The sequence below is a fragment of the Gouania willdenowi genome, chromosome 13, assembly GCF_900634775.1.
Source record: "Gouania willdenowi chromosome 13, fGouWil2.1, whole genome shotgun sequence".
Taxonomy (NCBI): Eukaryota; Metazoa; Chordata; class Actinopteri; order Blenniiformes; family Gobiesocidae; genus Gouania; species Gouania willdenowi.
The window spans coordinates 30,981,595-31,049,243 of NC_041056.1; the positions used below are offsets into that span (position 1 = coordinate 30,981,595).

A 67,649-nucleotide genomic window follows, 5' to 3' on the forward strand; every position below is an offset into this window, starting at 1 on the left:
TCAGGGGCAAGCCGCCGCCCCGGGCGGCCCCCTGAGCAGCCGGGACTTCTGAAGAGAGAAAGAGGAAAGGGCCAGAGAGGAGACCCCCAGAGAACAGGACCCCGGGTCTGCCCCGGACCCTGAACCCCTCAGCCTCACCAGGGCCCGACCCAGGCCCAATGTGTTCCCAATCAGGAGAAAGACCAACAATTCCTTTATTAAAGTAAGAAGACCGCACACGCACACACGCATGCACGCACGCACGCACGCACGCACGCACGCACGCACGCACGCACACACACACACACACACACACACACACACACACACACACACACACACACACACACAGTGAGTTTTAGCCCCAATGTTTGGGGGAATCTAAAATCACCATCAAATGAGCAGTGCTAAATCCTGCCTCTCCTTTTCCTCCTCTATCTTCTCTTCCCTCACCACTCCATTCTTCTCTGTCTCTATCCGGGAAAACAAACGGAGGGATTAGGATTTGTGAGGCGGTAATGGGAGCCAGGTGGAGGAGTGTGACTGAAGGGGTCTCCTGCCAAATTAGGGGCAGAGCAGAGTAGGAAGGTGCACAGCAAAACCCAATCTCTCACAGCCCTTCCTAAAGGCAGCTAATGTTTCTTTTGAAGAAATAATCTCATTTGCTAATCAAATAGCGATTGGCATTTATGAGCCTTTGTGTGACTTGTATAGCATTACGGGTTTCAGCTACTAACGATGGAAAAAAAGATATGTGATGGCAAATCAGGAGGTGATGTTTACAGAACAATTTTGCACAACTGTAAGGTTGATTATCAGAGCTACGCAGATGACACACGACTATATCCATCACCCAGATGACTATGGTCCCATTGACGTTTTGTGTGACTGCTTAGAAAAAGTAGGTTGCTGCTGAATGAGTGAAAACTTCCTTCAACTAAACCATGACAAGATGGAGGTGATTGTCTTTGGTAACAAGGAAAAGAGGACTGCTGTCAGCAATCATCTTGAGTCTCGATCTTTAAAAGTCAAAAACCTTGGTGTTCTGATTGACTCAGATCTGACATTCAGCAGTCAGATCAAATCTATCACAAAAACAGCTTCTACCACCTAAAGAACATCTCCAGAGTGAAAGGTTTAATGACTCAGAAAGATCAGGAAAAACTGGTCCATGCTTTTATCTCCAGCAAACTGGACTATTGTAATGGTCAGCTGGTTCAGAACGCTGCAGCTCGGGTCTTAACCAGAACAAAGAGGTCAGAGCACATTACTCCAGTTTTAAAGTCTTTACACTGGCTCACAGTCAGCCTCAGAATAGACTTTAAAGTTCTGCTGCTGGTGTATAAATCTGTGAATGGGTTTGGTCCAGAATACATCAGTGAGATGTTAGTCAGGTATGAACTCAGCAGGTCTCTCAGATCAATGGACACAGGTCAGATAGTGGAGACCAGAGCTCACAGTAAACATGGTGATGCTGCTTTTAGTTGTTATGCTGCAAAGAAGTGGAACAAACTGCAGCAGAGCTGAAGTCAGCATCTAATGTGAACATTTTTAAATCTAAGTTAAAGGCACTTTTTTTCTCTGCTGTGTATGATTGAGAGCAGTGACGTGCCGTAACCACTAGGGTTGGGTAGGCACGTTGCAAATCGGGACCACCAATGGCAATTTAATATGTTTCTGCTGTCAAGTGTTAATTCAATTCAAATCAATTTTATTTGTATAAAGCAATTTCCAACAAAGTCATCTCAATGCGCTTATCACAATATAAAATTCATAATAAGAAAGAAAAAACCCAACAAGATCCACATGAACAAGGATTTAGTCATCTAACAAAATCAACGTCATAAACACCATTAAAGAAACATAAACAATTATTTAATATAGCCTCCATACTCTCCCAACAAGATATATCTCATGACACGGCAGCGCATCCAAAAACAGAAAATGACAACAAAAACTCAGAACAGCCTCAGTGAGGCGCATCCACAAAGCCAATCCTTCCTTTTGTTCCATTCACTGTGGAAAGTATGAAACATTTTCTGACCTTACCTTTGCTGAAGCTCTGGTAACTCAGGTGTTGGTCTCCATCTTTTAAAAGCTGTCGTTTTTCCTCAAAAAAAAAGTTTCTCTATCATCTCTAGCGCTGTCATCCTATCTGTAGTGTTATCCTGCCCATTAGCTAGAGAACGTACCAGCAGCGGTCACGTGGCATCTATTCACTAATGTACTGTGAACTTAGGTATCGTATTTAGCATAGCGTGGTTACATGCAAAGGCAGCTTTCTATGCTGTTCAAAGAAATAGCGCTGTTTAGTAATTTGGGCTATGAAACGCACAAAATGCGGACACTTTCGAACTTATAGGTACTGTAGGCTATTGGAAATGGAAAAATAAATAATTTATAATTAAAACAAATAGGTATCGTATTTAGCATAGAGTGGTTACATGCAAAGGCAGCTTTCTATGCTGACTTTGCACGTAAATGGTTGTCATCTTGGGGACCTGACTGCTCATGCGCAAACACGTAAAACACGTAATGGGAATGGAGGCAGAGGAGCAATGTGCCTTTGGGAGGGGGCGTGGCCTCCCTCTGCCTTACAACAGAGTGAAAAAAAAAAAAAAAAAGACTGTGCAGCTGCTCAAGGAAATAGCGCTGTTAAGTAATTTGGGCTATGAAACGCACAAAATGCGGACACTTTCAAACTTATAGGTACTGTAGGCTATTGGAAATGGAAAAATAAATAATTTATAATTAAAACAAATAATCAAATTTCAATTCACCCTTGGGTAGGCACTGCCTATCTTGCCTACCCTGACGGCACGTCACTGATTGAGAGAGATTTTTGGTCGTTTGGTTGTTAGTTGATATAATGGGTTTGTTGATGATTTTAAATGATTTTTCTGATCATTTTAAATGTTATTACTTCTGATTTTAAATGTTTGTTGAATAATTTCTGTGGCACTTTTTGATCATGTAAAGCACATTGAGTTGCCTTGTGTATGAAATGTGCGATACAAATAAATTAGCCTTGCTTTGCCTTTAGAAATAAAATATTTATTATGCAATTTTGAAATTGTTATTATGACAGAATCCCATAATTAATGATTGATTTTTTGAAATGTATTTTGACTGTCTATGGCTCATTCTTTATTTTTTTATAGTTCTTTTTTTAAAGCATCCTATGTAGATTTGTTCCAACTTAAATGTCTTCCAGAGTTTATTGTCAAACTTGTAATCAGATAAATTACATGTATAACTTTTTAAAACTACTTTAGCTGTTCAGAAAGTACCGCAGGCTACTGGTAGGCATACTTTACATATAAAATAATTTCATACATATACATTTTTAAAAAAAAATGAAGCTTCACTCAAACAATTGCTTTTCGATGTAAGCTACAGTTATAAACTCACTTGTGTTTTAGACATCTGTGCTGTAGGGATTTTTTATATCCCTCAACTTAACAAAAAGTAAAAAGGCTATATCTAACAAATGTAAAAGATCAATATCAACCAGATTTTATTTTGAAAATCATATTTATGTTTGGGTATAAAGCCTTGTCCATAAATAACAAAATTAGTCCCCCAGCTGCATGATGAAACTGAATCAGACCACACATGTTGTTCTTAGAACCCTTTAAAAATTCTCTAATCCAGTGATACTTGTTACAATTGTTTTGGAATAATGTATCTTAATTCTTGCAGTATATCATCACTTGGTGAATGTGGTGTTGTCACGGTCTGGAAAGCTGATGTCTTTTCAGTTATTCTCATGATTGTGTCTCTTTGGCTCTGTGGTGCACCTTATCAAGTTGCTGTATTCCTCATTTAATGGTTGCAAGTTCTAACCCTGGCTGAGTGTTTGGTTGGTTTTGTATTGGCTTTAGTTGGTCTTTGATTTGATTTTTTATTGGGTAAAAAAAGTTATTTCTTGTTTATTACACATTTGCGTCAATAACAGCAGTTCTTTAAAATATATAAAAACACAAAGAAAAATAACATAAAACGCTGTAAAATGCTCGGATTAAACAATATAAAAAAGTAAATAAAACAATAATTAAAAAAACCCCACATGAATATAAGAAAATATGTTATAGTACAGCATTATATATTTTTTTTCTCAGTTTAGGAAATTAACTTTTCCACATTGAATAAAGTACACCATTAACATTTTGTAGACCTGATCTGATTATTTCTTTGTGTAATGTCAGAAATGAACTTTTACTACAATATCTTCTTTTTGTTGTTGTTTATTGTGGTGTTGGATTTATTGTAATATGACCCCCCTGGGTTTGAAATAAAATTAAAATGATAATAATAATACAATATTACAATGTTATGGGTTCAAACTTTTGCCCTTATCAGATTAATCTAACCTTTAGGGGGAAATGCTTTTGCTGTTGTCCTTTTCCCCACTTTGTGAAGTACAGCGAACACACTACAGCAGTAGCATTGCACCAGTGATGGAGTTGTGATGGTCCTGGGCCTTGTTAATGAGGCCGGTGGCAGACAGAAAGAAACTGTTAATTATGCGTGAGGTTCTTGTCCTGATGGACCGGAACCTCCTGCCAGAGGGGAGTGTTTGTAAAACTTTGTGTCCAGGGTGGGGAGAAGGTCATCAACAATCTTACCTGCACACCTCAGAGTCCTGGAGGTGTGCAGGTCCTGAAGGGAAAGGCAGATTGCAGCCAATGACCTTCCCTGCAAAGCAGATTATATGGTGCATTCTGCTCTTCTGCAGCGTGGTGATGGAGGAGGTGAGGATGGACTTAATGATAGAGGTGTAGAAGTGCACCACCATCTTCATTGACAGGCTGAACTTCTTCGGCTGCAGCAGGAAGAACATCCTCAGTTGTGTTCTTTATATAAGGGAGAGGATGTTCAGTTTGTTCAGTCTGCATCAGGACGCTATGTTGTCTGTTTCCCATCTGGAGGTGGACTCACCTTCATCAGAGTTGGACTAAATGAGGGTCGCGTCATCTCTGAACTTCAGTAGCTTGACCGACTGGTGAGTGGAGGTGTAGCTGTTGGTGTACAAGGAGAAGAGCAGAAGGGAGAGAACACGGCCCTGATGGGATGCAGTACTGATAGTCTGGGAACATGCAAGTTCCCTTTAAAGGACTGTTTGGATACAGTGTGTATGTGTATACAACCCAACTCAGTCCGTCAGTATTATTCCTCATTTGCTCAGTTTTTCAGCTAGTTGGTTTTATTTGTTTGTGCTTTATCAGATTTATTTGGAGTTTTTGTTGGTTTTTGCTTTTCAGGTAAATTAACTTTATATTCTCTGTGTCTGGGCTGGTAGTCATAATGTTATGGCTCATTTTCATTCCTCTGTGTGACAGGATTGTCTGTCTCACTCTTAATAAACTTCAGTTCAGTTGTGTTTTGTAGATACAAACCTTTCTTTGCAACCAATCAACTAAAAAAACTTTTGGAAGAACGGATAGCATTACAAAACAGTGTTATGTCATTAAAAAAAAGATTACAAAAAAGAATAGCTGTATGGTCATAACTTAGGAGACAGTGAGACAGTTGAACATGAGACAGGTTTTGCCTTCAAATAAGCCATTAAGGGATCTGTTACCACATAATCCCTTCATTTTCTTAAATCTCCAACAAGCCGGATGGAAGGGAGAATTAGCCCCTATGCAGAGGAAGGTTATTCAGAAGTCAGTTTTCACACCTTCTGTGTTAAACACACACTCACATACATACAAAACCGCCAACATTCTTGACAAGAACTCATGCGTAATATTCAGCAGACGATGAAGGAGTGTGTGTGTGTGTGTGTGTGTGTGTGTGTGTGTTCGTTTGGGGCACTCGTTAGGTAACGCCACCTTATCAGCATCTGTCTACTCATCAGCTGTCTTGAACAGTGGAGAGGAGACTCCCTCTTATCGAACAATCAAGTCTGAGTTGGTCTGCTCATTTATGATTAAGCTTGACTAGTGTGCACTCAACATGAAACGGCCCATTCAACTCTTAAGTTGAAAAGTTCATTATTATGCTAGTTGATTACTCAAATGTAAGTCTAAGTGAAGTCTTTGGTTTTGATGGCAAAGGAAGGAAAAACTTCTCTCCTTGGCTGTTCCCACTTCCTCTTTTCTTCGTTAAGTTTCTTGGGTCAACGTTGTATCACACACACATCAAAGGCGACTGCACTCACACACATGCACAATGCTAAAATGAAAGGCCTGTTAAAAAAACACAAACACCGCCTTTTGTTCAGGGTCCCCTAAAAAAGGATTTTAACTTTGATTAGAGTAAAAGAGCAACGGAAGAAGACGCTATTGGCGTGTGGATGACGTAGCAACTGAACCTGCCCCAAAAGGGTCTTTGAGACAACCCGTGACAGTGAAAGAACCGGAGGGTGTCAGTCATCGTGATCCTGCAGGAAACGCTACTGTGGTGGGGTCATGCTGGTGGCACGACATAGCTAATCACTGATTGCTGATTAGCCTATCCGTGAACACAGATAGTGTCATGAGATGGAGAGAGGAATGGAGTGAAAAGTTTGCTGAGAGTCAAGTGGAATAAAGAGTTTGAGTCAAAATGGGTCAAAACAAACAAAAAAAAGAAACTTGTGTGTTTTCTCAGCTAGCCTAGAAGAGAACATTAGCTAACATCAGATTGAACATGTTTTTTTTTTGTTTTTTTTAATTAGATAAATTAATGTCTTATTAGTGATGCATGATAATTATATTATGAAAAAACCTATTGATAGAACAAACCCTACAAGACAATTTTACCCAATAGACCAGGGGTTCCCAGACTCGTGAGCTACTTTTACCATACCGTTGATGTAACCAGTTAATCACTTTGAAGAAACTGTTGAAGACTTCGCTTTTCAGAAAAGCTTTTAGTTAACTGGATTTAAATTGTTATTATCCTTTTATGATGCTGCTCCTATGATGTATACTGTATGCACCCATGTTTTATTATTCTATTATGATGTTGCACTTGTATTCATTTCTCCACAGCTCTGTAGGACACTTTGTGAAAAGCGCTTTATAAATAAATTACTTACTCACAGTACTTGCTAAATTACTTACTTAATTGGGGTGACAATGATTGAAAATAGGTTGTTTACAAATATTAATTGTTTAAAAATATTTGTACAATGCAAAATACAAGATTAACAATAATCTTGAAACAGAAACACTTAGAAAGTGAATTAGATTAAAAAAAAGTAAATACCATCAAGAATATCCATACATCCCATCCGTTTTCTGACCCACTTGCTCCTTCTTGCAGGGTCACGGGGCCATCAAGAGTGAAATAGAAAATAAAATACATAAAATATAGAGTAAAAATGTAGCCTTTTCATTTCAGTACGGCAGAACCAAAATTGTGTGAGTGAGTGATGTCAGCAGTTTGTTTCCAGAAGCATCTGAAAGATCATCTCACAGTTCATATTTACAACAGCACCAAACACAGCTGCTCAATTAATGAAAGACCCAGGTTAAAGAGTCGACACGTTGCATTGAATCAGGACTAGCATATGCCTTGTCTCTATTAATCCAAATAATATGAGTTATCTGTAAGACTGCTGTTAATGCACCAGCGGAGTAAAGTTAGGAAAACTCGCCAAATGCAGAATTAAACAAAGGAAAACACTCAGAAATCAAATGAGCCAGTGACAAGGAAACAGATGAGTTGGTAGAGGACTACTGTGGCCTCTTATGGGGCTATAGAGCGGGTGGGGGGATAAAACCACAAATAAAACCACATTTAGCGATGCCACACAGAGCGTTCTAGTGTTTGTAGCTCACTTTGTTCTTTAGAAGAACTCCACTGACCTCTCCATACACAAAGAAAAAGATGTTTGGTCTGAAGATGCTGCTTATGTTCGGTTCTGGCTGAGCATCTTCTACTTTTTAATGGAGGTTGTAAACCCCCCCCCCCCCCCCCCCACACACACACACACACACACAACAGAGTTGTCTGAAGCTGAACTGTTTGGTTTAATTTCTGGTAAACGTGAGTGTGCTATTCTCATTCATTGTGGCACGCAAGCGCGATCGACGCAAAATGGCGCGATCAACCGGTAGATCACAATCATAGACAAACCCCTTCAATTGAACCTTGAGGCAGCTTTCCAATGTACTGGGATACCTAAAACATGTTGGTGGCATGGAGTTGATTTTCTAGGCTTGGGTCAGGTTGTCAACCATTTTCAAACTTGGCTTTTGTCTTAAAAGACGTTGTTAGTCTGACATCACCCCAAGCCCTGACCTTCATTTTCCATTCTTCAAACTAAACACGTTAACCAGTACATGTTGTTGCTGCTTTGGAGTTCTTTCAGTCTCATTGAAGATAAAGCATTTACTGCCTACAATAAACACAATGCCGATATTCCTAGAGTGGTTGAAACTCTCTAGGATTTCGTTTGCTCGGATAGTTTGCCTCATTTGGGAACACGCAAACGAAGTCAAGTGCTCGCTTTGATCCGCTTCTTCGGGTTCATGTTTTTCTGCTTAGAGAAGTCTCTACTCCTGTAACGGCCCCCTCAAGTGGTTAGGTCATGCAACTGCTCCAGAGGCTGCTCGAAGCGGATCAGACTTTGTGCTCTGAATGCAAACCGAACCAAACCAAGGTGATAAAATAATCACCTGTCGTCCGCACATTTTGACCGAGTCTGGGGCTAAACCGGTGTGAAAGCTCCGTTAAAGTAATTGAAGTCTTTCTGTACAAAGAAAGCAAAGAAAGGAGGATGGATTTTGTCAAAAAATCATCAGTATCTGTGGTGGGTGTGATGTATTTTTTAATGTAGGCTACATTTGTAATGCTGAGGTTTGGAGTCGTCGTAATTAGTTTTTTTGTTTTAGTCTACACCCTCATTTGCAAAATTGAATGCTTGTGATTGTTTACGTCATGATGGTGTTACTAAGTTGGGTAACTCCCCACTGAAGGCCCAAATGTATGACCAGCCACTGTCAGCGTTACAGCCCGCTGAGCATGAACCCAATGCCTCTTGAATAAAAAGAACACTGTATACTTGGGTATGTGCTTTTAAAACTATTAAGAATCATTGATTGTCTTTTGTTATCCTGGATAAACCAGGACTCAAATGATTCAGTTTGGTTTTTGCTCACCTCCCTGAAGACACACTTTACATAACTTAGGGTCAAACACTGCGTCAGCTTGCATGTGTTGTAACCCAAGGATCCATAACTGAGAAGCTAAATCATACTTTTATAATTTCCCAACATTGGTGAGCTAGAGGGGTTTTGGCTGTGGAGATGACAGTTAATTCTTCCTCATCTCCATTATCAAACATTATGTTTTATCTCTTCCAAACAAAGCAAATATTCAACTTTTTAGTGTCGACCTCTTTGATCCCTCAACCGCACAGCCATACGTTTCCCATACTGCAGAGCTATTACCTCTTTTGTTTCCTATCATCAAATATCAAGAACAGGCCTCATTCTTTGTTCCTGTTTGAGCATATTGATCTAAAAAAAGAGTTGTATCTCTCTCTGGTCAGAGAGATTATATCCGACTGCTGTAAATCAGACACAGGTGGATGAACTTCCTCCTTCCTATGTCTGCCTTCCAGCTAACCTCTCCTTTACCCTTCTTTTCCTTACCCCTTGTCAGTCTCTTTTCCCCTTTGCATTGAAAAACAGTCTTTGCTCTCTTTAAGTGTCGGGAACGATGAAAAGAGTTTTAAAAACGTCAAAAACAGAATTGCAGACTTTGTAGAAATATCCTTTCATCTACAAAACAGACTACAAATGATTGCAAATGACATGTGGAAGAAAAAGAAAAGTGGGTGTTGCACGCCATTGCAAAGAACTGTTTTTCACTCAGGTGATCGCTTCAAGTTTTTCGTTCAACATTTTTGTTTTTGACAGCTGTCTGATGCTTTTTAGGTTGCTTAAACACGTAGAACGTGGCGAATATTGATAACTAGCATTAGCATGATGGAATACCATTCACCATTTAACTTTATTAAACACTCAGCTCAGTTCATTTAGGGGTTTTTAGTTTTCTCTATTGGTTCAACTTTGTGTGTTTTGTATCTCAGAAATGTTCATCTTTTTGTGAGTCATTTGTGAAGGTGTATGTCAAACTCTTTACACAGTTTCAATTTTTATATGAATCATGGAATAGATTTTAATTGCATTCCTTAATGTGAGTGTGTGTTTTTGTGTCTTTTGAATTCACTTTTTAAAGTCTTCAGAACTATTTCTTGCTTTGTTTGAAAAATGTAGATTATTGTATTGTAGTTTTGTGTGTCTTCAACATTTGCGTTTAACTCTTTTTCTCGACTACAAGGTTTTTTGAACAATTTGGTTGCTGTGCTTTTGTTTTCTTTTTGTATGTATTTGCATGTTTCTCATTCATGTAGCTTTTATATTTCTTGTAGTTATTTTGTGTCAATTTGGTGTGTCAGGTTTAGTACCACTGTAACCTTTTTGTATGGTTAGCGCTGTTTTTAAACACAATATTTAAAACCCATTTGCGGTTAGCCATTTGATGGTTGTGGTTGTTTCTTTACTATTGTTTGGTATATTAATAGTGCTTATCAAGGGTGCATATTTTGTTTATTTTGTATTTTTATACAGTTGTACAGATCTATTTTTGATAGCTTGTATCACTTTGAGTCTTGTCATAGCAGTTTCAGTTTTCCTTTTTTAGTGATTGTTGTGTAGTTTTTTGTTTGTTTTACTAGTCCTTGTCAGTATTTTGCTCGTGTTGTCACTTATTGACCTGTTGTTGTGGGAACGTGATGCACAACACTACATTGACTTTGATACTGGGAATATCCATCCATTTTTATTTAACTCTTTTGGGGGTATTTTGGCCATTTCAGCAATTAAAGCAAAAATCCGCAATTAAAAAAAACAAAAAACAAACCCCCCTCCAAAAAAAACTGTCACCACACTCACCCCCAACCCCAAATGATAATGTGCAATCATTATTTGCACATTTCTTAATTTTTTTTAATTTTGATTTAATTTTTTTTTAATGTATGTTTGTCCTACAGTTTCAATATTTTTGCACTATTACCTATGTTGATATTTACTTTTGTTTATTTTCTATTCTATTCTAATGTTTTATTAGGATTCTTCATACACACTCCATATCAGAATCACACTTTACGTTTTTGTCCTTGGTCGACTTCATTGTTATGTATAGAGTACCGGTAACTGCTATTTTTAAACGTAGAAAAATTTTCCCATGGAGAAGAAGAGTTGCTTCTTAGATAAATCTTCGTCATTGAAGGCCATCATCGGCTCCGGCGGCATGTCCTGTATCAGGGCACTGGGGCGGCAGTGTGATAGTCACAGACATTGGGTCAAAGAGGAACCAAGTGTTCTCTAAGTTTTTCTCAAGGATAAAGCCTTGGTGAGCTGCAGCAACCATTTACAATGCTTGATTTTATACATTTAAAAACAATGACAGTTGTAAATGACTTTTAAAGTTAATAGATTGGTAACCATGCATCTGACTATCAATCCATCCATCACCAACCCAGGGCAACACGCAGACAGATGCCCAGTCCCACTCCCATTCACTCCTATGACCAATCTAGAGATTTTAATCAACCTAACAGTCATGTTTTTGGATTGTGGGAGGAAGCAGGAGACACCTAAAATTAAATTACAAGCATAAAAAGATCAGTCATATTATTGTCATAAAAACTTTGAACAAAACAGTCAATTAATTTGCTACGTATGGTCTTTATATCCAGCTAGAATTAAAATGTGAGACTAGAAAACATAGTAAACACAGTGACTTATGTATAACCCTTTACGTTGCTACTCTCAATTGTTTTCTATGTCGATCCAAGTTAAATAAACACTCTGTCCGACATGTGAGCGTGACTGAGCCTGCAACACGAATATTGTTATTTTAGGAGGAAAAAATGTTGGCCAGGTTAAAGCCTGTTCTTCCTTTTTAATCCACCAAGGGCCTTAGACTCCGCTGCATAGTTTGACAAATGTAACACTAATATTATGACGGCATTAAAAAGTATTTTAAATGAATTCAGAAGGGCTAATGGGATATGGAAGATAAATATTTACTTTCAATAAATTCATTTCAAAGGCATCCAATAAGTATCAGTCTTCATTATGTGTATAATTACATATTGCTGAGTTATCCCATTTGAATATGCAATAAGGCACTGTATGCAAAAGGGAAGGGAATATATTGCAGCTATATAGGCAGGATTCTTCATATTGGGTATCGATCTTTCTGTGCAGCAGGGAGTGTAATTGTGTAACGACAGTTGGAGTGCAGAGGAATTTAGGCAAGACCAAAAAACAACAACCAAATAACGGTGAAGGACAAATGAGATAATGGGGCTGAAAAGCAATCAACAAAAAGCAGTATGTAGCAAAACACTGTTCGGAATGGGAAAAAACTCAGCGGGTGTATAGAGGTAACATGGCCAGACAGGAGATAAAAACAAGGAAAGCTGCAAAAAGCAATTATAGCGCTGACACCCTCATGTTGGTTAATTCCTCTAAATAACAGCATTCTGTTGTTCTAAGAGCATTTTACCTCCTGTATACTCACTATTTTAGAAGTGAGTAACTTAAAGGCTCCCACAAGAATGTTTTCTCACCAGGGCTGGATTAAGCCATTAGTGAGCCCAAAGGGTTCAAATTAGATGTGGGCTCCATTTTAGATCTAAAGTACAGAATTCCTAAAACCCTCTCTTTTTACTGGGAAATCTCCCAATGTCCTCAAACTGTCTGAGGTTGGATGAGCCAAATATGACTGAACAGTTGGTATAATTACCCAAACAAGTGTGTATCCTTGTGAAGTCAGAACAATTAAGCACAGTCATTTTTTCCCCCGTCCAAATATGTTATACAAAATAAATGGGAACCCACACCAGGTCTTTTAATGTGGATATTGCATGTTCTCAAAGTGTCCAAAGGGGGAATTTTTTTGGGAAAGGCATCGTTTAGTCAGTGTTTAGCCATCAGTTGTCACCAGGGGTTTAAATGAACTCATTAGATCACCAGCCAGCATGAATTATAGATTCTTAAAGTTACCAGCCAATCAGATTTTCCACCAGCCAAATTTTTTTTCCAGCGAAAGTAAACTACATTATGAGTGCCACAGAATAGATTTAAGCGTTCATGTTTTTTAAAATAGTTTTCATTTTAGTTAATTAATTAATTTAGTTACATTAAAATGGTAAAAAATATAAACATTTAATTTAAAAACAATGCTGTAACAGTGCCTAAAAGGTGCAATAAGGAACTTTGGGTGTGTCGGAGAACTGAACCTTTTATAAAGTATATTCTCATAACATACTAAACAAACTTAACTCAGATGAAAATTGGATCCCTGGAACACTGAAGTTAGAAAGAATAGAAGTAATCAGTATTACATGTACTGTATAGAAATAATGTTTTACTAACACGCATGCCCTTCAAATGTAAACAAATCCCCACAAACTGTATAATACACATTTAAAGGTGAACAAATGGTCAAAAGCCACTCACGACCCGACATTCATTTAGTAATAAATGAATGTCACCCAACATATAAATATCACCCAATATGAAAAATACTATTGAAATATAAAATAAGAAGTTCCTTAAAATATAAAAAGTTATAAGTCCCATTTAGACCTAAGATTTAAAATAAGTATTGTTCTCAGTTAGCTTATACGATTAGTTTCATTCTGTACATTTTTCTTCTCAGTATAGACCTGGCCTCTGTTTTTCCCAAAGTCCCAAACCCATATGGAAATATGTCAATATCTCTAAAACTCAACATATTGACCAGTCATACATTTACACATACCCAATTTCAGTGACACAAAGATCAACTTCATGCAGCGTTTGGATCACTGATTTGTCAGAGCAGCGTTTTGCTCACTGCCCTGCAGTAGGTGTGCTCCATAGAAGAAGGTTTGCAATCTGCACTAGACCCTGGCTGAGATGTAAAACACAATGCTAGTGTTCTCCTGAACAGGTTTATGCCGGGCCACATGCACAGACCCCACGCACCCACTAACACCCCATGCTGCACTTAGTGCAACACCCAGAGCTTTGCAGCACACCCCACAGCACAGCACAGAGTGCGCAAAGCTACATACCAAATGTGCCCAACTCAGGTGCACAGTGCGTACTGTACCACCATGTTTGTCCTTGTGAGATGGCTGAATGAGCTTTTTCTGTGGAACACTGCCGGCTTCCTTTTTGTTTCTTTAGTCTGGCAGGTTTATCTTACTGAACCATTGCACTGAGGAAGAATGGGGAAGGTAGGCAAGAAATACTTCCGGCATGTACCATGTAGTGGAAAAAACACCCAGTATGCTGTGGGGTCAAATGTAAAAGTGCCAGTACTGTGTACGTTGCATATCGGTCCATTTACAGCACTGAATAGGTGGACAAAAAAGTGACACTGGTTTTTGATGTCTGGGCAGTATTGCATAAGTCAGTACTGACTTTGTTTAAAGTCTTGTTAATCTGTCTCTCACCTGTTCCTCGTTGCCTCCCTCTATCTCTCCCTTTGTATGTGCTGACAAGCAGCGTGGTCATGATATATGGGAACAACCAACCCATCCCACAACACCCCACCTTACCTGCACCCCCACTGCCACCGAGGCCACAGACCTCATGGGAACCACCTATCTTTACCCAGGGCCCTATCGGATTGTTGACACCAACAGATACCCTCACAATGAAAATATTATGTTTCTCTTCACACTGACATTGGCCTACATGGACCTACGTCTCCTCTCCTGCTGGGATAAACAGCTTCTGTGTGGTGAGCGTGGGAGGAGCAGATGCCTGTGAGTAACTGAATTTGCTGGCAGTGGCAAAAAATAATCAACCTCCTGTAGACAGTCTTGATGTCAGAGTCTATTTCATGTGTTATTTGCACTATGTGTTCTTTACAGTCACAGTGTGGATCGGAATTAACAGTTGAGCAGGAATGGCAGTCGTTGAAGAGTTGAGTTAACCTACACCAAACATGAGACACTTTTTCAATATGATTTACATGATTCAGCAAATTTTTACTTCTCATAGCTTAATAATGAATTATTTAATAATTTTTGCAGAGGCTACTTTGCTTGTAGTGGTTAGCAAAGATGTTTTTGGTTTTGGAAGGATGTTTGCATGTTCTCCCCACACATACTGTAGATGTCGTCTTTAACACACGCCCAACAACAATGTGATTAACAATAAGAGTAAAACTTTTAAAAATTGACAAAGGTAATGACTAAAAACAACACAAAATCTATTTTTGGTTCACTTTAACCCTTGTATGAAATCAGTTCTCCCTTAACATGTGTACATATACACTTGTCATTTACCAATCCTAGTTTGCCACACATGGTCTCACTTCAAACACTTATGGGAAACCGCTGATCAGAAATGCTTGTGGCTGATAGTGTTGAGAGTTTAATTATTAGTCAATGGAGGATATGCAGGAGTTTGCCAACATGTTGCTTCATTGCCTCAGAGTGTTGGACAGCTGTATTTATATACTACTATCTTTAGATTGTTGTCTACTCCAAGGTAAAGTGAGATGTTTTGCTGCTGTTGAAATGTTTAATATGTATTCTTGAAGTAAAAACATAGTCTATTTTTAACATTCTTGATATATACTAAATGTAAGATGTCACTTCCTTTTTTGTCCTACACTCGATCCAACATATTGCCCCTGGAGATACGATAGTAAAAACAAATCTGCCATGTTGGACCCTCAGTGACCCCATTGGAAAGCTTGTCTGTGGAAGCGCTTGATTATTTTTGCCTAACACAGGAAAGACCACACTCATAATAAACGCAGGGCGAGGTGCTGACAGATCTCATTAACCTCAATAAGATTGAAAGGGTTGTATCCATACAGGGGTGTGGAAAGGTGTGAGGTGAACGTGTGCCCGGGTGTCTCTCTGAGGTTAGGATCTGACTTTTAGCCTTAACTCAAGCAGAACACACATGAAGGGTCTAATATTTATGCACGTGCAATCACCATGGTTTATAGTACCTAAACATTATGCATTTCAAAGTGGTCACAAAATGTACTGAACTCACCTTGAGCATGCAAACCTTTAGGAAGCCATGTCCAATTAATGTGTGCTGATTCAAAAAGCAGTAAAAGAGCCAATATATGTAATAACAAACTAGCGCTCTACCTATATAGCCTAGGCCTCCTTATTTATAATGTATTATTAGAATACATTTCACAAACCTGCTGAGTAATGTCATTAGTAACTAGAAAAACTTGCATTGTTATTGAAGTGGGAATGTGAAAAAGAATTGTCAGCTCCTTCAGCTATGTATGTGTTTATTGTCAATTAACACAAGTTTGTACACATTACCAAAACCTTAGATATTTGGACGAACCAGGACACACTGATGATTGCTGCATGAAAGGTGGAATGGTATAGATCGGTTAAGAATTGGCAGAGTAGTACCAGGCCAAAATATGGACGAAAGAATAAGAAAAAGTAAGAATTTGTAACTAAAAATGCTTTGCATTCCCACAATTATTAAGAGAGAAGTTTCATACCCATACTCTTAAAGCTGCAGTTTGCAGAATCCTCTCTGCGCTCCGTTTTGAAACCGATACCGAAACACAACCTACCTTACCGGTGTCTTTTGTAAACATTTAACTTTTTTCTGGTGTTTTAGAGACTTTTAACATGAATGCACATATCACTCTGTAGTTACTGCCCTCGTCGCCGCCAGAGCTCACACAGAGGCGGCTGTGATCCCAGCTGCCTGCAGCTCTGAGTGACCATCACTCTGCAGCCAGACAACAAAATTGATTCATCTTGAATAAGCTTCTCTTGGTTCACACGTGAGTCATACCGTCTATTATCACTCTCTCTCTAACACCAGTGTGTGTGTTGGGCAGATGACACAGTCACAGAGGTCTGCGAGGATGCAAAACAAAAGCTTTCTGTTCCTCCTCAGTGTTTGTGGCTTTAAACTGTTGCTTCTCCATCTCGGTCTGCCTTTTTCCACTTGATTTACTGTGTAACTGTTGTATCTAACTCTGTTATGGATGTTTCACTTTTACTACTGATGGTCCCTGAACGCATCTGACTTCAGATGAGCAGCCAATAGCAACGCCAAAAACAGCTCATGAAGCATACGTGTTTGTAGAACGATCTCTGACTGGCTGACATCCTGATTCTAGGAGCGTCACGCTCCTTGATTTCTAAATTTCATTTACAGGGCCAGGAGAAGGAGATGAGATTCACTGTCCACTCAGAACACTTTGATGACAATATTCTCAAAGATAATTATGGATTTTTGACCAAATGATGCCAAAAAAAGCTACATATTGCAGCTTTAAGTGACAAAATACATCACCATGGCAGATCCAGTCTGTCAGCAGCTGCTCCCAGATACTATTTTGAATAAGACAATGAGAAATAGTTCATCAGGATGCAGTGGAGCAGAGCTGCTCAAATCCAGCTGTGGAGAAGACAGCCCCTTTCCAACATGTATTAGATGCTACCGTGGTCCACCATACCTGATTTTAAAGGGTGGCTTGTTATCAGAACTGCATGATGACACAATCATTTGAGTTCTGGTGTGTTGGAAAAGTCAAACATCTAAAACCTGCTGGATGAAGCTCTCCAGGACCAGACTTGAGCCCCCCTGAGGTGGAAGGTTCACACCAGCAATCAGAAGCAGGTGGACAAAGAAGGCACATCGGATAGATCACACACCTTGCTATTAAATTAATTCAATATGATTTAGAAATATGGTGCAATGGCACATATTGCTAATGGGAGGGACTCGACACAGTCAGATGGGTCAGGGTTATGCCTTTTATCAACTTAGCCTACATAGAGTCAATGCACACTTCGTGCTGCCTTTAAATATTTTTTCTGATCTGGCGCCTCTGCTGCTACCAACACTACACACTCCTTTAACTCCGTTAACAAGAATATAAAACAGAAAAGCAAACAGACACCGCGCTACACATGCGCCCAATTTCTCATTGCAGAGCTGATCCCTGATTCTCTCTGTCTGCTGACACACACCACCACAGTAAGACACACCCAAGACTGGTCAACCTAAAGCTATTCTAAAGCCAACCCTGAGAGTCAGATATATGCTAAATTACTAAGAGTAGTTTTTTTGCACAATGCTAAATAAAATGGGTTACTTTTCTTAACTAAACATTCTGGTTTAGTGTTCTACTCAAGACCACACTATCTGACACCAAGACTTGCTCTATGCCAGAATGCACCAAGACAAAGTCAAGACCAAGACTTTTGTGTTTCGAGAATCAAAACCAAGACCATAAAAACTTTTTAAAAAACCATGACGGGTTGAATGTTTAAGATAATTTTCTTTTTACTTTAGTTTTCTTTTAAAATACCTTGACAGACAAAAACAAGGTGTCTACAACTTGTTCAATGCACAACAGAAGAAAATCTCAAACTCTGACAAACTAAATTATTACAAAAACTTTATATGTATATAATAGCCATTGATAAGTCCAGAATTATTTTTGATATCTGAAAACAAGATGTTTGTCAATTGAATGGGGCCTAAAGCAAGTGTTCAGAGATATTTCTGTCTATAAATAAAATGGACTGATGCAGGTTTCTGACACACAAGGCACTGGAAAAGATTTCCAATGAGGCAGAACAATCAATAAACAAATGTTTAATGTTTGAAGTCAAATTTCAACATTAATTAATCAACAAGACAGAGTAAAAGTCTGAAACAAGACCAAGACAGCCAATATCTGGTCTGGTTGAGTGCTCCAACACCATTCAGGTGTATTACTGACTCCAGAGGATAGTATGTAATTCTTTTGAGGAACTCTAACTTCTAGTCCTATAAGGTTCCACTTTCATCTGAACTTTCTTCATGTGTATAAATAAAATTTTTGGTTAGTGAGTTTTAAAAAAAAACTTAATAGTGAGAAAAACCATTACGATTGACAAGCTGCGAGAAATCAAGTTTCACTTAAGCTTGGGAACACTCAGCTTGTTTTTTAGGGTTCATGAGGAAATGAATTGATTCCCTTTTAAAGTCTTTAATCTAATTTCCTGAGGCCTACGTACTTCTTTGAAGAATAATAATAAAACGGATGAGCTGCGTGTGCCACTGGGTCGTCTAGGCTAGGTGACAGGAAGTCCTGGCAGGAAAAAACAGAAAGTGAGGGCAAAGAATGACTGTGATTGGACTCCTCTTCATCAGTGTGATGCCAGATAAGAAACAACATTAAGTGACTGATGGCAGATGAAACTTTTTAAACATTTTTCTGTTGTGTTCTGACTAATTTTGGCATCATGACGCAAGGAATATGAAAGACTAACAGTCCTAACTATTTTTAATGGCATTGTACTTGATTAATATAGAAACAGCACTATATGACATTACCATGAAATATTAAATTGGTGTGTTGGTAATTGAAATCTGATGAGTTCAATTAGAAAAGCATTAAAACACAATTATTAATTGCTTTAAAACATATCTTTTAAATTGTTTTTTTTGTCTGTAAAAAGGTTCAAGGGCCTTTATTATTATTATTATTATTATTATTATTATTATTATTATTATTATTATTATTATTATTATTATTTTAGATCTACCAAGTACTAATTTCTCACACTAAAGAGAAGTCGACTAAATCTCTTCTCGAACCAATTCACCATTTTCAAAGTTAGGAAATGATTATACCTATGCCCTCTTTTCAATACTTGATAGTGTTTTACTACCTCCTTCACCAAATCACATTACAAATGATAAGGCACCAGGCTGAGGAAGGTCATTGGTAATCAAACTGTCTATTCTCTGTTATCTGCCTCTCTTACCCACTGCTCAGTCCTTGGACTCTATCAGACAAAACACCTGCTTGTCTCTTCTGACGACGAGTTCTCAGGTTCACAGAGTTTATGACTGATTGAACTTTTGTGCAGTGTTGACAAATCTTTTAAAATAATATTTTAGGTTTATTCACAACAGTGTATTTTTGTTCATTAAAGCTAAGTCTCAAGTGATTGCACTTTCTTGAGGAGATCACTGTTAGCTACACGTATTCCTAACACTTTTTAAAGGGAAAATTTAATGCGTATTTGTCAGAACTTTGTTCCTGATCTGTGATTTCCTCCTCAAACATAGGTTTGGTTAAGAGTGAGCTACTGTATATGTAATTATAAGACACATCTGATTGAAAACAAAGCTTGAGTAAATCTTAGATTGCCTTTACACTTTTTAGTCCTGCAGTTAATTTTGATGTTTTGATATGAGTTTGGATATTTGTAGCTCCACAGGTTTTCTCCTGATGTTGATTGCTAGTGGACGTTTTCAGCATAAACTTGAACACAAAGGCTTGTCTTTAATAGTCCATGGAAACTAAATTTGTCCGTTCCATATGTAGTATTTATTTGCTTGAACAATGTTTCTTGGCGATAAAGATTCTACAATTGGAAATCTTGTTTATTTCCATTTAAAGGTCCAGTATTATGCTATTTTTCACCCATCTCCATTTGTTCTATGAACCCCAACAACATAGTATTTGAGGTTTATTTTACCAAATTTTGTTTTCTGGAGTTTAAACCATCTGAAAAGTCACTTTCAGTGCGCTCCTAAAAACAGGCTGTTCTTTGGGCCTTCATGCATATGCATGAGTGTGTGTAAACACACAGCAGCCGTAAATCATTAACAGTCTTCCTTCTACTCCTCACCTCTCCTGACCACAGAAATAGTCAATTTAAGATGATAGTCCATTGTTTTGTCCTAACGCTGCATTGCATTGGGTCACAAACATGTCAGCTCATTCCATAATGGCAATACGATAACGGCTACTAAAAGTGGAACTGTTTGTAACCGCTCGTGCTGCGCCACAGGGAAGTAAACGCTCAACTATCAGCTGAGTCAGCTGTTTCAAACATTCACAGGAGCTGCTATGCCACTTTCTTTTCATCTGTACCTCTTCTGGTCACAGGAATAGTTCATTTATGACGATAGTCCTCTGTTTTGTCCTATTGCTGCATAGTATTGGGTCACGAACATGTCAGATCATCCCATAAAGGTAATACAAGGTGGTATAACGGCTACTAAAAGTGAAACTGATTGTGAGTGCTCTACGGTTTATCTATATATTGAATTATCTATATATTAAATGTTAAGATATTAATTGTGATATTAACTGTAATATAAACCTGCATTTGCTATGTTTGTTTTACTTGTGAGGTAGTTTGAGAGGGAGGAGCCCACATTTTAATGTAGGGTAGGAGGAGCGAGGATTGTCAGGAGGAGGAGTTTCCGCATTGTGACGTCACAACACGGGAAAAATCCAACTCGCCCGTTTGGAGCTGACTTTTTACAAAATGTGGAATAACAAGGGAGGGAGGAAACAGAACTTTTTCAACTTTGGCCCTCAGAATGAGGCTAAAGGAATGTATATCACTGTAGCAAAACCAGTGATTTTTTCAAAATACTGTGATTTAAAATGGTACCACAATGTTAGAGGGCATATTGATTATCCATTTAGAACAGAAGCCACATTGTCATCTGTCAACAGCAGGTTCTTTAACAGTTCAAAAAATAGCTTGCATAATATATTTACGTATATCCATCCATCCGTTTTCAAACCCACTTGTTCCTGTTTTTCAGGGTCTCAGGGGTCTGCCTGGACAGGGCGCCAGTCCATCACAGGGCAACAAACACAATGACAACCACTCACTCTCACTTTCACTCCTAAGGGCAATCTATGGACTTCAATCAACCTAAAAGTCATGTTTTAGGATTGTGGAGAACATGCAAACTCCACACATAAAGGACCCAAGTGTCCACCCCAGTGTTTGAAATTAGAACCTTCTTGCTGTGAGGTAGACGTTCTAACCACTAATCCACCGTGGGCATATGTATATCCCAATCCTAAATAAATTGTAAATGGAACGTTTTTAAAAATGTTATTGAGTGATTTCTGATAGTTAACATGGTAACATTGAAAGCAAAAACAACCAAAATACAGCATTTATGAAAGTAATTATTTGGTTACAGCTAACATTGGTATTTGTAAATTTACCATGTTTTAAAACAGTTTGCAACATTTCTTTAGAAGTAATGGCCAACATTTCCTTTTCTTGCCGACATTATTCCAATATAGATTTAAAGTAAAGAAGGCTCAGTAAGCTGGAGTTGAATGTTGTAACTCCTGAGGTGTGAACCAAATCTAACCTTCCTATCAAGCCACCTCCTTAAACTCACCTGAGTCTGAGACCCTGCTGCACCTGAGAGAAGAGACGTTGGGGTGGTTGAGGGTCTGAGGGCTCGTCACAACATTGAGCTGCTCACACACGTCCCGGGACAAAGACCTCAACACCTGTGAGTGCAGAGGTCAGAGAGGAGGTATAGGAGGGTGTGGGATGGAAGGATCTGAACGGGTGGATGGAAGGAAGCTAGAGAGGTGCGTATGAATGTTATGGAGACATGCATGGTAACCGAGCTAAGTGCTTGGAGGCATTTCTGAGGATGCATACTGAGAGAGGGGAATGAAAGAGCATCAGATGAGCAGTGAGTGTTCTCCGTGCGTGTGTGCGTGTATAGTTCTCTCCACGTCACTGCTTTTCCATTCAGTCCAGGTGTTCTCTCGGGTCTATTGTCATCCAACTGGACTTATGGGGCTCTCTCGTCCCTGTCAGTTACCTGCCTTTTGATGTCTGGGAAGCCTTTCACCTTCTTCCAGCGTGGGTCAACATTCCAGCAGCACACACACATGCACATACAATATCACACCTGCGCGTACACACAAAGCCTTCAAGACACATAAACACTTGAGAGAAAGACTCTGGGAGGAACAACAAAGGCACAGGAGGGGATTGAGGCACATGTAAACACTTGCTGAATTATCAAAGAGAGGCTCAAAACTGAGAAACAGCAGAGTTTGACTGTAGAGTGAGCAATGTACTGTACTAAAAAAATAAATAAATAAGCATATTTCTTTTTTGAGACAAGATGCAACACCAAATCTAACAAAAAGGGACATATTCTAGTCGGACGATATTTGGCGAAAAAACAGCATTTTTGAGGATTTTGACAAAAACTTTGTCATGGACTGATTTTGTAAGGTGACATTCACTCAGGGCTTTAAATTAGTGGCAATTTATTATTTTTTTTATCTTTGTGTTTGTCACAGAAACTGCTACATAATAAAATCATATGCATAAACAGGTGAGTAATCATATTTAACAATGTTTTATTCCCCTACCGGTATTATAAATGTAATGAATGAACCATTTCCAACTATAAATTCACTGAAGTGCTTAGCTTGGTCACAATAAATCAATGTAGATTATTTTTCGTTTTTTTTTTGAGGAATTGTCAAATGTCAGGCCGAGGGTTTTCTAGTGTGGGCACGTTATGTTTGCGTCTGTAATCAAAGCATGGCTAATGAGGTGCTAGCTAAGCTTGGCAGAGAGAGAGTGACACAGCAGAAACAAGCTCACTCATGTTAAAAGACGTTTAGCTATCATGTTGATTTAAAACCACAATATACAGTGAAAAGAAGAACACAAACAAAAACAAAACGGAAACTGTTTTCCTGTTATTAAATTAATGTAAAATGAATGTTTACACTATACCTTAGGACAAAAATGTCCATCAGGAAAATTAAAAGGATGGCTGCACTTGACTAAACAATATAGCTGCTTGTGTCACTTATTTTTTGCTCACCACCATTCCCTTTACAAGAGGTAAAAGGACAGGTTATATATTATGCATCATTTAGATTATGGAAAGTTAAAGTTAATGATGAAAGTGTTTAAAATGTTATGCATACTGAAATGCAATTAAGGCAACATTTTATTGCATGCAGTGATATTTGACTTCTCTCGGAAAAACTAAAAATCTGCTATTTCTAACTTACTATTATGATGTTAAGGTGTTGTCTATTAACCAGAAAGCTTTAGATGTGTATATGAAAATAAGTTCTTACCACATGTAAATTACATAGGAGGCAAAGTAACAAAGAACATAGGAGTTCTACAAAAGGTCAGTATCTAGTGAAATATAAAACTATTTAATTACTGTATAGAGCTCCACACAAATTGCCTTCTGGAAACAATGGAAGTATATTTCTTAATAGAGATGAGTCTTACTATCTTAGAAGACCTTTAAATTTTACCTAATCACAATTACGGACCACCCTTAAAATTCACTCTTTCATATTATGGATGAGAATATGGAATGGATTATTTGAGTAACTTGAACAGAGTCAAAATATCCAGCAAGTGCAAAAACAAAATAAAGTGATTTGACACAAACAGACTTGAGGAAGTTAGACATGGATGTAAGTTACAGATGTGTTGAAATATGTATGTGTGTGTAGCTTTCACATGCATTGATGGAGGTTAGTAGGTGAGTGTGTATGTACGCATACAGTATAAGCAAGTATGTATACTAGGGGTGTCCTGATCCGATATCGATATTGGATATCGGTTCGATATAGCCTGAAAACGAATATCAGCTATGAAATTAAAATTTCCAAATTTCCGATTTTTTTTTTTTCAATTAATTTTTTTTATTTATTCTATTCAATTGTAGAATACTGTCGATATTATGTTGAAGGTTAAAATTAATGTAACCAATTGGTTAATAATACATTTTTCTCATACCCACTGTTGCTGACTATTGTTCTCTGTTTGAGTAACATCACTTGATCAAGCCTTTTCTATCATTCCACGCTACAAAATAAGTAATTATAATTTTTTTTATTTAAAAAAAGAAAAGAAAAAAGTAATAAAAGTATGTATGATTCATGATGATTTCGGCTCAATATCGGTATCGGCCGATACATAAGGCTGCAATAACGGTATCATTTTGGAAATGAAATAGTTGTATTGTAACATCCCTAATGTATACATATACTGTATAGATGTATAAACATCAATATAAATATTAAAATGCTATTGTCAATTACTGGCAACTAATTGTGCTTTATGTTTTATTTTTAAGTAAATATTTTTGTTGGTTGTTCGGGGGCAAGGATTCCTCTCAATCCCTTTTGGATTTAAGTTCATAGACTATGTATATTTACAATGAGATTCTGCCATTTATTTGCCTCTTGACCTTCTTTGAATGTCTCTTTGTCAATAAAGTGTTTGAACAGATAAATAAATACAATAATTAAAAAGGATGAACCACTAACCTAAGAAACCTTTCTCGTCACTGTTGTTCGACTCAAATGAATGAGAATAAATGTTTGTGAAATTTCTCAGCTCGTTAAACCACATGCTCCAACATAATCCAAACACAACATTTACCCAGGGTTTGTCTCCACAATTCCCACAACAAGGCCGTCTGCGTCTGTGGTTGTTGTTTCGGCGCTCGTGACGACTACTGTTGACAGATGACAGACTGTCAAGAGCCTCTGATCACACAAACATCCTCAGCAGCACACTTTCACTGTTGTCTCGCCTGCATACACATTGTGACTGAGATGATTGAATCAACGGTTCTGGAGGAAGGTTTTCTGGAAATTATAGAATTATTTAAAAAAAAATAAAATAATAAAATAAATTAGGATTTAGGCTTATTTATGTCATCTTTACGAATGGGAAATTGTTTTCTTTTTGTGAGACTAGTTTCTGAACTGCTGCCAAGAAATAGGAGAAAGAGAGAGATTCTTGGGTTAACTTTTTCCATTTGACCTTTGCACCTGATGGTATAGTTTTACACTCCAGGTTAATTGGTGCAGAGATGATGAGTGCTTGTGTGCTTCTGTGCACATGTGTGTGTCTGAGTTTAGAGCGTGGCAGTGTATGTCTGTGTCTCCCTCTCTCAGCCAGGTGCACTGCAGCGTGGTGGAGGTTTTATCCCAAGCTGATCCCTGGGAATGCTGGGAATTTCTCCCAGACACTCCTGGTCACAGTGCCCCAGCAGCTCCTACTCACACACATAAAGACTCGCCACCTCTGCCTCCCACCCCCAACCCCGACACCACTGACAGACACAGCCCAAAAATCAGACACCTGGCTTCGCACACACACACACACGCACACAAACGCACACGCATGGACACCCTGGGGAACTTCAGGGAAAGTCAGAGATCAGCAGAAACACTCTAGAGAAACAGGAGAAGACAGAAGGGACCAGATGCTAGATAGTACTCAACAAGACAGGCAGAGTGAGAAGGAAGAAAAAGCGAGACAGAACTCCCACTTTGTGAAGTATCATCCTGGCTGAATGGCAGTTGTTGGTTTTTCTTTTCCCAAAGGCTTGTGGTTGGTAGGGTCCACATACACCTTGGCTTAACATTGAAGAGTGTCTGAGACTACCAGGTATTAGTTAACCAAATCTCCAGTTTCATTGTAAAAAAAACTACCTTATTTGGTTCCATTTCTAATTGATTTATTACATTCTTTTTTTATGTTTCTGACTGAGTAGATTGCTGGTTTAGGGATAGATTGTATTAGCCCAAACACGTAAAAGTTACTGTAATCCATGTCTTTTCTTTATCCACACTCTGCCCTCATACAGAAACAGAAAAGGTACAGCCGAGTTAATGTTAGAGGACATCACAGGTTAAAGGAGACATATTATAACAATTTGTCACGTTTTAAATCAGTTCCCTGTGGTCTAAATCAGGGGGTCTCAACTGGTTTCACCCTGGTACCCACATTTTGCCACGGTCATTAATTCGCGACCCACTTTTTCTTTTTAGAATTCTTCAGACCAAATTTAGTTTTTCAAAAATAGCTGAAAACATGCCTACAAAATCTTTTTTAAAACATCCATCTATATATTTTCGTGTGCAACATGCCTTTCACAGTATGCCTGTCAAAAAAAAGTGTATTTCAAAATAAAAGACAAGTCCAACTTGAGAGACATTATTTTTGACCAGCTCTCAAATACGCATTATATCCTCCTTGATCGTTCACACTGAAGTCGCATTAAAAAAGATCTGATCTGTATCTGATTCAGGACCACATATGAAAGTGGCCTGAATCAGATTTGAAGAAGTCAGATATGGGTGGCATTTGAGTGAACAAGTGATCAGCCCTCTCTCTCCTCTGTCACCCAGCTTCGCACACACATAGACACACATGCACACGCACACACACTGTTCACTAGAGCAATTAAGTGATGGAGTGACCAAAAAGCACCACCATGTTCAAGCGACTCTTCATGGGCGACTGAAGTGACTGCAGTGGCTACAGTCGCGTTTGGCGTGACAAACAATGGCAGACTTTTGCAAAAGTTTTCATCAGGTTGGGGGTGGAGTTACAGCGGAGGGGAGGGCATTTTCTTGCCTGATTTCACTTGTGATGTTATAACTTACACAGACCACAAACGAACATTTTATTTCACATTTTGTGTGCTGGTGGACACTCAAGTTACATCATATGTGATGAAAATAAATGCAAAAGTGGATTTTTCATAAAATGTCCCCTTTAACTTCGGTCATGAGGAAAACTATTGCGTTTTAGTGTGAATAGTTATGTTATTTAGCCACTGCAAGGCAAGCAACAGACTCGAAACCACTCAGTCATCAGCATAACATGCGTGTACTGATAATACAACACAAATGTCATTAATTACCAAAGGTAGATATGGTGCAAGATATAATCTCTAAGACAGCCACATTCAAACATGCAAACCTAATAAGGACCAGCTATGATATCTTATGCAAGAAACTCTAAGCAGTTGTTAAAATTAGAGACAAATTAAAGAATAACATGCATTCATCATTGGGCTCTTTATTAGTAGTAAAGTTTAGAGAGTCATAAGACAGGGTACATCATGAATAATTTGTCATTTAACAAACATGTTAGTTAGAGACAGTCAACACTCAAACTTTCACTTACATTTCAGATCATTTACAAATCCCACATAGGTGTGTTTTTGTCTTAAAACCAACATATATAAATTCAGTGGATATTTGATATATGAAAGAATGGAACCGCAGGCCAAATTAAAAGCAATAATCAAAATAATGAACATCTACCTGTAATGGTCTATATGTTAAACACACAAACAAATAGATAATTTCGACAACGTGTGTGGTGAAAGATAGTCAAGAAATTTCCAAATTCATCACTGTTTGTTGCAAGTCTGGACAAAGAGGCGTTAAATGTCCTTCCTTCACTGTCAGTGGAGATGCTGTGCGACTGTCAGTCAGAAGTTAACACCGCCTGAGAGTCCTGTCAGCTTCACTTCCTCCCCTTTCTTCCACCTGCCAATCAACTCCACCACACCACAAAATCACAGCTGTGCAGAACTTTATGTATGCGTCAGACATTTTGGTTTACAGCAAAGTTAGCACATGACGACCAACGTGTAGGGATTTAATTGTATGTTGTCTTTCGTCGTGGACACAAACCTGGGAAAAGAAGGCGTCAGAGGCCCATCAGATAAAGATGAAAACCAAACTATGCTGCTGTAGAAACCTGCTGCTCACCATTCTCCTGTGGCATTTCGCCTTGCTAGCGCTGACTGGCATGTGCGATAATGTCTTGTCTCAATTCACACGCTGAAAGAATGAATATCATTTAGCTGCTGGGAAGGGAATCCACAAGCTCCTTCAATCCTAAGGCACACACACACGCACACACGCACGCACACAGCTTATTATCTAAACACTGCAGGGCATGGTTTTTCACTCCCCTCATCTTTTCCCTTTGACCGTGTCTGCACCTCTGAGGCCAAGGCAAACACAAGGTGTGTGTGTGATACACTCATATCACAACACACACACCTCGCTCCAGACCATCCCTGATTCTCCAGATGTTTTCTTACCCAAAGGTAGGTCTGTGTGACGGGAGTGGTGGCAAATGCATTAGCTGCAGCACAAATGTTCAATATCCCATTTCAGTTTTTTTTTTTCTATATTAAATGTCAATTTAGTCCTGAATAAATGGCTTTGTTCGTGTGGTGCCTTCAGTAAAAACCTAGTGCATTACGCGGCAGGAAGTGTGTGAGCTTGGCAACACATGAAAATGAGATGTGAAGTCGGAGGGAACGAGTGTAAAGCAGCAGTGAGAACAAATTGTCAGCAGCGCTGCAGCTGTGTGCTGTCTCTGTCAGTCGGCTGATCTCTGTTTCACTTAGAATTCCTCTGTGGCTCCCTAATAGGCCTACATCCTTCCCCGACCTCACATAGCTGCTCTGCTATTGGTTCCCTCGGGGCTCTGGACCTCCCCCAGACAGATACCTTTGCTATGTTGGAGAGTTTGAGAGTATACCCATTTTGATTTAAAAAAACAAAAACAAAACATACTGTACACATGTCATGCACAGTGTGGGCTGTGTTAAAAAAAAAATGGGCTTTGAAAAATTACAGCTGTGTCAAAAACAGGAGTTTGTAGTTGTGTAAAAGTCAGATCAGAAGTAGAAGTGAAGAGAAAAAGGGAAACATGAGAAAGCCAGAGCTCTAACGTGGGGAGTCTGTACTTTTTAATGTTCTGGTCACTCATCATGGGAGTCACCCTGTTTGGCTCAATGGCTTTGTTCATAAAGGGATTAAAACTCTTGCTCCACATGCTGTTTTTAAGTGTCAGTGCTACTGATGGTGCCTTGTCTGGTTTTCTGTGTCTGCTTTATCCTGTATGGATTCACAGAATTTATGGTCTTTGTTGAACATTATGTGCATTTAAACAATAATTCATTTATTTTCAAAAATATCCTTAATTCACTTTCTTGTGAAACATAAATATACTCTGCTATTCGCCATTTTGGTTGTGACATCACAGGCTGGGCTCTGTTATTACGCAGCAGTATTCTATCACTATGTTGACATCTTGTGTGGGTCAGTTTGAGCCCACCTCTGAGCCTACATCAGCGACAGGCAGCCATCAGTGAAGCAGCAGCATTTCTCTAATCCTTGTTCTGCCCATTGCTCATTCATAAAAACAAATTAGCTTTTAAAGCTGCAGTTTGTAGAATCCTCTCTCTGCTTCGTTTTAAAACCGAAACCAAAACTCAATCTCCCTTACCCCCACTTTCCACTGGATGCGGCTCTGCTGTGTTACGTCACCGCCGCTCCACCGGAGCTGATAGGTTTCCACATTTGTCTACGTGTCTGCTCCTTCCCAGCTCCAACTGTCCGGTGCCCTCCGCCAGATATACGCAGAACTTCTATTCTGGTGGACACCGGAGCAAGACGCATCAATCAGCACAGAGTAAATGAAGCTAAACAGGAAGTTAGGCACGTACTCCACAATAAAATATCCGGTTACTTTTCAAAATAAAACATCAGATTATAACTACATCACCAAAACGTTGTAATATGTAAAAACAAAATCACATTCACTATATTGTTTCCTCTCATACTGTAACTGCACTGTAAACTGCAGCAACTTTGATTTAGTTCATATTTTAATGGTGCAGTTTTATCTCTTCTCTTCGCTGTTGATAAAAAACGTGTCTATGACAAATCCAGAGTCCAATCTTCTTGTACTCCTTCGTTAGGAACAATGACCTGTTTATCTGTTTATTGTTGTGTTTATAACACATACATTTAACTGCGTTCTCGTGCAATAATATAAATATCGTGAGAACTCCTCTGTCTCATGACATCACAGTCGTCCAACCGGAGTGCGCCGTGGCGCACTCATAACGCAACCGGTGGGAATTACCGGACGGTGGACAGCGGTGAAAAACTAGATCGGTGCCGTGGCGCAGCGGAGACGTATCCAGTTAAAACCCAGGGTTTCAGGTATTTGTTATGCATGCTTTTAGTGACTTTTTTCTCCAGTACAGTAGTGGCAAATGTATGGACTTTATCTTGAGTTATTGGAGATTTTCTGGTGTTTTAGACAGATGAATGTTCACAAAGTGGTCCGTTCCTCCCAAGTATGTTTGTGCCTTTAAAGGGTACGTTCACACGCATTACTTTAGTCAAGCAACCAATTGTAATGCCAAAAACAGTTCATGACGCACACATGTTTGTTGAAAGATCTCTGATTGGCTGACATCCAGATTCCATGAACGTTACGCTAGATAAATAAGGATAGATAAGATAATTCCATAAGTACTAGATAAAAACAGAACAAGACCAATGAAAGAAAGAAAAACAACAATATATCTATAAGATAACCAGTTATTGCATTCTTCTTCTTCTTCTTCTTCTTCTTCTTCTTCTTCTTCTTCTTCTTCTTCAATTACCGACTGGCTTTGCAAAGTTAATTTAAGAGGCCTATGTACATATACTGTATGTGTTGTAGTGTTTAAAAGCCTTAAAGCCCAAATGTATACATACTGTAGGTCCAGAGTTGTGCCTGGTTGGAGGAGGTGATGTGAGGGATTCCATCAGCTTGAGTTAAATCCTCTAAAGCTTAACCCAATAAACCCTCAAGGATTCGTTAAAATGACACCTGAAAAAACATCCTTACACTTTACTAGCATTAGCAGTGTTTCTGTAGCGCAAGTGGGAACAAAAGTTTCTGAGCTTCATGTTACTTTGTCATACTTTCTAAAAGTAACACAGTTATTACTTCATGTATTGCATGTATCTGTTACTGTTTTTTAAATTAATGCTGACGGGAGAAGATCTCACTCAAACTGAACAATTAAAACTGGTCTTAGCTTAATATTAGCAGTATTTTTATTCCAAGCGCTGCTTAAAGGATGATTTAAAGCAAAGTCAAACCAATCAATGTTTGTGTTTTGGTCATCTTGGTAGCAAACTGCAAGGTCAAAATTTCAAGAACCGATAGCAGGAGGAAAACAGAGACCCATCAGCTCCTGTTGGTGGATCCGGAAAAGACAGGAAAAAAGGACGAGCACGCTCCCAGGAGTTAGTGTGAGGAGGACTTTGTTACACAAACAGGATCTGGGAAGATAGATGGTCGGGTGCCTAACAATCTCTCCATCATTGTCATGTCATCATTCTGAATCTCTGTATCTCTTTGGGTTTGCATTTTTTTTTAATTCCTGCAACTGTCCCTAAATGTCTGACCATTTACCAGGAGCTCTTGAGACCAAATGCTTGTAGTTCCTTTCTTTACATTACTTGTGTCAAACTTAAGCCCTCGTTGCCAAATCTGGCCCACCAGAGCATCTAAGTCGTCCTGTGGGATGATTTTGCCCTGAGTAAAAATTTACATGAACAACATTCATAATGAAGAGTCAAATTCATTTTATGGGGCAACATTTAACCCAGTTTGATATTAACTGGACAAAACCAGATTAATTCTATCACTTTTATTAATTTTTTAGAGAAAAAACAACAATTTGACCAGAGTTAACCTGCTTTGACAATGATTGACGTGAATGACTAAATACACGTCAATAATAATCTGCTTAAAAGCAAAACAGTGAAGAATAAACAACTAAAATATAACTGTGTAGAGTTTTACTTCATAAATTATGTTTTCCCAGTAATTTTCTCTTTCAAATTAGCAAACTTAGATGCTTTGATGGGTCATAAATGGGCCGCATGTCTTAATTTGGACTTTTTTGTATATATCTAAAAAGCTCTTTGGAAAAGCAAAATACAAATGAAAAGTAGCTAGACAGCTCCGTGCCTCAGTCAAATGCATGTGTACATGGATTCTATGGGTGAAGGCTTGCTGCAGCGCACCAGTCGGGGTCCACTCCACCCAAACAATCACATGCACAGTCAAGGATCCTATGATTTAGGGAGAGGAGAAGTGGACAGATGCTCCACACCAGCTGTTCAAAAGAGTCCAGTTTTATTCTGGTTCTTCTGCAATGATTTTTGGCTGCGATAGTTAGATATTGAATGATGAAATTTCATTTAAACCAAGTAAACAAGATATCCATGATGTTTTATTATCAGTGATGACAACCAGAGGTGAAAGTAACTCACGTTACTGTAATTGAGTTGGTTTTATGGGTCAATTCAGTAATTTTACTTGCACGTATAAGTACGTTTTAAAAAAGTAAAGTCATTTGTTACATTACTACACCCAACCGTTACTGAGTGAATTATCATTTTTTGTTTTAAAATGAAAAACGGACATTGTGAAACGAGAAACATTAAAATGACCAGACAACAATCAAATACATTACATCATAGCCGACCAACCACATTAAATGTAATGCACCGCGCCAAAACAGCAATAAATGCTGGTTATTTTCTCAAAGCATCGCCAGAAGATTCTACAAGTACTGTGTAACTGGTGTTGTTTCATTTTAAGAAAAATTGCACATTTTGAGGAATCATTTATTTTACACACATGCCTTTACCAAATATAAACGTGTGGGGTGAAAGTGACTTGTAACTTTTACTTTAAAGCTGATATCCGGAGTTTCTGAGAAACAAGAAATTGTAAAAAATGGGTTGGTTTTTCAGTTTTGAAATTAAATCTGATTCTGTTTGTGTGATAGTTGGATATTTAAGGGAAACTAGGACGACAGCTTCATGTTTTTATCTCACCTCACAAAACGACCGACAGATGGACCTTTACTCGTTTGATAAAAATGATCTTGTATCATGTTGTCCACCTCACACCGATGGCAGAGGTGTCAGATGTGTGTTGATGAAGTTTCGTTAAAGAGTTATTGATGCTGGAAGTCTGAATCTGTGAATATCTGCCAACTTTACCGAACAATGTTACGGTCCATATAGTATCCAGATAATCTGGTGACTTTTGCTCCCGGTCCAGACATAAAAAGAAGCAAAGCATAAGTCACACTGGTGAAATGAAGCGTTATTAATACATAAATAAATCCAAACCAAAGAATGGATGTTACGCAAAACATGTACATATGTAGTGTAATAAATCTACTGGTGCGTCTCATTTCTCATGATCAACTTCCGAGTGTGTTGATGGCTGCTGTTAGCGGTATTTATATATCACCAGTTTATTTGGATACTATTTGGACCGTAACACCGTGAAACAAAACTACAGCGTGAGCTGCTTTTTACGAGCTAAACCATCCACAGACTGAATGAAAACATAAGCAGGACCAGAAAACTGCTCAAATGAATCCTAAACAGTCCTATTGTGTGAGGAGACCTGGTCCAGGATCTGGGGAGGGAAACCAGGTGTAGCGGACTTCAGTTCTCACTCTAATTTCTCCATGAATATCACACAAACAGAACAAGTTAAAAAAAACAGAAAAACGTTGTTTATCTGGTTTTAGTTTTTTCTGTATTTCTGTTTTGGTTTTAAATCAGAAAAACAAAATAACCACACTATTTATTTGTTATTTTGATTTGGTTTTAAAATGGAATAACCAAAGAACAAAGGGTACACGGACTCCTAGTGCTATATAAACACAGCCACAAAAACAAAGTTAGCTCGCTAACATACCTGATGAAGTGGTCGCTACAGCATCAGCAGACTCTGCTCCTCCCGACCACAGACGTAGGTTTAAAATCCACTTTTTATGGCGTTGTTCTGTGAGCTTTTTACATTTCTCACCTTTGTGAACGACAGTCTTCGGTACTCTATAAAATCTCTTTTCCTTTTCTCGGTTAGAACGAGTGGAGCAGCCGTAAAACATGAGCATTTTGATGATTTCAGACGGCAGATTCTCAAGCTTCCTGCTCTCCATCAGAATTTAGCGCTCTGACTTTGTCACGATGCAGCAATGTGAGTGATGTCACGTGAATCAACAAAGCAGGCCGTAGACATATACACATTACAACAGCTCTATGGTACATTCAATAGCACAAACGTTAAACAATTACACCATAGTATAATATATCTATGGAGCAGACTCCAGTCTGGGGGGACACTGCCCTCGAATGCCCCCCAATGAAGCCGACACTGTCTGGATATCAGTTTTAAGCACTATTTAATTGAGCTACTTTTTACTTGTGCTTGAGTATTTTATGTATGACTTACTTGTACTTGAGTACAATTTTTATCAATTAAGAGTACTACTACTTGAGTAGAATATATCAGTACTTTTTACACCTCTGGTAAAAACAATAAAGATGTCAATTATTAATTTTTATTTTTATTTTAGTGAAGTTCAGAAATGGCTGGATTATGTAAGTCTCACCTCAGTAACTGAAATCCATTTTTGGTTGTTTTTTTAAGTGTTTGTCAAACATCAAGATGATCAGCAGGTAATTAGAAAGCAGAAGACATGGAAAAACATCTGCACCCATTTGTCCTTGTCTCCCTTTCGTCTCCCTACCTCACAAATATACTCTCCTTACTGTAACTCGCCCTGTTGGGTCCAGATAAGCATCTCCTCCAAACCCTGAGAGCCACACGCACAGCACCACCATTGTCAAATACCACAGAGCAAGTGAGTGGGTGCCTCCGTCTGCAGTCAGTGTGAGCGAGTCCACATTTATGTGTGATTGAATCTGGAAAATGAGATAAGGCTGGTCCTGTGATGATGCTGTTAACAAAAAAAAGTGCAAAAAGTGTGTGTAGTGTTTGTCATCAGTTGTGCGTGCATGATTACATATAAAAGTACATATAAAAGGCTGAGCAGAGCAGGATGTGATCTCTTCTCAGTGCGATGCTAGTGATAAGGGTGTGTGTGTGTGTGTGTGCGTGTGTGTGTGTCACTGAGGAGGTGGGATGAGGTTCAGTGGAAGGACAAGCCCGTCTATGCTGGTATGCGTGAGAGGCTTCAAAATACCAGGGCAGGACTGGTGGAGGTAAGTGATGTGACGGAACCTTTTATCTTCAGGATTAAAAAAAAAAAAAAAACCTTCATGTTTGCATCAAGTGAGCGCATGAACATTCAATCTTCTTTGATTTTCAGTTACATAAACACATCAATTATATACAGGTTTAAATTAGCCCCTGTTATGCATTGGTAACCATGGTCTGAGTTTAATTTTGAGTCAGCATGACAAGTTTTTATATTTGAAGCAGACATTTAGTGAAGAAATTATGTTTTCATTTTCACAGAAAATGGATTTGGTTCAGCAAAGGGTCATTGTTTGTGAAAGTTGTTTACAGTATTTAAAAAGTTTTCTATAGGAGAGAAGAAGCGTGTGAATGTTGTGCATGCCTCTGTAACATACTGGCAGTAATCTGCTTATCACCCAACATCAACTGGGACAGGTTCCAGCAGATCAGTGTAACACTCTGTAGAGCAAAGGTTCTCAATTCCTGAATCAGGACCCGGAAGTGGATTGTGGATCTATTTTCAGTGGCATGTTGACAGGCTTTGACCTGAGAGAGATTAGAGGATCTTGTGTTTTAAGTTTGATTTGATTCATTTGTTTGATTTATTTCAATCATGTAAATGACAGCTTAAGATAAAAACAGTTTAAAATAAACTAACATCAACAAATAACAACAAAGCAGCATGTTGCATATTCAAATTCTTACACATCTCAGTTTACATGAACGAAAAGGAGTAGGAAGAAGTGTAAACTTATCTAATTTTACCCCTTTCCTATTTTTTTTAGATTTCCTAACTTAAATGTTTAAAGGGCATGTATCCATGGCAACAGTTAGGTCTATCGTTTTTTTCAAAGCACAATGTTTTACAGTATATAATAGTACATCAAAAGAAATGTTCTTGTACCTAAAGCTGAATCTATGTGCTTAATTCTGTTTTTAGATACTTTTACAATTTTGAGACAGTAAAGTGTCACTAATTATGAAAACAGTAGCTTCTGTTAAAACAAAAATAAAAAACCATTATTGTTTATTATATTACATTTATCATTTCATATTCATCAGTTGTTTTGCCACATCCAACAAGAGAAGCAGTTTCTGGGACAAGAACGCACAACACACTAGGATTTAGGACACACAGGCACACACACACACACACACACACACACACACACACACACACACACACACACACACACACACACACACACACACACACACACACACACACACACACACACACACGTTACACACAGGAAGAGAACATGATTGGATGTCTGATAGGTGCAAACAAAAGCTGTGCCCCTGAACAAACACACAAACACAATGAGAATGGAGAGAGTTACCCACACACACACACATACGCACATAAAAACATGCACACGTATGTCTGTGTGTTCATCTGTGTGTGTGTGAAAGAGTGGCTGTTATTTTGAAAACTAAGATGTAAACTACACAATGTTTACAAAAGTGCACGTGTCATTTTGGTTTGTTATGTATAGATTTAGTAAGTGCACACACACGCACACACACACACACACCCATAACACCACAGGCTCCGTATGTTGAAGCAGAATTATTAATACGACTGTGTGATATGAATCTGGCGGCGTGCGGCGAGGCGAGAGGCCGAACTGTGCGATGATCGTCAGTTGAAGGCAAATATTTAGTCTGCTTTAAGTGCTAGTGTTTACATTAAGAGCAGTAAAACTGTTTGTCCCCGTGTGTAAACTTGGCTCACAGATAAGGACTAGGAGAGGAAAACAGTGAGGGAAGGATAACAAAACAAACATTGAACAAAAATGAAGTTGCTGCTATCCGTCTCTATCAGAAACATTAACCGTACCGTGGAACAACAAATAAAAAGGTGAGAAAAAAGTGAAAACACAGGAGAAAAATAAAAAAAAAAACAGATGTGCTAGTTTTTCTTTCCTTATTTACGAAAATCTGTTTTGGCTCAAATGAACACTTGAAGCCAATCCATGTGGCCTGCTAAGTCTAATGTAGGCTTTATATTTTATTATAAATGCTTCTTTCGCTTGATGTGAAAACTACAGCTAAGTAAAGCCCGTATTCACCACCATGCGCTGGCTCAGCTTAGATAAAACCAATATGTTTTCATTCACTGTAAGCGTTTGATGACCAATCTCTATTATATCAAATTACACTTTAAACAAAAACAAACCAACTTAACCAGACTGTAACAATGTGGCTGCCCAGTTCCTCTCAGGGAATGCACAAAATCATTTCATGTGTTTTAAAATATGGAACTACATACAAAACGTGTTAAAAGTGACAAAGACCGAGTGAAGGAATGTTGACGTAACATGGGATAAAAACTAAGGTGATATAAATATCAAATATCAGGCAGAAAATGAAAGGTTTAGCTTGGCCAAAGATGCAGGAATAACGCAGCCAATAAGGTTGAACGTGTGAAAGAAAGACGCTTTTCTGTGAAATCTGAATTTGTAACATTGGTTTCATCCCCTCTGGCTTGTCAGTGTGTTTATGATGGAAACAATTAATAGGATTCCCTCCTGGCTCCACACAGGTGTGCCTAATTCCCTGATTACCTTCCCTTATTATTGAAGGAGTGCTTGTGCACAGAGGGGCAGATCCACTAAAGGTTTAATGGTATTAAAAGTCACGCCACGCGCTAATAAGGAGTACAAAGCCCAGGGAATCAGGAGTGCCCGCCGTTACACTACCCAGTCACTCACAGTCACATCCACGCACATTTCTCCACTGCGGGATGAATAAAGAATATCTATCTATCTATCTATTTATCTATCTATCTATCTATCTATCTATCTATCTATCTATCTATCTATCTATCTATCTATCTATCTATCTATCTATCTATCTATCTATCTATCTATCTATCGCTTCCACGCACTCATGGTCACCCTCCATGTTCAACACAACATGTGCAAAACTCTCATTTAAATAAGGGCGGTCTGCACCACTTCTGCTTGTGCACTAATCATTGCTGCAATCTTAGTGAAATCCACGCAGCAGGTGAGGAAACTGTGTCACTAAAGGATTTAGGTACGCAATTGAATTACCACCCTTTATTTCAGATCTTAGTGAATCCGCCCCTCAGTGAGTTTGCTGGTGGATTGTCCTCTATGTCAACTCCACTTCATTCATGTCTGCTTTCAATTTTCTAAAAATTTTGCTTCATCTGGTTTAACGGTATCTGTTATTTCTTACTTTGTTCACTCTTTTGAGTTTATACAGTTCTGAATTTGATCTTGTGTTTTTATTTCTTTGACTTGTTTTGGATAACGAGTGTTTGTTAAAAATAATTTGAAATCATAAAGACATGTTTATCATGCTTATTTCTATTATTTTTAGAATCTAATCAATAATCATAATGAGGGATGTGTTAAGCCCTATTCGCACGGGATTAGTTTTACCTGGGGACCACATGCGATTTGTAATAATTGCAGAGAATGTCTGTGGTGTTAATCCCGTGCAAATCGGCCATGTCAGTAATTTGTAAAGTAAAAATTCCCCGCAAATGACCTACTATATTTTGCTGAACTCCGAGGTCCTGTGATAATACTAATCCAATGCGAATAGGCATCTCTGTGATTTGGACAAAAATGGGCGGGATCTGATACGTGATTACACGTTTTGTTTCCGGTGTCACGGTTTGAGATGCCGCGCATGCAACCCTATCCCTAACCTTAACTCTAACCCTAACCTAATCCAACAAACTAATAACACGTGTCCGTTCACTTTGAAAACAAAAATAAACAAAACTGATTCATTTTTTTTTTTAGCAAAAATTAATTTTTCCGGTAGTGTGCATGCGCATGTATGCTCATAATCGATCTCAGTACGAGGTAAACTCAGATGGTGACACTTGGGACGCATGTTTTTTTACTTTTGGTGAAGAATGGAGGCTCCATTGGAGTGTTTAGAAAACCTTTTGGGTCCCTGGCTAGCAAAACCATATCGGCCCGTAACGTACGGCAACAAAAAGAGAAGGAGAAATATCAGAAGCAAATGGTAGATCACGTCATGGTTTGCACTGTGTGGTAAGAATCTTTTTTTTTTGTGTTTGTAGCCTTCCATTTAATACAGCTAGCTAGCACTAGCGGTAACACAGCACCGAGCTGTGGTCAAAAGCCTGCAAAGTTGTTGTAACATTAACTCACACACTGTTTCACATTTTCAGATGTCCGTAAATTTCAGCAAAATCTCCAGCTTCGGTTGTTCCGTGAGAATGCGCCACATAAAAAGCAGACGTCATTTATTTATTACATGTGGTCCCTAGGTAAAACTAATCCTGTGCAAACAGGGCTTTAGTGTGTGAAGTTCAATGAATAGTCTAAGGGTGAAAGCTTCCCTCTCAATGTTTCTGATTAGGAATATGATTTCCACATGGAAAGAGTCATAAAGAGTCATTTCTATATAATGTGTGTGTCTGATGGTCCATCACTGAGAAGATGATTGTGTTGCTTCGTTCCATCTAAACGTGTTTAAATGTCTTATTGTGGTGATTATATGATGGTTTGGTCTGGTATATATGGTTAACTGTCCTTTCAGGTGTTTAATACCACATAAGATTGTTTTGAGCCACAGAGAAACATTTGTGTGTTCACACTTCTGAAGTCTTGTGTTATGTTAAATTAGGATGTATTTAAAAAAAAAGATTTAACTGGCGTTTGCTTTGCAATTCCTTCCACTTCAGCAGTATTTATTGTTTTTACTCACTTTGTACCTGTAAAAGCCTGGATTTATAAGCAGTACCACAAAGCCAGGTAAACCTGCTATCTTAATCTGAGGATTCCTGTCTGGATTACTTTAAATTCAAAGGGTAGTTTAGTAGTATTCTACTAATCGCATGCATGTGGCAACGCAGACTACTTGATGTGTTTGTATTTGGATACAGTGTGTGAGTAAGGCTTTGTTTAATCTTAATCTATGTTGTGAGAAGGTCACGGTTGAAATATTACGACATGTTCAGAATAATGGGCCTTAATGCCACTCATCACCAGGTTCAAATCTGGGCTCACTGCATTTTGAATATCACTCACTACTGATTGTTGTTATTAGCTTGAAACACAACACTAATGGATATAATCAAAAGGTTTCTTTACAGATGGTAAGTTGCCATGTTAAGGTTGTTGGTGTATTTCATTAGTCGTAAACCATTTAACCTCCAAAGGGCAAATATTGATCCAAACAAAGCCAAAATATATGATACTGTCATTTAGATTCAGAGATTAAAAGTGTAATAGAATGCTTTTAAACAAAATACCAACATCAGAATTGGCTGCATTGGTGATTTTGTTAATGACAAGATCACATTTTTTAAAAGTAGGGCTGGTTCTCATGAGAAGCTTTGTGATTCTTTCATTTTGTGTTTTTTTTTTATGTTAATGCTATTATTCATAATGTGCAAAGCATAAATCATTAAGATAAAGCCTAAGAAACGAACGTTTTGTTTGATAATAATTCAACTGACAGTGAAGTACTGCCAAGTTGATCCACTGCACACACAAAGCCATTCTCACACAATGTGTTATTGATTAATTTGCATCACATACAACCTAATAAACCCATTTAATAAAATACACAACCAACAGTTCTACACCTGGAAATAGTTTGAAACACGTGCATCTTATTGTCTTTTTGACCCATTGTGTTGGAGATATTACTCTTCTATTTCTATTGTTCATAATAAATGTTGATACTCGTTTTCTACCAGTTTTTAAACTATATTTAGAGCCCTGAATGTGATTATGAATATAATGTATGCTTAATAAAATCATTATGTCATTCAAATAGCAAATACTGGTAGAAAATTGTACATTTCTGAAGGAAACATTTCAATCATTGTAAAGCACTGGTTTTAATTGCACATTATTTTGATTTCTATGATAAACTATTAAACCTTCTCATTGAATACTACTCATCTTAAGCTCGCTAGAAATCAAATCCTCCCAGATGCCGTGCAGTTTGCCAGTAATTACAAGATCATTCTAACCTTTCTAAACCAACTGCCTTCCTCCTTAAAGCCTTATTAGAAGCTCTTTGATCCTGATGTATTTTGATTGGGAATTAGTCCCCCAACCCCTCCCTCCCCCAGCCAAACAAGAGCCAGCTGTAAAAGCCTGCAGTCGCATCTCATCTCCCCAATGTTTGCACCCAAACGCCCCATCAGCACAGCATTTGTTCTTCTTTACCAGTGAATCGTAGCCGGGCTGCAAACAGCCATGTTGTGTGGATTTGTAAAGGTGTGTGTAAAATCAGCACCGTGCGTCATCTAAAAATAGGTTAAATGAGAAAGACAGGAGTCATAGAAATGTGTAATTGACTCAACATGCGTACAAAGAAAGTAACAATGCATGTAACACAGAGACAGCCCACACATTCTCCAGATAGTTGTGTTGCTCATATGAAAGGCGCTGGCGCGGCGGGGGCAGCACGCTGATTCAGCTGCAGGTTATCGTGCCTCAAAGACGCTTCCTTACTGTAAAAATATTATCATACATCTGTACATATTTAACGCTGATCCTTATACACACACACACACACAAACACACTCGCACAAACACGTGCATTTATACAAGCTATAGCAGACGTGTCATTAACACAGCAGAGAAAGAATGCTTCACTGGAGCTGTAGCTGAATGTTGCCTCATGCATCCAGAACTCATAGAAAGACACAGATACAATGTCATCAATGTATAATCATCACATCTAATGCACAGTCAGTGGGCGGGACATTGTTACGTCTTTAGTTCAAAGGAGGCTCTAACCTTCTCATAATGTAAACATCACATGTAAAAAGGCGGCGATGATTTTCTCACTAATATATGTTTTCAATATTTAGTTCACATTTCTTTTTTATTTACATTTAGCTCTTTTCCCTCACATTTAAGACAGAATATAAAATGTCTTTGTGTGCCGATCTATACCCTTCGCAAAAAGTAGTATACTTAAAGTTCATTTTATTAAGTATGCTTGAGTATAAGTATACCAAGTATACCATGGACCATGTACTTGTAGCGTAGTAGAAAGTATACTAATTTAATACTTCTTTGGACTAAATTGGAACATTTTAAGTTTATAAAAATATACTTTAAGTATACATTAAAAGGTGATTTTAAGTTTACAAAAGTAAAAGCAAGTATACAAATATACTCATATATATATATATACTACTAGTATACTAGGTATATACTTCTAGTCCACATTTTAGTTCATAAAAGTATACTTAGAGTATACTTTTATGAACTAATAATAAGTATAAGGTTTAGTATTAAAGTACAAGTGTAAGTATTACTGTAGACTATTCTTCATACTTTTCAGTATAATCTAAGTATACTTCACTATAATTTACTTAAGTATATAAAATATAGTATATAAAGAAGTAAACTTCAAGTATACTGCCTCAGTTTCAGTATAAAATAAGTATACTTGTAGTACAAGTATGAGCTTTATTATTAAAGTACAAGTGTAAGTCTAAGTATTAATGTACTTAGTCTTAGACTATTCTTTATACTTTTCAGTATAACCTAAGTATACTTCACTATACTTTTCTTAAGTATATAAAATATAGTATCTAAAAACTATACTTCATATTTATTGCCTCAGTTTTAGTAGAAAATATTTTATGATAATGTAAAATTTAGTATAAAATAAGTATACACTTGAATAAATCAATTTTGCTATATATATATATTGTTTATGTTTTATAAAAGAGTAATTTGTAAGCAGTTCATATTATATGCTGCATGTAATGCTGCCACATGTGTCTCTTTGTTTTTTTTAATTGATTTTTGTTTTCTTTTAATTGTTTTGTATTATAATGTTGTGTGCACCATTTGTGTTGAGTTGGTTTTATTTTTTGTATTGGACTACAGATGGAAATGAGCTCTTAGTGCTAAGCCTGGCATATTTATGTACTGTTACGTTATTTTACATACGCTGTCCCTCTCAATAAAACATGAATTATTATTTTTTTTAACGAATATAAGCTACGTTAGCAATGCCACATCAATTATATATTCTAGCTATAGTCTCTACATTTTTTAATTGCACACAAACAACTTTATCTTTATTATGCTACTGTTTTAAAATATTTTAGTGAGTTTTAAAGAAGAAGTCACATGTTTTTCTCACACTTTTTCAATAGAAGTTAAACTTTTAATTCATTTTGTTCAATGCGGGGCAAAACAGACATGTTTTGGAAGCACTCCATTAAAGACTGTGTGTAGATCATATAATAACTCAATAAAATGCATAAAAAAAACTCCTCATCTGACTAATGATTTGGAAAGAAAAGGAAAAAAGAAAAGCCATAACCTGGCTCACTAAAGACTCAGCGCCGGGTACACCCTGGAAATGTTGATATGGAAGAGTTAGAAAATGACTTTTGATCAAAATAAGATTTCAAAGAATTAGGGGATTTTATCATCTTTATCAGATACTGCCAACAAAGGATTAAGGGAATTCAAATAAATCTGTGTATGCAAAAAACAAAGCCAAAAACTAATATTGTACAACAGTGTTCCTCAGGACCTTAGGCGACACAGAACTAACACTTTGATGAGCTCTCATTGAAATACTGTGAAAAGGATTTCAGCTCTGGGAAACCATTTCCTTTTAAGAATTACATGAATGTGTTTTACGTTGAAGTGGGAATTTACTGCAGTGTGAGTAATCCATCGTCGTGGGAGAAGAGGAATCATTTAAGTTCAAAAGTAAAACCATTCAGAACCATTTGTAGATGCAAGTCGCCCTCAGTGAAGACACTAAGCTTTTCAAATGTTTACTTTGACGTGCGTGTGTGTGTGTGTGTGTGTGCATATGGTAGACTTATGTATCACATGCTAACTATACAGTAAACTGTTGCATACTCTACCAGAAGAGTACTGATATATCCTACTCAAGTAGAAGTACAGTTACTTGATTGAAATTGTACTCATGTACATGTACAAGTAATTCATACATAAAATACAAGTACAAATGTAGCTCAATTAAATATAATAATAATACTTAAAGTAAAAGTTACTTGTTACTTTCACCCGCCACTTTTATTTTTGTTAATCAATGTTGCCACGGTTCCCTTGCATACAGTAAACATCTCATGTATAAACTTGTAAAAATCATGCACAATTGGAACTTAATTTATTATCTGTATTAAATAAAAGGTTTGTCAAACTGTACAATTCTCTTTTTTTTAAATAAAATAACACCAATGAATTAAATTCAAAATTAAAAAAAAATTTAAAAATTCTGAACTCTGAAACAGTGCCATGTGGGTACCAACATAATAGGCTGTGTTAACAGTAAAAACCCCAACCTGAGCTATAGAGAGTGGCATTGATCAGAAATGGCACGACTGAGAACATATGGATTATGTTCAATGACCTGAGGTCAATAATAATAACAATAATGCATTTTATTTGTAATGGACTTTACATTTGTACACATATCTCAGAGTGCTAATGAAGGGACAATGAAAATAAACGGAAATATAAAATAATCACAAAAAAAAAATCACAATTTACTCAGTAACGGTTGGGTGTAGAAATCTAACAAATTACTTTACTCCTTTTAAAATTATTAATTTAGAAATCAACTAAAAAAAGTACAAATACTCAACTTAGTTACAGTAATGTGAGTACTTGTAATCCATTACTTTCACCTCTGCTCTTTATCTTCTTATATTTACTTATATTTATCTAATGTGAGCTTTCATGACAGCACATTTCCCCACTGTAGGATCAATAAATCTATCTATCTATCTATCTATCTATCTATCTATCTATCTATCTATCTATCTATCTATCTATCTATCTATCTATCTATCTATCTATCTATCTATCTTTCTATCTATCTATCTATCTATCTATCTATATCTATTATTCTGTTTTGTTATGGGATCATTGCATTCAGCCTTTGTTGAGAGCGGTCACATGTCGGCAGCCTTTAAAGGAAGAATATCTAAGCAGCACCATTATATGATGATACACTCCAGTGCATCTACTGGAAGTATATATAGCACGAGACCCGTGGATAACCCCACACGACCCTCTGGGCCTTCGGACCGAGGCGCCTTATAAACAAAGTCTTTCTCTCTGCTCTCATCTCATTATTTGTTCAGTATGTAGTACAAATTTCCCTGTGTTGCAGGCGTGCAGGGATCAACACAGCAAACTGTGCCCAACCTCAACTTACCTTATGGACCTCGTTACCATGCCACAGAGTTCAGGCCTGACAGATCCAATAACCCCTCCATAGCCGTTCAGGGGAGAAATTGCTTGGAGCAATCCGCGCCAAAGAACGGCCTGCACCTCACCCCGCATTTTAAGTTATGATCCTTATCGTAATTAATTCAATAAAGCGGTAATGTGCTGCAAACCCGGCACCCCCTCCTGCCTGGTCTGGCATGGGGGGGGGGATATAGGTTTTCAGGTCCGCTCTCACTGACTTCAGTGTCGAAGGTAATAGGGAGCAGACAGGAGTTAGACAGTGGTATGTCTGCACCAGTGCGAGTAAAAAGCCATAATCAAATTTGTTTTAGACTTTAAAAAGATACTTTCAGGGGTTTGTGTTAATAACCTAATAATAATCAAAAACGGAAAACTGATGCAAGGTCAACAGTGGAAGGAGGCAGTTTTTTTTTCTTCAAATTAGAAGACTGGAGTGGGCTCAAGATAATTGTCTGTGATCCTGAGGATGCTGGTTTACAAAGTTACCACAGGATTACAAGGTTGACTGGATGACCTTGTAACCGACTGCTGCACAATGATTACTGAAATACTTCAAAGAAATAAGAGTGGGAACGTTTGAATTGTAAGCAAAAAAATGTATATCATTTGTGAAGAAAATGAAAAATGTAATAATAATAATAATAATATTACATTCGACCTGTATCACTGAGCTCAAACATGGGTGACCACTGCATAAATGTGACAATTACAGTTTTGATTGATTGTTTTCTTCACCTCCCATACTGACACCTGATACGCTATTATCTGTAAAAACACAAAGCATGTCTTTGCAACATTTTAAGGTAAGCAGGAATGTGACCTGGCTTTAGATGAAAAATATCACCTCCTTCATGTGTATTGTTTCTTCAGAGCCTTAATTATTTCAACAGACTTCTGCAGATGGAAACACAGATTAGAGGAAAGACCTTTTTACGTGTGTGTGCGTACGGCCGTGTGTGTGTGTGTGTCTGTCTGTGTGTGTGTATGTGTTGGACATGCATTTGAGAGATGTCTGAAGGAAAGGCTGCAGTGAAGCACAGGTTAAGATGAGGTTAAAGTAAAAAAAAAAACCATACTGAGAGTTCAGAGTTTTCATTTCAAGCTTCCTCTTCTGTTTACATTCATGCAGCTGTACGTAGGTTAGAACAGCATGGGGATTTGATGATTATAATATAATATACATGCATACTTCGAATAAAGTGATAAGTACTGTATATGGTAATATGAACAATACAGGTCTAAATTGCCACTGAACTTCCATTATTGTCCCCCTTATTTTGTCTTTGTATTTTTTGTTCTTCTCTACTGTTTTTAACCTAATTTTCTTAAAGGCGCCTTTCAATAAAATGTATTATTATTATTATTACAGTTTTTCTCAGTCGCTTTGGTGCTTTTCTCAGAGCAGAATGAAAATTCTAAGTATTAGTTCAACCTCCACAACCCTTAGCAAAATTCCAGTGTACTACAAGTACACTTACTTTATACTAATACTGAGGCAGTAAATATGAAGTCAAGTAAAAGTACTATGTAAAATAAGTACTGTGGGAATAAAAAAAGACTAAATTTGTGCTAAGATCTATAGAACACTTTCTTTAAAACACTTCAATTTGATTCAATTGAAAATTACAACAAAGTCATCTCAATGCACTTATGAATTAATAAACTTAATCCGCATTGCTTCGTACCTATTGTAGTTACTTTCCTCCTGATGTGACCTGAAAATATAAACTGTGGAATTGTTGATGGATCATGTATGTAAATATATAAATATGGTACAAATGCTTTTAAAAGATAATGTTGTTCTAATCCCAGTTTTCATAAAACACATTTGACTCACATCTGCAAACACTTTTCCAAATGTAAGTAGTAAAAACTAAGACAAATACATGTTTATTGATTCATGTGACACAGTTAAATTATTTTTTTATGTTTTAGGTTTTTAGATTGCCTGTTATTGCGTGTCTCTGCCACTGACATTTCAGCGTAGCCTTAAGCCAGACACCAGTGTCACGGTCTGAGTTTACCTTCGTACTGAGATTCTCTTACAATTTCAGTACGTGACTGCTACGTGCTGGATTAGTCATGCACAGAGATTGTTTTACTGATTTTAAAAAATGCTTAAAACATCACATCAGTCGACCAGCGATAAAAAATTGATTAGTGATAAAAAAAAAAGTTGACTCACTCAGATTGCCATACTAAGCTTGCCATGGGAAATTAGTGAAAGGAAGAATACATTCTTAAAAGGTATATTCCAACATGTGCTTTATTTTATCCAAACAGAATAAATGTAATATTAAAAAACTGCATAGAATAAATTATAAAAAGCATTTTTTGTACAAACACATAAATGTAATAATAAAAAAACTGCATAGAATAAATTATAAAAAGTATTTTATTCATACAAACACAATAATTGTAATAATAAAAAACTGCATAGAATAAATTGAAAAACATATATTTTTCTTATACAATTTTATACATTGCTTTGAAATCGAATTTTCAATCTCAGCACGGCGGAAGTAGCAAAATATCACAATGGAACAAGCAAAAATAATTTTTCCGGGAGTGAGCATGCTCATAATTGTTCTTAGTACGAGGTAAACTCAGACCGTGACATTGGGTCTTTTAATCGGAAGGTCTGCACTGAAAAAGAGGCAACAAAGCCAGTCTACAGAGCCAGTCTAAAAAACCAGTCTACAGAGCCAGTCTACACAGCCAGTCTACAGAGCCAGTCTAAAAAACCAGTCTACAGAGCCAGTCTACACAGCCAGTCTACAGAGCCAGTCTAAAAAACCAGTCTACAGAGCCAGTCTACACAGCCAGTCTACAGAGCCAGTCTAAAAAACCAGTCTACAGAGCCAGTCTACACAGCCAGTCTACAGAGCCAGTCTAAAAAACCAGTCTACAGAGCCAGTCTACACAGCCAGTCTACAGAGCCAGTCTACACAGCCAGTCTACACAGCCAGTCTACAGAACCAGTCTACAGAGCCAGTGTACAGAGCCAGTCTACAGAGCCAGTCTACACAGCCAGTCTACAGAGCCAGTCTACACAGCCAGTCTACAGAGCCAGTCTACAGAGCCAGTCTACACAGCCAGTCTACAGAACCAGTCTACAGAGCCAGTGTACAGAGCCAGTCTACAGAGCCAGTCTACACAGCCAGTCTACAGAGCCAGTCTACACAGCCAGTCTACAGAGCCAGTCTACACAGCCAGTCTACACAGCCAGTCTACAGAGCCAGTCTACACAGCCAGTCTACACAGCCAGTCTACACAGCTAGTCTACAGAGCCAGTCTACACAGCCAGTCTACACAGCCAGTCTACACAGCTAGTCTACAGAGCCAGTCTACACAGCCAGTCTACACAGCCAGTCTACACAGCTAGTCTACAGAGCCAGTCTACACAGCCAGTCTACACAGCCAGTCTACACAGCTAGTCTACAGAGCCAGTCTACACAGCCAGTCTACAGAGCCAGTCTACACAGCCAGTCTACAGAACCAGTCTACAGAGCCAGTGTACAGAGCCAGTCTACAGAGCCAGTCTACACAGCCAGTCTACACAGCCAGTGTACAGAGCCAGTCTACACAGCCAGTCTACAGAGCCAGTCTACACAGCCAGTCTACAGAGCCAGTCTACACAGCTAGTCTACAGAGCCAGTCTACACAGCCAGTCTACACAGCCAGTCTACACAGCCAGTCCACAGAGCCAGTCTACACAGCCAGTCTACACAGCCAGTCTACACAGCCAGTCTACAGAGCCAGTGTACAGAGCCAGTCTACACAGCCAGTCTACAGAGCCAGTCTACACAGCCAGTCTACACAGCCAGTCTACACAGCCAGTCTACAGAGCCAGTCTACAGAGCCGGTGTACAGAGCCAGTCTACACAGCCACACAAACTGTCAACAAAGTAGTGGAAAGTTGCTGAGTTTTAACATAGTCCAGCATAAGCCAAACTAGTCCAAGTAAATTACGTAAAGGAAATATGTACATGTTTTAATGTATAATATTTACAAAAATTCTAATGACCTTCATCAATATTGTTGAACGTAAAAAGTAAATAAACAGGAGAAAGACAGAGGAGACAGAAGCTGCTAATTCATTGACGTCATGTGTTTATCTAGTGCCATGTTGTGCAGTGTAAAGTGTTGGATAAATTCTCTGTTTTGATCATTTTAGTAGCACAGCCTATGTATCTGAGCTAACATCAGTAAACTCTATTAAGTTATTCATTAATAATTAAACTGTTGGTTTAAGAATACGTTAATGCAGAATATAACAGTTTTCTATGTGAAGATCAATACAAGCAATGGAAATGATTATTAATTAAAAATATTGTATACCTGAGCTGAATTAAACCCTAAAACTAAAAATTGTTAAATTGTTGTATTTTTAACACATTTTGACTCTCAGCTCTCTTTTCTGTCATACTTGTATTGTGCTGTGGGCTTTCTAATATCCTTCAGTATTTATCCTGGCTTTGTTAACTTTTGATATTTAGTGTTATCCAACCACTGACATGCTGCATGTACAAGCTAGCCATTCAGTGCTAACCAGCAAAACTGTGACGTCCACAGACACAAGAATGGTAGCCTCTGGTGAATCTCATCTAAAGTAGTGGCAAGTACCATCATTTCACTACTAAATTCCCTTTTGTCATGTGTTTTTTTTGACAATAAAGTTTTCTGCCAATCAGCGAGCTATAGCCCCAGCCTCGTCTGATAAAAACACAATATTGCTATACATACATGTTTTCTCTTTTCTATTCTATTGATTAAATGTTTTATATCTCTTAAGTACTTAACAAGGGATTCGGTTATTATAATGTCGTCCGTGTAACACATTGAGACATAAATGACAAACCAACCTTGAATCCTTGAAACTCCTGAATAGTTGACCAGTTGCAGAAGTGTCTAATTGATAGGCTTTTTGATGTGAGATTGTATAAAAAGGGTGTTAATGATGGAGGTGTCCCGATCCAATATTGATATCGGATATTGGTTCGATATCAGCCAGAAAACATATATCAGATTTTATCGGACTGCATCTAAAATCACCGATATAAGCTCTCCAATAAAATTTTCCGCTCCAGCACTTCTATCCATAGGTGAGTGTGGTTCACACTGACTTTTGTTCTCTGTTTTAGTAACATTACTTGATCAAGCCTTTTCACACTACAAAATAAGTAATGAAAGTATGTATGATTCGTGCTGATATTGCATCGGATCGATATCGGTATCGTCCGATACATAAAGCTATAATATCGGTATCATATCGGAAGTGAAAAAGTTGTATCGGGACATCTCTAGTTAATGGTGTACTCATTGTTGTGTTGATGTCAGACTCCAGGCCACCTCAGAAAATAAAAAAGAAACTTTGCAGATTTCCAAATGCTGAGCCCAAAGAGGGCTTAGCTGTATCTCTGGGTCATATGTGGAGGTTTAAATGAGGCCAACGCTGCAAAAGAAAAAACAACAAAAAAAAACCCAGTGAGGAAATATTTATCTGACAGTTGAATTTTATTAACTCATCACTCACACATAACTCTCCCATAACTCACAAGTCATTTCTTGGTAATCCACTCTGGAACTGAATGCAATGTTTTTGAAAGCACTGTAGACTTAGTGACTGCATGGACTTGATCAAATGTTGGTCAGAGGTCCAGCTAATTTGGGAGGAACTGTGACATTACTGTATGTGTACCAAAGGATAAAGAGATGTATGTGTGCAACTAGGTGGAGGTTTGGTACAGTGGGCGACTGCTCTTTGGACAGCTTAGAGAAGTCGACCCCCCCCCCCCCCCCCCCCAATACCCCCTCACCCTCCTCTCAGGTTGATTAAATTGAGTCATGATGACACCAATAATTGACTCAAGCTGTGGCCGGTGTGCCGACCCAACGATCCGTATCTAACTCCTTTTGTTGCGACGGTGTCCCTTTTCCCGCGCCACGCTCCATTTGGAACGGTTTACCTTGGCTCCTCCACAAGCGCTTTAGCCCCCAATCCCCCGCTGAATGCAAGAGCCCCACTGACATCATGAGAGTGACAGGAAAGGTTACATTTTTCACAGATGTCTGGGAAATTATCGGCATGCTGTCTTTTTATGGTCACTCGATTCATCCCTTTAGCTGCACGGCCCCAGAGGAGCAGGGAAGAGAGGGGATGAGGTGTTTTGGTGTTAAATCTTCCCGTTTGATATCAATATCCTCAACCTTGGGGGAAAGAAAGAGATTGAGAGGTGATTTATTTTGAGTGTTGGGAAAAAATGATGAAAAGTCTGTGGCTGATTAGGGTGTAGAATAAATATAATAGTTCAATAAAAGCCTTTTAGAATGCAACAAATTTACCAGGGGTGAATTTAAGTCAGATAAAGTACACTTCTAAACATGGGGCGGATTTAAAAAGTGAAGCAAAGCTGTTGATCTAATCCCCACTTTGATTGATTTTTGCAGCAAGGTAATTTAATTTTTTTAAAGAATTTTTAACGTCAAAGCAAAAAAAAAAAAGAAAAATAAAACTATCAAGCACAATGAAATTTAGCAACATAAGAATAAAAATCAGAAGCAAAACACACCTCACAGCTCTGTCTAGCAACCTGCTGTTACCTACAGAATTGGGCTGACATGTTTTTTGTGTTTGGAAATTCCTGACTACTGGAATCTACTTGATTTTCCCTGTGTTTGTATCCCTCCTGACTCACAACCTCTCAGCTCTTTAAGAACTATAATCAACAATTTAAAATGTATTTCAGGACGTACTCGGGGGGTATATTTTATAATTTACAGGTCACACTGGAAACAGTTAAATCATTTAAATGGAGCGGGTTGTCACTTTAAAATCTCTAACCTGTCCACTAACCTCAGTTCATGCATTAAATTAGGCTTGCCGGCACTTTATCTAATGTTCTAACTCAACCCTAAAGGCCGAGGTGATCCTGCTGTGCTGGAGCAATAAATGAAAACGCAGCCTGTCACATCTGATTGTAGCAAAGCCTCATGGATCCTATTGCTTTGTCACCAAGGTTACTAATCAGATTTCCATTGAGTTTAGCCGCATGCAGGATTTTCCTCGATCAAACGCAGTGACTTGGCCCCACTGGCCAGGCTGGGTCCATTATCTAACATGTTTTCCATGTGAGTGAGGTCAAGCTCAGTGTAAGGCTCGGAAAGAAACACTATACCTGTCTTTGGAGCAGGCTGGAGGTAGAGCCACCAACAGGTTAAAAAGGAAAGGATCTGATGTCAGGGAGGGTCAATGTGGGGACTCGACTCACATCAGGGGACGAGTCCAAATAAAACCAGAAAATGATCAACCTTCAACTTATATTTAGTGTTCTGTATACTTGTAGAATTTATGGGAATAAACAAACATTGCTTTTACATGGAGGATTTAATTAAAATACATTTCAGAGTTTCTGCTTTAAGACGACTTTTCTCCTTAGATTACTCAATAGAAGACTGATTCTGAGCTAGGATCCAGGATCTACACCAATCAAAGAAGGCAACAGTAATGTTTCAAGTCACCATGGAGCCAATCACGTTCTCCCCTGTTTATTGACACAGCGCTGACCTTTGAACTGTGCTAGTGCCTGCCAAGAGATATGGTGTTAGTCATGGTGTGTGTGTGTGCGTCAGTACATGGGTGCGTACATGTATGCGTGAGCCGCCGAAGCCAACACTAACTTACTGAATGATGGTTATTGATGAAAACAGAAAAGTACAAGCATAAAAAAGTGATATAATTCAAAATATTTTCAATAACAGATTTAGTGTTTTCTTAATTTTGGACTTGATTGTGAACATTGACAACCTTTGTTTCCACTAACACTGAAGCTACTGCAGGAAATGACATATTCTAGATTATTAAACCTTTTTATAGAAAAAAATGATCTAATCTCCCTAATAGAGCTCCCATTGCCCTCCTCAAATTATTTGTTTATTACAGAACTTTCTACAAAAGTCATTGCTATTAAAAACCATAAACAGATATATGATGTGTTTATTATTAATTATGACTGTTGATTTGTATACTTTACATAAAACAGATTGTTACAATACTGATTTATACAATGCAACTGATGCACTGATCAATGGTATTTCTTGTACATGTTGTTTGTGGAGCGTATGTGATATAAAATGACTCTACTCTGGACAAAACTTAATGTCAATGGTAGTTCCAGAGCAAACTTTTGTTTTGTTGCTTATTTCTCTCGCATCATTTTCTAACTTTGTTTTTAACTTGGAGAATTACTGTGCTTGTAAAATGTGGTTTTAAATGTGGTTGAGAACACATCTGGTTTTGCATAATTTTTTTAAACAAAGACGAGCCAGATTCACAATTAGCCAGAGAAAGTTTTACTGCTTTGTTTTTTTTTTAAAAAAACTTGGTCCACAGTAGCTTGTTTAGATAGTGGCTAAATGCTCTTGGACTGCTCTTTATTGGGGATTATACCACTTTACCACATTATTCTGCACTACAAGAGTTGCAGGATAATAGAATAGAACAAGGAGGGTGATGGAGATTGCCAATGAAAACCAAAAACAGACAGCAATGAGATGGACAAGGAGAGTGTTGAGTAGAGTGGAAAGGCCTGATTCAGTTTCACTTAATGTAACCATGAAGGGCCTAGAGCCCCAGTACTGCCTGCTCTGGACTCTTTAAGATAAATAGTTAATGTCTCCTTGACTCCCTGACACATGTGAGTGTGCGTTGTCCGTGTTATATGATTCTGTCTAACCAAACAGAGCTCTGAGACACAGAATTTCCTACTCTGGCACTTTTCCCATCAGTGGAGTGAGAGTAGGGAAATAGGGAGATGTGGTGGAACGAAGGACAGAGACAGTATGACAGAGAGAGAGAGAGAGAGAGAGAGAGAGAGAGAGAGAGAGAGGGGGGAGGGGGGGGATTTATTTGGCACGAGGCAGAATATAATTACCAGGGAGACATACGTGTCTGAAAAGTGATGTTATGCTCAGAGAGAAGGAAGCAGAGATCTCCTGGAGTGAAGAGTTCATGATCTCTTCAGAAAAGTCCTTTGCATGGAGTTCAGCAGCGTCTTGGGAGCTGGAAACACCATGACGTGATTGGCTGCTTGCCTTAGACAGAGGCGGCTGATTGGCTGAGGCACATTCCACTTCAGAACCAACTCCAACTTAGATTTTCACTGATGCTGCGCTATCAAATTAAACATGAGTGTTTGATACTCACTTTGTATAAAGGCTGAGTACATGGGAATCTGATTGCATAAAACCTATAACCTTTTCCTCATCCACTCCTGGCTTTAACATTTCAGTGATAGCATTACATTGTAAGGGTGTAAGAAAGAAACGATTTGGCAATATATCGTGATATTTCACTGCGCAATTATCGTATCGATCCAAAAAATGTCCAGATATATATTTCTTACATCATCTTTTTTAACAAAAATAAATAAAAAAAATAAAACATAATTGCGCTAACATATGCATAGCACGTAAACACAAAAGTGAATATAAGACCTTGTTAAACTACCTCACTCTTCAATGTATTTTAGCTTGGAAGTTTATTACTCTTTATTTAAAAAAAATTATACTGGGCACTTTTATAGATGTATGTGGTAACTTTTTTAAGAGAATTTAAGAACTGTTGTAGAAGCAAAAGTTAAACTTTTTTGAAAAATGTAAATTGACAGTTTGATAAACATACCACTTGTTTTTGACATTTGCACTTGAATTACAGTTTGTTGCCATTTACTTGTTCTCGCAAGTTTAAAAGAAATGAAATTAATTGTATTTCATACCAATTTGTACTTGTAAAGGTGAAATTTGCCATTATTGAAATTGCGATATATCACGCTATATATCATATTGTTTAGTATTGGGATATATTCCATCATGACATGCAAACTGCAAATTGTATTGTTTCGTCAGATTTACGGCAATATTCACCCTTATTACATTGAATACATTTGTTTGTAGTTTTTATAGTTTAAATATCAAAGCATGTTTTTTACACTCCTACTATGCCATCCATCATCAGCCTTGTCACATGTGTCACACCATGATGTTAACACTCTGCCAGGCCTTGCCCCGTAGCCCCACAGGCTAAAACAATAGACCACATCCTTCAATTGTGCCCACGGTGCCCATCTCTGCCGTCCACAGGTCCAGCAGTGAGGGTATAATATGTGTTCTTGTCCAGAAAGCGTGGTCACGCGTGTCTCCGCCAATGGGCAAATGGTGAAGGAAAAGCGGACGTCCACACATGCATGCATAAGCAAGAATCCATTAAGCTGCATGTAAAACAAACTCGACATGTGCCGTTTCCTTTTCCTATGATGAAGGGCTTTTATCCGAGCTGACCCAGAGCCAAGCAGCTTGAGGACCCGTGCCTGCTGCTCAGGGTTGAAAGACAAGGGCAGACCATGAGGTTATTTCATGTAGGTGAGAGGTTAAAGACAATGCCATTACATATTATACCAGTAAAAAACTGCTTCATATATTGACAGGCCAGGATTAGGCATTTGCCATTAGATGTAAAAGTCAACCAGAAGGGATAATTAGAATGAAATTCCTTTTTAAAAATAAAAGTAGAAGAAAAGAGACAAGAACAATTGTATAGAATTAAGATGAATGCCTTTAAACACCTTGGACCTAATTTATCATCCTTGCGTTAAAATGAATACAAATTTGAGAGGACACACATGTGAAACCATCCTATCTGATCAATCCCAGTGTACAAATTATTGGAAGTCAATCATCATTAACATGTTATGCCCTTAAAAATTCCTGGTTCGCAGGCCCCGCCCACAGAGGTCAAACATATATTGACAAGAAAATATGTTTTTCCAGGATGAAATCCTCACATCTGAGGTGGAGCAAAACCAAGATGTGCTTTTTGACAGTATGAAAACTGGACATAAAGGAGGTCATAAGGTCTGTGGATGAGGATCAGCTACCGAGCAGGTGATGTCTGCCCCCCTGTGTGCGCTGCAAACAACTTCACAGCAGAGGTCTTGGAGACGATCACGTCAAAATTGATCAATACTGAAGCTTGACTGAATTCGGTCGTACTCTCGTTGTATGCATAGATCTGAGTGTACGTACGGTTGATAAATGAGGGCCCTTGCATCCAAACGCTCCAAGCTTTATTTCTTCGGACAGAGAGACATCCATCAACTGTTCGGTTGAGGTGTTGGAGATCCAAACTTCCAACACCTCCACCTTGACAACACTTTAGCCAGAATGCTAACTGGTTAATTCTCATTGGGTGTGAGTTTCAGCCCCAGTGAGAAGTTGGATTTAGATTTTATTTCTATGTTTTGGAATTCTATCTATTTAGTTCTCGGGTCTGTCTTGTTTAGAATTCAAAACCAGCCTGTGTGTTTTTCACTCCCAGTCTTGTCAGCTTGTCTGTGCTGTGAGTGATTCAGGTCCCTCTGACATTTTACAAAGAAATTACTGACTTGCCAGCTGGGATAATAGTTAGTCCATCCTATAAGGAATAGTTTAATAAAAATGCATGTTTGGCTGGTATTGGCCTAGTTATTAAAGAATCCTTCCTTCTGGAGATAAAGCAGCAAAAATCATTCTATTGATGGAATTTTAGGTAAACTAGATAGATTTGTTGTATATGTTACTGTTTCTATAACAGGATGCTTTTCTGGGATTGCTTTAAAAAAAGAGCAAAAATGAAGAGTATACTCACTTCTCCAGAGACCACGACACCACTGGTCCTAACCTTTACACTGTGACATAAAGTAGCTCTCAGGGGTAATACTACATCAGATACTCCAGACATGTGAATTTGTTTTAAAGGAGCCAAATTTGGGTTTGGGCCTACTTTATTGTTGGAATAAGCAGTTATGTTATACTATATGGCAGTCATTTTGTTCCCAAGTGTAATGCTAAGAAATGTCTAAGTCTCTTCTACTGTCCAAAGGTATCACTCCATGTCAGAGAAGTGGTGATGTGAAACATCTGAAAAACCTCCTCATGAAAGCGTAAAAACTGGTAAGTGATATTTAAGTGTTTTTTATGTTGTTATTGTTTTGTTTGTTTTTTTCTCGAAATTTTGGTATTTCCATCAGGGCTGGGGTCAATTATAATTGTAATTGTGTAACTTTGTAATTGTAATTGACATGGAAATTCATTAAAAAATGACAATTACAATTTAATTAAATGCAAAACTGGGGGAACCATGTTACTGTTCTATGGCTCACACATATGTAGTTAACAATCAATGAAATGTGTTTCATAGCAAGTTTTCCCATTACCTGCCAGTTCTTTTGAGGATCATTTTACCATTTATCAAAAAAAAAATCAAATCGAGGGCTTTACTGACTAAAAAAGGCTCAGAAACCCACACCAAAAACATTAATACTATTATTTTCATGGATAAGGAAGCCTCACAAGGTAACCAATAGATTGGAAACACATTGGACGATAGATAGTACATTTTTGTTGTGTATTTTACAGCCATCTCAAGAGATGATAATCGAGAGCTAAGTTTTATACGTTTATTTATTTCAGGCATGGCAATTGTGATGTAATGAATTTGAACTTTAGTAATTGAGAACCTAATTGTAATTGACTTACAGAAAAAAAATAATTGTAATTTTAATTGTAATTGGGGAAAAGATGCCGGTCGTTGTAATCATAATTGAGTTGTACTTGAATATGGATAAAAATGTAATTGAGCCCAACTCTGATTTTCATTACCAGTTTTTATTACGCTATTTAGATTTTACACATTTCCATGTGTAATGGAAACACAGAGTTTCAATCATCTCCCTCAGGTTACGAGTCCCATTCATAAATTAAAAACATCTTCCTTTAGAATCAAATATCTCAACGCCATACTAATAAGAATAGGGCTTATAGAGCTGTGGTTATAATTGAATGAAACAAAGTCTTCAAATTACATCATGACTAGAATATAATGAAGTTTAGTCATATGTATTCCTCCAAGTGTTTAAAAAAAAAAAAGGAAACAAATTAATCGCAGTAGAAACAAAATAACATACCACAACCATACCACAAACATTTTGAAGCAAACACATATTTCTCCCCACTCTTTTGCTCACATTCAAATCACAACAAAGGCAAACCGAATATTCATAACAGCTCTGAACTTATGCCTCAGTGGAACACTAACCAAACCCACATTTAAAAACTTACACACCTATTAAACTTGCCTCACATCCTAATCGTGTCATTTTAAAACTGAGGTTATTGGATTGTTAATAAAAGAAATATCTCATACAGAGTGGTCAGCACAGGTTTAGTCATATTAACAGAGCATTTAAATAATTTCAGCTGAAACACAGTGTGTGACCTGCACTTATGTGTCCCACGTAATTTGAGGAGTGAGTTTCAGAGCGAAGCAGCTCTAAGCTAAGTGAGAGCAGCTGACGTTGCATCATACTTCAAACATTTTTCAAATTAACAATATGTCAAAGGCTATGAAGAACCCCACACATACACATGCATGCACACACACACAAACACACACACACACACACACACATACACGCACATGCCCTCACACCCGCTAAGATCTGCTTTCAGATATGGGGAAACCATGCTGTGTGTCAGGTTGATATTAAGACAGACAATGCAACGCACTCCCACAACCTTTCAATACTGCATCCTAGTAAATAAGGCCAATAGGGGAAGTGTCATCCATAATCCACTGATTCTATTATCCTTAGGATATGTTCTAAAGCACCACGGGGGAAGATTCTCACCAGCGGCGGACGCTGCAGATGTTTCTGAAAAGACGAAGGCCAGCTGTTGGAATGTTTTCCCACCGCATGAGGATGCAGAGGCAGCGATATTATTGGATAACTCAAACAGGTCATGTGACCGATGAGATCTGACAAAAGGACACTGAAGGTAACATTTTTTCATCACCACAGAACTGGACTTGCAACCTTGCATTGTGTGATTGCAACAAAAACAAACCTGGGTATCTTTAGTTCGATGGAAGCAGAAGTTGAATTTGGTAATATACACATAGGGACATATGGAATACTAAAACGTCTTACAAATATAGATATATAGAGTGTTTCATGCACATTATTTGGAAAAAAGACCCTGTTACAGTTTCACACTGGAGCTCGTGACCTCTGGGATAATTCGTGGAAAACATGAGCCTCTTGGTTGACTTGTTCTGAGAGCGCGCTTAACGTATAGGCAGCGGGCCCAGCGTGGCTAATCGGGAGGATCGGGGCAATTCCCGGTGGGCTGGTCAGATGTTTAGGCCGCAAGGGATCGCGTGAGATCTCCAATCATACCACTGGGTTGGTCACGTTTGCTGCTACGCCTGCTCTGTCCGTGCACCATGTCTAAAAAGTGGCCATCAACAGCCCAAATTCAGACTCCACCAGAGTTGGAATGAACAGATTACAAGTACTCGTGTTACTGTAATTAAGTTGCTTTTATGGCTACCTGTACTTTTTGCAGTATATTTCTAGATCAGTAAGTTTACTTGTACTCAAGTACATTTTAAAATAATTTTTTACATTTCTACACTCAACCGTTACTGAGTAAATTATAATTTTTTATTAAAATGATCAACATACATTGTGACACTACAAAAAATTAAATGACCAGACAACAATCAAATGCATCACATCATAGCCAAGCAACCAGATTAAACAATAATAACGCATCGCATCAAAACAGCATTAAATGCTGGTTATTTTCTCAGTTTTAGCAGATGCACCGCAGCAGACGAGGTGGAAATTAACACATAGACTAAAGTGGAAACCTATCAGCTCTGATGACGCGGCGGTGACATAATGCAGCAGAGCCACATCCAGTGGAAATTGGGGGTTAGACATGACTGTATTACATGAGAAATGTAATGTTTCATTGTTCCTTTGTGTTGCTTTGGGGGGTTGCTGTATCGACACCCTGATTTACATGATGGTATAAGTCAAAGGGCAAGTGTGAATATCAGCCAGCCAATCTCCAGCAACATGCTGGGGTTCGGGGGTGAAAATCTCAAGAAGTTATCTGTACTGCTTGAAGTTGGTATTTAAGGCTTCCTAGAGCCTGCGAACTGGCAGCATGTAGAGCAGCATGCTTTCCTCCTTCCGCCTGCGTGTGTAAGTGCTGGATGGTTGTAAGATTTTACTTGTGATTAACTTAGAATAAAAGATAATTAGAAATACTCTTGTCATCCTTCCTTGAAGCTGATCATTAAAGAACTGGGAAGGTAAAGGTTATTAATACCTTACACACTGTATACAAGGGAACTAAGATTTATTACAAAAATAAACATGGGAGTAAAAGTAACTAATAATGTTTACTTTGAGTACTATTTAATTGAGCTACGTTGTACTTGTACTTGAGTATTTTATGTATGACTTTTACTTTTACTTGAGTACAATTTCAATCAAGTAACAGAACTTCTACTTGAGTAGGATATATCAGTACAGTACCGAAGTCGAGCCCCCCCAATTACATCACACTATGGAAAAAGCTGAAGCTGATTTCACAGTCTGAAGGCAGCACAGCGCTCTATAATGCTATACTATAACATAACTCAGACTCATGGTTAGACAACTTACACTGTGTCACAAACGTACCTGTATAACTGCTGTTGAGTTTATTGCAGTAAATATGGAGATACTTTTCCTCAATTCAAAGTCAATGGAAGAGACACTCTGTTTATCATAAATGACCCCAGGATCCGTGGTGTAAAGTAAATCTGTGCATGCGCAGATTGCAATAACGGAGAGGTCTATTCTTTGTACATTCTGTATTAGTAGAACAGACAATACTGTATTGATTGTACATTCATCCATTCTTTTGATTTAGGAGTCCTAATCTGCTGGGGTCAATCACAGTTTCCTCTGTGTGTGAAGCTGAGTTTTTTTTTTCATAAACTATACATGCAAATGCTAAGGTTTTATTCATTATTAAACAAAAATTGCTATCATTATAATGAACAATCATAATGATAATAATAATAATAATAGTATGAAAAATAAGCCTCATTACTTCAATCTCAAAAGAATGACGCAGATGTATAATATCCCACCTCTGTTTAAGGTTGAAAAACACATACAGTACATAAATAATAATTATTAATGAGGTTTTTTCTGTATCCATGTTACATTCATCTTGAATCAAAACATGGGGATAGTTGCTTATCAAATAAGCACAAGTCTTTTGAAACTTGCTGTATTGCTGTCTGAAGTCTTCTAGCATACGTAGTTATTTAGTTGAATTTTACTTTTTGCAGTGAAGGGCTAATCAATCTGGCTAATTAAAGGCTAATCTAGTCAATAGATTTCAAAAGGACTTGTAATCCTTCCCAAATCTATGGAAGCAGATTACGGTTGATGGAATTTATTTTTTTTGTCCAAATCAAGAATAAAGTCGAATTTTCGAGAATATTATCGAAATTTTGATAATGAAATATAATGTCAAGACAGCTGCTGAAACAATTGGTTTGCATAACCAAATAATTTCTGCACAAACTGTCAGAAACCATCTCAGGGAAGCTCATCTGCATGCTCGTTGTCCTCATCGGGGTCTCAACCTGACTGCATTTCGTTGTCGTAACCGACTCAATGCTAAATGCTCACATTTGATGGTGTCTAGCACGTTGGAGAGATGTTTTCTTCACGGATTAATCCTGGTTTTCACTCTTCAGGGCATATGGCAGACAGCGTGTGTGGCGTCGTGTGTGTGAGCGTTCTGCTGATGTCAACGTTGTGGATAGAATGGTGGCGGTGGGGTTGTGGTATGGCCAGGCATATGTTATGGACAACAAATTTTATTGATGGCATTTTGAATGCACAGAGATACCGTGACCAGATCCTGAGGCTCATTGTTGTGCCATTCATCCACGACCATCACCTCATGTTGCAGCATGTTAATGCAAGGCCCCATGATGCAAGGATCTGTAAAGCTGAAGACATCACCAGACATGTCACCCAGTGAGCATGTTTGGGATGCTCTGGATCGGCGTATACGACAGCGTGTTCCAGTTCCTGCCAGCCATTGAAGAGGAGTGGACCAACATTCCATAGGCCACAATCAACAAACTGATCAACTCTACGGGAAGGAGATGTGTTGCACTGTGTGAGACAAATGGTGGTCACACCAGATACTGACTGGTTTAATGGGTTAGGGTTAGTATTATTAATGGGTTAGGTTAGGATTAGGATTTGTTGTAAGACTGGGTTGTTCTATGGTTAGGGTCTAAGCCTAGTAACACAGCAACAAGCTGTTATAACACAACAATATCTGACTTTCAGTCATCAGATTCACTTACATAGACTTCTTAATATCATGTACATCACTACAGTTTGCCTCATCTTCTTCAACTCCATTTTCATAACAGGAATCTCTGACCAATTTATGGAATTAACTGGACTGTCTTTGGTAGCTGAACAAAAAAGAGCTAGCATTAGTAAATCAAGAGCCAGTGACTGAGTCATGCTTCTTGCTTCATTGATGTCTCATTTATGTTTTAAACATTACCACAAACCCTGAGGACACTCACAAAGAGCAGAACATCATAGAATGCTCTATGGGAAAACAGAGTCTGGAAAGGTTTGATCTCATCTTTATTCTAATTTTTTATCAAACAGAATCTTTTATTATCTCCTCCATTACAGTAATAACACCTTTAAGAGTTTTAACACAGTTTCTTTAACACAAGTTAAAATCCAACGGAGGATGTAGAGCACAAGAACAGGTTGATCTGATCAAGGGTCTTGCAGCTGACTCTTGTCATATAGCGATCATTGCAGCAGGTCACTATGTTCTGCCTCGCACTGATCTGAGGTCAAAGTTAGAAGTTAGAGAGGAGACGAGTGTCGGCCACATCAAACGCACTGAGCCTCCCTCCACTAAGATGTGCAGGGCCACAGACAGGGCCACAATCTGAGTGCGAGCTAGTATGCTACGTTCTGCAGAGAGGCCCATTACATTGTTTAGTATCACAGATATATAACATCAATAATTTACTGGATTAGAACACGTGTTGTCCCAGGGTTAAATTTAAGGGAAGGATAACCAGGAATAATCAGCTACTTCATCATACCCCCCCTCACTAATATAAACTCCTTTTGATGACCAATTTTTTTTTTAAAAGATTCCATTACCATTTACCAACCAGCTATGGGATGGAATTTTTTATAAATACACTCAATGGTTATGATCACATGATTACAGCGAGGCAGAAGTTTATCACATCTCTGTTTTCCGACTGGACCCAGATGCTGAATTAAATCTTGATTGAGGAACACAGTTGGACTCTTTGTATTTTTTTGTTCATTTGTTTATCCAGTTCATATGCAGACTTTTAATTATTTTTTTTTTATTTTTACAGATTCCTGCAGAACTTTATATTACTGAAGAAAATCCTAAAATGATGATTTATTGTTAAATGAAAAAATAAACAGGTGACCTGTAGATACAGCAGTTGTGGTAAAGTTATAATAATAATAATAATAATAATGATAATAATTAAAAACTAGGCAAGACCTGTATTTACAAGGCGAATATGTATTTAGCATTTGAAAATTAGCAAAAATGACAACCTGTATCTGGATTTGATGACAAGTTTGTTCGTTTTTACTAATTAAATTGAAAGTAATAATGCAGGAAAAACAGAAGACTGACCGTGACCTTAAAATATGACCTTGAGTAAAGGCCAAGGTCACACATTGAAAAGAAATGTTGTTCAATGGTACCAGTCTGACCACTGTATCTCAATTTGTGGCCAAGTTAAAAAGAAAAAGTTTTTTTTTTGTGACATTATGAACTTTGACCCCTACCGATCTTTTTACTGGTAGGTCGTACAGCTTCGGTCCAATTAAATAAAATACTCTTAGAAGAGTTTTTCATAAATGTAAGCATAGAACTTGACAAGTGACAGAAGCTGAGCTCTGAGCTGACGCCCTCTAGTGGCGAAAGATGGTAAAGATGGAAATATTATCTGATGTGGAAGGTTTTAAAGCTGATTGTTTTAAATTAAAAAAAAAAAAAAAAAAAACATAAAACAACAGTTCAAACTGTTGTTTTCTTTTGTATTTTAAACTAAAAGTGCCTATAATTTCATGAAATTATAGATTTAGTCCACTTTGGTTTTTATTGATGTACAATTACATCATATACAATAACAAATAAAACGTATTAAATCTGTAAACATAATGAAAACAGTTGCTCTGAAACGGCATTGTAAAAAAGAAAAAAATATACTGTCTGTTTTAATGTGTTTTGACGACGACAGCTGGAAATGACCATATGGTAAAATATGTACATGTAAAATGTTTTTGTGTTTGATGTAAGAGCTGCGTATTAACCTCTTAACTAACTCTGGACTCAGTTGTATTATTTTATACTGAAATTTAATAATGTGCAATTTCCCTCTTGAATAAATGAATTAGAGAATAGATAAGGGAGGAATAGGAATTATTTTTATCAGCCATAGGTCTCAAAGAATTGAAAAATGGTGGATATGTCCACATTTTAGGGTCCAATTAGAGCGTAAAATATACACTATGTGGACAATTTGAAATAATTTTGATGAATTAATCAATTTCAAAACAATTCTTTAATATTGAGTTGGTCCTTCATTTGCAGCTTTATGAAGTCAGGCCTGTAATCTCTGTTCCAGTTCATTCTTAAATGCTGGAGTAGATAGAGGTCTGGGCTCTGTCTGGATCACTTATGAATAATGACAGCAATCAGCTGTTATTTCATAACTCTGTGTTTCATACACAATAACAACAAAGGTAATGATTAAGATGTAATGTATTGTCATGTATTGTTTACGTGGCCTGATGTAATGCATATGACACCCATTTGAATTCCAGTAGAAAATGGACCAAGTGCCACGATTATGCAACTTTTTTCACTCTGTTACTGTAATCTCAATATTCTTTGTGTAAACAGATGTCTGTTTGAATCAGGGATCTTTCCTCCCTCCGCACAACACCAAAACAGCATCTTGCGTGTAAATCCACTTCCCCGTGGCTTGGTTGCCCTGGACTCTTCCCTCATCGTATTCGGCTCTGTCGTGACAGACATGACAGTTATTAATCACCTTCTCTTCCGCGTCCTCCTAAAACCGGAGCTAGTTAAAGAAAAAAGTGGAGGGGAAGGAATGGAATTGGAAGTCGGCTAAAATTAGAGGCCGCTCAATCAACAGGCTGATTTAGAAGCAGCAAGTGTGTGTTAATGTGTGTATTTGTTGTCTGAGTGCAGGGGCAGATTATAACTTAGATCCCAATGGATTTCCTGTTCCTAAGAGCCACTGAGTCTGCTGACTGTCACAAAGCATTTTGAATTGTTTTTTTCTTTTTCTATTTTTAATAGATATCACATTTAGGGACAAAACACATCCACACACAAAAAACACACTTTTTCACTGATTCCCAAAATTCCACTGCCACAGCTCAACTCCCACCAAAAAGCCACAACTGTCAGCAGTCAAACAGTGACGGCCTTTGACCTTTTTAGTTAGCTGGGTATTAGCTACTTCATCAGTGCCACGCTCCCTCTGTCACCCCGTCTCCTGCTCACACCAATCTAGGATTATTAAAAAAACAAAGCTGGAAGCTGGTGTGGGACTGTGGGGGTGAAGGCAGCAGTGTGATCTGCTGCTTCTCATGTTGCAAGTAAACCAAACAGGCTTTGAGTTTGGATGAGCTGTTGAACAGAAAAGATAAGGTAATGATAATCATGTAGTATACAGTATATATGATGGAAAATGTAATCATGGTATTGTTTTAAAATTACTTTTCTTATTTTTAATGTGGCGTTCCCCAAGGCACTACCTTAGGGCCGGTTTCATTTATAACATAAATAAGATAACAAAAATACTTGTTTTAAAATTTATTTATTTATTTATTTTAATTTAATGTTTTTCTACATTTACTATTTCAGTTGAACCAAAGCAATAAGGGAATAGCTTTACCGCTCTTTATGACTTTGAAAATATTCATAAATTTAAGCTCCAAAGCTTAAAACAAAAAAACAAAAACAAAAAAAACATTTAACATCTTCTCAACAAAGAGCAAATTGTTGTTATTCTGTTTTAGACTATTTATTATGTGAAATGCCATCTATATCCAAATTCAGTACTTTTATATTTATAAAAACTTTACTTTAATGTACTTTTGCTTTAAAATATTTGTGCAAAATCATAATGGGCAAGGGAAAAAAACCATAATGGTGGGTGAGGGGTTCTTTACAGAATAGTTCTTTATCTCTTTCCAATGCAGGTTTAAATGGCAAGACCACAAATGAACATTATTTATCATTTTACCCCAGAACATGGTGAGAAAGCATAATTTCATCATAAATTCCCCCTGTATGGCGATTGTAATGGTGAATTAACGCTGGTGTATGCAGAGGCTTTTTTAGAGTACAAAAAAAAAAAAGATTATTAGATCAGTCATTACTCTTTTTTTTAATTAATAATCGGTGTAACTAATTAGGAAGTGCTGAAAAAGAATGAAAAAAAAGCATGTCTTTGTGTGGGGATGTGTGCAAGGTTTCTGGAGGTAAGAATCAGTGAATGTAACCAGATGGAGGTCGAAGTGGGTCAGAGAGTGCAGGTGAGCTCTCATACACCAGCATTCAAACCTTCTCCATTACCTTATGATCCCCTGAACTCATTATGAACCTGACTTTTTTTAGGCTTTCTTTCAGGTGCGGTATCTTTAGACAGAAGTAGTAGGACCCACAATCTACAAAACATTGGGTTTTAACATTGTTGCTCAAGTACATCCACATTCAAACAATTTGTGCTTCTTCCTAAGCTTTGCTATAAGGTCTTACAGTATATGAGGACTGTTAAAGCTCACATCCCAAGTTTCTACACTACCGGTCAAAAGTTTTAGAACACCCTAATTTTTCCAGTTATTTATTGCAATTCAAGTCGTCCAATGAATAGCTTGAAATGGTACAAAGATAAATATTGAATAGCTAGAGGTTAAAAAAAGGTTTGGTTA

At 37.9% G+C, this 67,649-nt stretch overlaps 1 long non-coding RNA gene across 1 annotated transcript; it reads left to right on the forward strand.

The window, feature by feature from the left end:
* Positions 1-35,394: 35,394 nt before the first annotated feature.
* LOC114474991 (uncharacterized) lies at positions 35,395-59,546 on the forward strand. Its single transcript, XR_003675411.1, has 3 exons — positions 35,395-35,475; positions 57,605-57,675; positions 59,376-59,546. It is a non-coding gene; the product is annotated as an uncharacterized LOC114474991 (long non-coding RNA).
* The last annotated feature ends 8,103 nt before the right edge of the window (positions 59,547-67,649 follow it).